Source organism: Lolium rigidum, chromosome 3, assembly GCF_022539505.1.
Source record: "Lolium rigidum isolate FL_2022 chromosome 3, APGP_CSIRO_Lrig_0.1, whole genome shotgun sequence".
NCBI classification, from domain to species: Eukaryota; Viridiplantae; Streptophyta; class Magnoliopsida; order Poales; family Poaceae; genus Lolium; species Lolium rigidum.
The window spans coordinates 347,211,652-347,283,740 of NC_061510.1; the positions used below are offsets into that span (position 1 = coordinate 347,211,652).

Genomic DNA, 72,089 nt, shown 5'->3' on the forward strand with positions numbered 1-72,089 from the left:
AGACATGAAGGAAATTGAGCAAAAATATGGAAAATAAGAAGAGACCGCCCTTGAACCGGTATGCACCTTTACCCATATTTAAAATTAACCTTGAAGTTTAGATGATGGTGTGTGCTACATATTGATATATTTGTTCTCTCTCTACAATGTTGACAAGCATGTGTGCTACTTGTGTGGTTTACCAAAATAAAAATCTGAAATCTTGATGTGATTCCGGAGTGTCAAAAAATATTTTTTATGATTTGAAAACTCAAAATTCGATGCATCTGCTATAAAAGATTCATGAATTGGTGTATTTTTTTCTCTCCGTGCCTTCATTCAGGATTCTCATTTCATTAACAGCCAAGCCATTATGTTGCCATAGTATATAATATTTAAACATTCTTAATATGTGTGTTATCCTTTTGGATATCTCAACAGTATGTATTTTGTCACAATGTACAGTCGCCATAGAAAAAAATTAAATGTACGGAGAGGAAAGTAACTTGTGAATTATAATTGTAAGGCTGCTTGATATCTCGCTCACACCTCAGGTGCACGTGTTCTCCCCCTTTTCTCCAGCGTGATTTGGCCGATCCGTGTTCGGGAGCGAGGTTGGATGCACACTGATCCGGGGCTGTCCATGCTGGGATGTTACTTTGATTCATTCACCTTTTGTTATTCAGCTCCTTTTTGTGACAGGAAAGATTCCTCGGTTTGTGCATCTTTCCGCTATAAGAACAAGTATCCACTTCTGGAATTTTATTTACTCTCTTTTTCTGGTGTAAAAAATAGATGCCTACACAATGTCTTTCTTGCATTGCTACAGTGTGGACTTTATTTTTGTTGGGCAATCAAGGAGCAAGGAAATTATGCCGCGATTTAAAATGTTATTTCTTGCATTGCTACAGTCTAGACCCATTATTGCTATAGTGTGTGCTTTCTGTTTTCAAAAAGATGCCATTAGATCAAATAAATAGCTCATATTTTCATGATTAAATTTTGTCCTTCGGTGTTTCATGATACTACTAGTTGCTTTATTAAATGATAAAAGATGGTTACATGGTCAGGAATTTTACTACAGGTTTGATGATGTTGGGTGATAATAATTACTGATACTTCCCTTTAATTTTGTTGCTTGTTTTTAATTTGAAATTTGCAGAACTACCACGGTTCATTACAACAGTTCCTTGAAAAGAACAAAATTCTTGTCAAGTTCCCTTCAGGCAGATAAGAAGATAAGAGATGATGATAGGAAGTTGGGATAACTGGTCCAAATCAAATCAAGTGGCAGTGTGCTTCCAGAAGTTTAAGAGGAAACACTAACATTGGCCGTGCAGTTCGCTTGGTGTTCTGGCTGAAGTCATCAACAATCAAATCTATAGTTGATAGAGAAAGTATTGTACTCATCTTCTGGTTTCACAGTGCAGGCATGTAAGAACTGGTGTTTATATCACTATCTATATCATTCAATGGAGATTATTTCCGTCTGTGACACAGAAAAACTATCTTAAAGCTTTGGTCTAAGCAACTTCAACTGACCGAAAAAGATGAATGACTGGTTTCTCGTTATTTAATCGTCTAGATCTACTCTAAACTACAATAGTCTAGATATTGTATAGTTTTTTTTTTTGTGAATCTCTAGATATTGTATAGTTGTATTTGCATAGAAACTACAGAAAAAACAATTGTCCCTAGAACGATGATTATTAATTACGTGCTGAATTAGAGACACTGAGTTTGGCGTTTTTATTGAGCATTGACATTTGTTTTCTCTTCACTAATTGGTATCGCTTGAAATATCATGAAATGAAAACTTTATGTAGAAATTAACAGTTCAGCTTGTTGTGTCTAATGGTTATTTTTTTGCATATTGTTCTTTTAGGTCATAATACTATGCACATATTTGAAGCAAAGAAACTAGGCAGTGATTTTTATCCATTCGCATGATTATTATTAATTTTTTCAGAGTAGGAGAAGAGGGCATGCAATATATTTTCCAAATTACTTTATTTTCTTTTGTGAATACTATACATTCATGCTGTATTGTAAGAAACGGACCTTCAAGAATCTAAACGCAATATATAAATCAGATTTGTACAATTTTATCTCTTAGTTATCATGTTTAAATATTGTGTAGAGAACCCTATGATATACTCCCTCCGATCTGCTCAGATCTATATGGAGCATATGCAAGGCTAGCCTATATAGTTTTACTGAAACAATTATTTGACAACTGTAAATTGTGTACAATATTCAAAATTATGGCGTAGACTTTGCGGCGACTATTACTCTATATATATTTTTTATTGGTCTCGAGACCAAGTTATGTGTCATCTTTTTTTTTGGTGTTCAGTGATGATTAATGTTTATATTTTAGCATGTTTATTTGTCTTTTATACGTTTTGTTACCCGTGGCAACGCACGGGCATTTTACTAGTATGTTAAAAGAACAAAAAACGTGTACGTATGCTATGGTAGTTGCAAAAAAAATTGCCTGGAACGTGGTCATAAAATCGTGTACGTATGCTATGGTAGTTGCAAAAAAAAATTGGCTGGAACGTGGTCATAACTTAGTTGTATTCCTCCATTAGATCAAAATAAAAGAAACTCCGTCCGTTTAAAAAAAAGGTTTAAGGATCAAAATAAAAGAAGCTTCGTCCGTTTAAAAAGGACCTTGTACGGACTATAACACGTGAAAAGGAGACCGACCCAACCATGTTATGATTGGCATCAGCTCCATGGACACACAAAAAATCCCGGTATCTTAAAAAAAAACGGTCATATATTGTAGTCTACCCATCTATGGAACATGTCTTAGATTTGTCTAAAATTAGATATATCGTGACATTATTTAGCATATTGATTATGGTTTTTTTATTAGTAAAAAATATCAGGCAAGATTTGTTGAACAAATTTACTATTTTGTCAAAATTTTATAAAAAATGAGAAAATTATTTGAATACTGGAAAATTTCGTTCGGTATTATTTGTTTTTGATGGTAACCAATAAAACCAGTTTCTGCCGAAATATCAAAAATACCGGCTCGAAAAAACCCTGTTCTAGATATATCAAAATTTAGATAAATCTAAAAGATGTTTCTGGGAATTTTTACAACACGGTTGATTTTCTCGATCTATTTTCGTCATGCCATTTAACTAATAATTATTGCCTCCCATCCATGCCCACACACCGTGCACATTTTTTAAATAACAACAAAGTATCTTTCATCTCACATGCTCTAAGAAAATATGATTGTAACACTTGTAGATGTGAGTGAGTTGTAGATTTACAAACAATAAAAAAAACTATCATTTTGTAACAAAAGATCCTTAGTGAATTTCACCAAGTATATATCACATCAACCTAGGCCATAACAAGATCTTTCTTTGGCAAATATGACAATAAAACTAACTCATTAAATATTGATAATTTAATTGTAATTTTTAGAAATAAATATATGCATGATTGATTTAAACTTAGGACCATGATATACGGTGAACGTGAGAGTTCTAGCACGGCGGCGCAGCATGATCTATGGCGCTCCCTTAAATCTGCATGGCAGTGCTTTTCCACAAATGAAAAAAGAAGTTATCACCTCCCACATGAAAAATACTCTTTCAACTTACGCCGTCACACCACAAGGAAAACGTGTGCACGCTCGACCCTTAGAATATCCCAAACTTTAATACCAACATCTTACTAAGAGGTAAAAAGATATACGAATGCGCCGATTTCTAAACTGACATGTATTTTTGCAATTAGGTAAATAAATAAGAGGAAAACATATTTTAACTTAAATAATATGAAGGTGGCATGCATAACATTGTCTATGCAACAAGATGATGCCCTGGCATTGCGAGGGCCACCTTGCTAGTTGCATCAAGAACTGAGAGATAGGTAGTCAAGCCACATGTCATCGTGTACCCTCATTTCCGCTTTCTTGAAGCGGTGAGACCATAGAGTGAAGTCTGATAGAATGTTGCTAAGTGTCATCGCCGCTGGTTGATCAACCGCTTGGAATACTTTGGCGTTTCTGGCATCCCAAATCTTCCATAGTATAGTGAGGGCGATAGAGTTCCATATCGAGGAGGGGAGGGAGTGAGGCAGCAGTGAGGACCAGATGTCTGAGAAGGTGCTGGTATTTGGTGTAATGGCCAGGCGCCTCCATATCGTTGTTGATGCTGGACAGTGGGAGAGCAGGTGCGGTCCTTGACTGGTACTTGGCATCTCGGGCATTCTTGCGATGTGATGATGTGCTTGTGTAGCAAGTTAGCCCTTGTGTTGATCCTATCCATGTATAGTAGCCACCCAAACACCTTGATCTTTTTTGGCACCTTGGAGCTCCAAATGTGTGAGGCATCCGGATCTTGGAGCTGGGTTTGGATGTGCATGTAGGCTGCTTTGGTGGAGAATGGCGATCCATCTAGCATCGGTCTTGTGTCCTGTTCGTCGGTGAGGTGCACCTCCTGCAGCAGATTAGAGAGAGAGGCAAGTTGCTGGGACCCTGCATTGGTTAGTCTACACCACAGGCCAGCCGATATATCACTACAAAATGTCACATACTAATGCATGGGTTTGTGTATGGTGGGAGTATAGAGCGGGTTAGGCTGTAGCTAAAGTTTCAGGTAGAAGCCATATGTCATGCCAAAAAAGAATTGACTTACCATTGTTTGCAATGCAAGTTGTTATCTGTAGGAGTGTGTCCAAGTGCTACCAGAGTACCAGACATGCAACGCAACCACATAGCAGAAGAACCGACGTTGACCCGATACTGCCTCTCAAATTCACCGGCAGCCAAGGGCTAAATCAACTGCAGGTAGGCCCAGAGATAGTGACACCCCGATCAACCAGGAGCCCCAAAACACTGGGAGCTTAGAGCTCTTTAAAGATAAAATAATCCACCACCACTGCGAGTGGTGGTCATCTTTCCCTAGCTCCATCCTGATTGCCAATTCTACTTTTTTTTGTGGAAGCCTAGATTGCCTCTTCTATTTTTATGTCTTGACAAGTTTGAAGCTACCCAATAAGAAAAACAACATAGTAGGTGTTTATAAAGTATTCTCCAGTTGTTGTGCTTTTGTAGTTGTTTTAGAGTTACCACCTCCCTTAGTGTCATGCTGATATTTTTTCTTCTAATCTGCAACCCTTTGGTGCTTATGGTCTTCCTATTTGATTACTTATAGTTTTGAAGAGATTCATACTGACTATTGAGTAAGTGGCAACAAGCTGGAAAAATAAAATGGAGGCATGAGATATATTCTTAGCTGAATGAAATGACCCAAGTGTCAGCAATTTAAGAAGAGGGCATTTTATTAGCCGAAAGGCTCGAGTGGAGCCCAAATTTAACTTACTAAAGACCATACAAAATAACATGGCATTTCATGATGAGCTAACTGCAATAGTACGACACAAGTATAGTCCTGGTTATTTTCTCAATGCTAAAATATTATTTAGAATCAGCATGGTGATAGGAAAATTTCTCTGCAAAGCTCGTTTTTCCTCTCTTTATGTTGATTCTCTTCTTTGGAAAACAACAAGGAAATGATCCGAAAGGCAAAAAGAAGGTGAATTTGGACTACATTGCAACCATCAGCCTACCAAGACTGGGAACACATCAGAAGATTCAAATCTCTCTAGCTTAGAAGCCACTTTCTGAAGGTTATATAAAAGGTCAACATCGATGCTTCCTTCGTTGATGAATCTGGGGTTGCTCGAGCTGGAGTGGTCGGCCGAGATCACTTGGGACCGAAGAAGCAAAAGTTGAGGTACTGCGGGGCATGCATGTTGTAGGAGCATTTTGATGGAGTCTGGCAGCCAGACGGTGATTAACACGATCAATTACAATTTTCATAGCCTCTCTACCTCATGTATGATTATTGCCCAAATGAAGGGCATGTGTTGGTAGGTTTTTTTCGATAATGAATGCTTTATTACTTTTGGAAAGCCATTATACCCAGCCTCTGCATAACGATGATGCACACAGCCGTTTATATGTCTCGAGTCAAAAGTCTGAAAAATAAAACTAGGCGAATTACATATCGAGGCGATGAATCATAAGACGTCTAAGGTGTGGGTGGAGCTTCAATCCGTAGACTATGCTGTCACCCATGTAGGGAAAAAGTATCCCTCGCCGCAGCCTCCAGCCGTGTACAGACCTCGTAAACAGGTCTCGGTTCTCCACTCGCTGAAGAGGTAATCACAAACGGAGAATACCTGTACATCTGTAGACAACCTGCAAAGTAGAGAAATTTTTATCGTTAAAAATCTTGTCATTTCGACTTAGCCAAAGCACCCAGATGACTGCAAGCGCCCCCACCCTAAGAAGCAACTTAAACCTTGGATCGATACAATGAAGCCAATTGCCAAAGACATTAGCCACACTAGTCGGAGGATACATGCTAGACGCTACTTGGCTGATTGACCATATAGATTTTGCAAATCGACACTGAAAGAAGAGGTGTTTAATAGTTTCGTCATGTTGACAGAAATCACACCGAGTACTTCCATGCTAGTTTCGCTTAACAAGACTGTCCTTGGTGAGGATAACTCCCCCGACGAAGATACCATCCAAATATTTCAATTTTTAGTGGTATTTTCATCTTCCAAATTTTCTTATTATTATCAACTGGTATGTCAGAATGAAGTATCACATTGTATAGTGATTTTACCGAGAAAGTGCCATCTACATGTAGATTCCACCTAAATTCATTCGGCTCAGGCGATAGTTGTATATCTCCCAACCTTTGAATTAGGGAATTCCATGCCAATAGCCTTTTCCCAAGTAAGACCCGTCTGAACGTCACATTCGGAGATGAGGTAGCAATTACCGTGTCAATGATATCACTTCTGCGATGGACAATACTATACATGGCGGGATACTGTTCACATAAGGGTGCATTGCCTAACCAAATGTCTTCCCAGAACCGTATCTGTGATCCATTTTTGATTGAGAATTTACCATCGCGGAAAAAGAATTTGTTTGCCGCCATGAGACCTGCCCAGAAGTGCGAATCACATGGTTTCTAAACCACTTGGGATAGCGTCTTCGAGCCGATATACTTTCTTCTAAGAATAGTTTGCCATACCCCATCTTCGGTAAGAAGCTTGAACAACCATTTACCTAGCAAGGCTGAATTCTTGACTTTCAAGTCATGAACTCCAAGCCCTCCTTGATCTTTGGAACTACAAACTATACTCCATTTAACCAGTCGATATTTCTTTTTTTTCTCGCTGTTCCCTTGCCAAAAGAATCTGGATCGATAATAATCGAGTTTATACAGGATTCCTTTTGGTACCAGGAAGAAGGATATCATATACAGTACCATATTAGTGAGTACCGAATTAATGAGTACCAATCTTTCTTCCAGGGACAACAATTTTCCTTTCCAGCTGCTAAGGCGTTTTTGTAATCTTTCCTCCACTATTTTCCATTCAGCGATTGTGAGTCTCCTATAATGAATAGGGATACCCAAATAGCGAATAGGAAATTGGCCTTGGCCTGCAACCGAACAACTCTGCATATAGAGCCGTATCATTTTGGGCATCGCTGAAACAGAACAATTCACTTTTATGGAAATTGATTTTTAACCCCGACAACTGCTCGAATGCCGCCAAAATTAATTTTATGTTGCGATCTTTTTCAAGATCATGATCCATAAACAGAATTGTATCATCGACATATTGAAGGATTGATAAACCACCATCAACCATATGTTGTATCACACCTTCAATTTGGCCATCGGACTTGGCCCGCTCTATCAGGATAGCCAGCATATCCGCAACAATGTTGAACAACATTAGTGACAACGGATCGCCTTACCGTAACCCTTTTCGTGTCTGGAAGTAGTGTCTGATATCATCATTAACCCGGATTGCCACACTTCCTCCATACACAAAATCATTGATCAGAGCGCGCCATTCATAAGAAAAACCTTTCATCCTTAGCGTCTGCTGAAGGAAAGACCACTTAACCTTATCATACACCTTTTCAAAATCTAATTTGAAAATAACCCCATGTAATTTCTTGGTACATCTCATGTACCGTCTCATGCAGAACCACCACTCCATCCAGGATATTTCTTCCTTGCATGAAAGTGGTCTGTGATGGATGAACTACGTGATCCGCGACCGTATTAAGTCTAATGATGGCCACTTTCATGAAAATCTTGAAACTTATGTTTAATAGGCAAATAGGTCTATATAATTGAGTCCTTTCTGCCTCATTAACTTTCGGTAACAAAATTACTTCACCAAAATTTAGACGAAATAATTCTAGTTGTCCCATGTGCAAAGCACTGAACAAATCTAGAAGATCCACTTTTATAGTATCCCAGAAAGTTCGATAAAACACCGCTGGAAAACCATCTGGACCCGGTGCTTTGTTACATTCCATTTGAAAAATTGCCTTCTGAACTTCTTCCTCTGAATAAGGTGCCGTCAGAAGGCCATTTTCTTCCATGGATACTTGGGGTATGCCATCCGTTAAGTCCTCGTTTAAAGAAAAGGAACTTTCCTCTGGAGGACCAACAGCTCTTTATAATAATTCGTAATGTAGGATTTAAGTTGCTCATGGTCTTCAATCAGCCCTTCATCTTGTATCAGAGAATGAATACGTTTTTTTCCAATGTCTCCCATTGGCTAAGCTATGGAAATATCGCGTATTTGAATCTCCTTCCAATACGAATTGGGCCTTGGAACGCTGATACCATTTAAGCTCTTCTTCTCGAAGAAGACTCGCTATCTACGCATTTGACTGATTCTTAAGTTCAATCTCTTGCGGAGATAACGGTCTTACCTCAGCTAAAGCCTCAAGCTCATCGATAACGGATGATAAGCAAGCCTTTTCCTTTTTAAGATTACCAGCCATATGGGCAGCCCAACCAGAGAGATGTTTGTGCAAAGCCCGCATTTTATTATTCGATCTCAAAATTGGAGTACTCCCTGAGACCGGTCTTTCTCAAACCGTCTTAACCATTTTATGGAACCCCTCGCGATGTAACCAGCCAAATTCAAACTTGAACGGGCATTTAGAAACAGGGCGGGGATTCCCAGTGGTTAATAGGATAGGAGCATGGTCTGACAATTTTTCAATACGTTCTAGTGCACAGACGGATACCATAGGATATTTAACTTCCCAATCAGTATCCATCAACACGCGATCTAGTTTCTCGTACGTGGGTTCAGGAAAGATGTTTGCCCAAGTAAATTGTCGACCAGACATAAACACCTCTCTCAAGTCTAAGCTATCGATGAGAACATTAAACAAGAAATGCCAATGTTTGTTAATTAAAATGGCCTTTGCTTTTATCGTGAGGGAATCTAAGCACATTAAAATCTCCTCTGATCAAGATCGGATGAGGATTATCTTTTGCAATATTTACCAACTCTCTTAAAAATTCTGCCTTAAAATCATCTTGAGCAGCACCATACATAGCAACCAGACTCCAAATGAAACCATCTTCTTTATTCTTAATGTTGAATTTAATATGGCACTCTCCATCAGAACTAGCTAAGATAGTCATGGTGTCTATGCGGACGCCTAGTAAAATGCCCCCGGATCTACCACGAGGCGGGCGAGAAAACCACTGAAAGTTAATCCCGCCTAATAATCGGTCGAGAAAACTCTGTGAGAAATTCCGCCTACCCGTCTTCGATACAACAATAAAAGCTAAATCATAATCTCTACAACAATCGGCAATGTGAGAATACTTAGCCAAGTCACCAAGACCTCTGCTATTCCGAAACATGCCATTCATCATGAAACTTTTTTAGATTTCTTACCCTTGCCATATCTACGAGATTTCTTTTCAGCAGAAGATCGAGAACCACGTCTAGACGCCTTTAGATCATACAATGAACTAAGCTCTGAGTGTTCCAAATCAACTTCTGTAACACTCCCAAGTAGAGCTAAGAAATGCTAACCATCTAAGATGTCATCATCTTCATCTTCGTCTAGAATGGGGGTTTCAAGGCCAGTGGAAACTTTAGGAACGACCGTTAAACGGTCATGTTCCATCCGCCTCAACACATTAGCCGAAACCGAAATCTCATCTCACTTACTACCCACCAAAACACCTAAACTACTCAAATTCGACGAAATACGAGAATCTGAAAAATAAGTAAACGAATTGACGGGCTATTTAGTACCTACCGTGTTGAGGTTTTTCTCCGCCTTACGCCGCATGGCTCTCTACATCACATCCTCATCTGTAGCCCCCGCCCCATCCTCAGCAAGAGCATACCTCCCACTCCTCCTCACTATTGGCTGAACAACAGGTGGAGGGCTAGTGGGACGAGGCTGCTGCAAGGTAGAGACCGGTGATGAAGAACTCAAGCGCGGTGAAGACCCCGTCGAGGCGGGGGTAGGGGCCGCTGATGCAGGGGTAGATGGCGGTGTAGCCCCTGCACCAAATGAGGCCGCGGCGAAGTCCCTCCCAAGGGAGAAGAGGTCGCCGTCGTCGGGCCACCCGCACCTCCAGCCGCCCCATGGGAGGCGCGCGGGCTCCCTGGCCGCGGAGAAGTCCCTCCCAAGGGCGAAAAGGTCGGCGTCGTTGATGTCTACGCACGCTTCTATTCCTGTAAACAGTGTTGGGCCTCCAAGAGCAGAGGTTTGTAGAACAGTGATACGTCCAATTTGCATCACTATTTTGTATCATAATTTGCTGTTATTCATTGATATATTTCATATTGGGATACAATACTTATGTTATTTCATCTATTTTGCATGTTTCATCATCATTGGAGGATCAAGCACCGGAGCCAGGATTCTGCTGGAAAAAGCACCGTCAGAACGCAATATTTCGGAAGATCAACTGTGGAAGGGAATTTCACTTAAATTCCTATTTTTCCAGATGACGGAGGGAGCCAAAAGGGGGAGCAGAGAGGAGCCACTGTGGGCCCAGACCACAGGGCGGCGCGGCCCAAGGCCTGGCCGCGCCACCCTGTGCTCTGGGGGCCCCACAGCCCCTTTCGCCTCCTTTTCTTCGCGTACTCCTTCGTCCCGAAAACCTAAGCCACAGAGAGGACCTCACGAGGGGTTACAGCCGCCTCTGCGGGGCGGAGAACACCAGAGAGAAAGAGCTCTCCGGCGGGCAGGAATCCGCCGGGGAAATTCCCTCCCGGAGGGGGAAATCGACGCCATCGCCATCGTCATCGAGCGGGACATCATCTCCATCATCATCATCATCATCATCATCTCCACCATATACACCGCCATCACCACCACTGCACCTCGTCATCGCTGTAGCAATTCGGGTTAAATCTTGATTGTTTGATAGGGGAAACTCTCCCGGTGTTATTCTATACTTGTTGTAGATGCTATTGAGTGAAACCATTGAACCAAGGTTTATGTTCAGATTGTTATTCATCATCATATCACCTCTGATTGTATTCCATATGATGTCTCGTGAGTAGTTCGTTTAGTTCTTGAGGACATGGGTGAAGTCTAAATGCTAGTAGTGAATTATGGTTGAGTAATATTCAATGTTATGATATTTAAGTTGTGGTGTCATTCTTCTAGTGGTGTCGTGTGAACGTCGACTACACGACACTTCACCATTTATGGGCCTAGGGGAGTGCATCTTGTATTCGGTTTCTAATTGCGAGGTTGCCGGAGTGACAGAAACCTGAGCCCCCGTTAGTATATCGATGCAGGAGGGATCGCAGGATCTCGAAGTTTAAGGCTCGTGGTTAGATTTATCTTAATTACTTTCTTGTAGTTGCGGATGCTTGCAAGGGGTATAATCACAAGTATGTATTAGTCCTAGGAAGGGCGGTGCATTAGCATAGGTTCACCCACACAACACTTATCAAAACAATGAAGATTATTAAACCACATGAAGCGAAAGTACTAGACTAAAATCCCCGTGTGTCCTCGAGAACGTTTGGTCATCATAAGTAAACAAACCGGCTTGTCCTTTGTGCTAAAAAGGATTGGGCCACTCGCTGCAATTATTTCTCTCGCATTTTATTTACTTGTACTTTATTTATCCGCAATATCAAAACCCCCGAATACTTGTCCGTGAGCATTTACAGTGAATCCTCCATCGAAACCGCTGCCAACACCTTCGCTCCTCGTTGGGATCGACATTCTTACTTATCGAAGATACTACGATACACCCCCTATACTTGTGGGTCATCAAGACTATTTTCTCGGCGCCGTTGCCGGGGAGTGAAGCGCTATTGGTAAGTGGAATTGGTAAGGAAATTTACTCGTTTGTGCTGATTTTATTTCTGCCTGCTGCTATAAATCATTATGGAGAGATCTTCTCTTCAATTTCTATTTGGGAAATCTACTACTACTGCAACGGTAGTGGATGAAGCGCCAGGTGAAGAAACTATTCACTATATCGCTGTCTGGTAAAGCGGCGCATTGGTATAAATTGCTGAAGAATGGTGATTCTCTTGATTGGGAGGACATTGTGCCTTTATTCTATTCCAAATTCTATCCTCCAAGTGAAATTCACAAAGATCGGAACCGCATATATAATTTCTGGCCTCATGATGGAGAGAGTATTGCCCAAGCTTGGGGGAGATTGAAGTCTTTAATGCTCAAATGCCCCATTCATGAGCTTCCTGGTAACGTTATTATTGATAATTTCTATGCAAGACTTTCTTTTCAAGACAAGACCTTGCTGGATATTTCCTGTTCTGGATCATTTACACGCAACAAAGAAGAGTTTAAAAGGGACCTTCTTGATCGGATCCAGGAGAATACTGAAGGATGGGAAAACGACAAAGATAGAGAATCAGGTATAATTTATGATTATAAATGCATTGAAGCTTTTATGGATTCTGATAAATTCCGTAATATGAGTGCTACATATGGTCTTGGTTCCCAAGTTGTTGCAAATCTTTACAAAGCTTTTGCCTCTCATTATGAATTGCCTAAGAAGAATTTTGATAAGTATCATGAACCGTATAAAGATAAAACTGATTCATCTGTAAACAAATGTGTAGTGATTGAAACTGTTGATCATGTTATTCCTGAAGCTTATATTGAAAAAACTCCTTTCCTCGCTAAAATGAAGGAGTACTCTGTCATATCTAGTGCGGTTAATAAAAGTGAAAAGAAACCTAAAGAACCTGAAGAACAAATTAAAATTGAACCTGCTGTTGCAATAGTTAAAGATCTTGTGACTGAAAACGTGGAGGATGGTCATATTATTTTTTGTGAAGATGCTTCTAATATTGTTTCACATCCTAATAAATCCAAACAAGTTAGTGTTCCTATGCTATCTGTTAGAATTGGTGATCATTGCTATTATGGTTTATGTGATATTGGTGCAAGTGTTAGTGCTATTCCTTATGAGCTTTACACGGAGATTATGCACGAAATTGGTTCTTGTGAACTTGAAGATATTGATGTGGTTATTCATTTGGCTAATAGAGAAACTATTTCTCCAATTGGTATTGTTCGAGATGTGGAAGTTCTATGTGGTAAGATTAAATATCCTGCTGACTTTTGGTACTTGGTTCTGCTGCTAGTGATCATTGTCCTATCATTTTTGGTAGACCTTTTCTAAATACTTGTGGAGCTATTATAGATTGTAAGAAAGAGAAAATTTTGACTAGATTTGCTGGTGAACCTTATGAATTTAACTTTTCTAAATTTACCAAAACTCCTTATAAAACTAACTCGCCTAGTAATGATTTTAAAATGGAGCAGTGTGCATCTATTGTTCTTGTTCCTAATAATCCCTTGCAGCAACATTTGGAGAATAGTGAAAGTGAAGCTTTTAGGAAAGAAAGAGATGAGCTTGAGGAAATTTTTCTTCGCCAACCTATTCTCAAGCATGATTTACCGGTGGAAGATTTGGGTACAACACCGCCACCAAAGGAAGATCCTGTTTTTGATTTAAAGCCTTTACTCGATAATCTTAAATATGCTCATATTGATGATAAGAAAATATATCCTATTATTATTAGTTCTAAGCTTTCAGAAATTGAGGAAGAAAGGTTATTGGAAATATTGAAGAAACACCGAGGAGCTATTGGCTATACTCTTGATGATTTGAAAGGGATTTCTCCTTCTATTTGCCAACATGCTATTAATATGGAAGATGATGCAAAGCCTGTTGTTGAACATCAACGTCGTCTAATTCCGAAGATGAAAGAGGTGGTAAGGAATGAGGTATTAAAACTTCTTGAAGCTGGTATTATATATCCTATTGCTGATAGTAGATGGGTTAGCCCTGTGCATTGTGTTCCTAAGAAGGGAGGAATGACTCGTTGTGCCTAATGATAATGATGAGCTTATTCCTCAAAGAATAGTTGTAGGTTATAGAATGTGCATTGATTTTCGAAAAGTTAATAAAGTTACTAAGAAAGATCATTACCCTTTACCCTTTATTGATCAAATGCTAGAAAGGTTATCTAAAAATACTCATTTTTGCTTTCTTGATGGATATTCTGGGTTTTCACAAATTGCTGTTAAAGCTAAAGATCAAGAGAAAACCACTTTTACTTGTCCTTATGGAACTTATGCTTATTGGCGTATGCCTTTTGGTTTATGTAATGCTCCTGCTACTTTTCAAAGATGCATGTCTGCTATTTTTCATGGTTTTTGCGAAAGTATTGTAGAGGTGTTCATGGATGATTTTTCTGTTTATGGGAATTCTTTTGATAATTGCCTGCGAAACCTCGATAAAGTTTTGCAGAGATGTGAAGAAACTAACCTTGTTCTTAATTGGGAGAAATGCCACTTTATGGTTAATGAAGGAATTGTATTGGGACATAAAATTTCCGAGAGAGGTATTGAAGTTGATAGAGCTAAAGTTGAAGCAATTGAGAAGATGCCCTACCCGAGGGATGTTAAAGGTATTCGTAGTGTTCTTGGTCATGCTGGGTTTTATAGGAGATTTATTAAAGATTTCTCTAAAATTTCAAAGCCTCTTACTAATCTTCTTCAAAAAGATGTACCTTTTGTTTTTGATGATGATTGTAAGGAAGCTTTTGAAACTCTAAAGAAAGCCTTAACAACTGCTCCTGTAGTTGAACCTCCTGATTGGAATTTGCCTTTTGAAATTATGTGTGATGCTAGTGATTTTGCTGTAGGCGCTGTTCTTGGACAGCGGGTAGATAAAAAATTAAATGTTATTCATTATGCTAGTAAGACTCTTGATGCTGCTCAAAGAAATTATGCTACAACTGAAAAGGAATTGTTAGCTGTAGTCTTTGCTTGTGATAAGTTTAGACCCTATATTGTTGATTCGAAAGTTACAATTCATACTGATCATGCTGCAATTAGATACCTTATGACAAAGAAAGATGCTAAGCCAAGGCTTATTAGATGGGTACTTCTGTTGCAAGAATTTGATTTACATATTATAGATAGGAAAGGTGCTGATAATCCTGTTGCTGATAATTTGTCTAGATTAGAAAATATTGCTTATGATCCTGTTCCTGTTAATGATAGTTTTCCAAATGAACAATTGGCTGTAATAAAGGTGAGCTCGCGAGAGAGCCCTTGGTATGCAGATTATGCTAACTTTATTGTTTCGAAGTATTTGCCTCCAACCTTTTCAGCTCAACAAAGGAGGAAATTATTTTATGACTTGAGGCATTATTTTTGGGATGACCCACACTTATATAAAGAAGGAGTGGATGGTATTATGCGAAGATGTGTTCCTGAATATGAACAACAGGAGATATTGAATAAATGTCATGGAAGTGTTTATGGAGGACATCACGCTGGAGATAGAACCGCGCAAAAGGTTCTACAATCAGGTTTTTATTGGCCAACACTCTTCAAAGATGCAAGGAAATTTATTCTATCTTGTGATGAATGTCAAAGAGTTGGTAATATCTCTAGACGCAATGAAATGCCTATGAATTATACTCTTGTTATTGAACCATTCGATTGTTGGGGATTTGACTTCATGGGTCCTTTCCCTTCTTCAGACGGTAACACTCATATACTTGTCGCTGTTGATTATGTTACTAAATGGGTAGAAGCTATACCTACAAAAAGTGCTGATGGTGAGACCTCTATAAAAATGCTTGTAGATATTATATTTCCTAGATTTGGAGTACCTAGATATATTATGACCGATGGAGGTTCTCATTTCATTCATGGAGGTTTTAGAAAAACTCTTGCTAAGTATGGTATTAATCATAGAATTGCTTCGCTTATCATCCTCAAACTAGTGGTCAAGTAGAATTATCAAATAGAGAGATTAAAGCTATCTTAGGAAAGACTGTTAATAAATCTAGGAGCAATTGGGCTAGCAAATTGAAAGAAGCACTATGGGCTTATAGAACTGCTTATAAAAATCCTATGGGAATGTCACCTTATAAAATGGTTTATGGAAAAGCTTGTCATTTACCTTTAGAACTAGAGCACAAAGCTTATTGGGCTGTTAGAGAACTAAATAAAGATCCTAAATTAGCCGGTAATAAGAGGTTGTTGCAATTAAGTTCTCTAGATGAATGGAGAAGTGAAGCTTATGAAAATGCTAAACTCTTTAAAGAAAAAGTTAAGAAGTGGCATGATAGAAGGATCATCAAAAGAGAATTTAATGTTGGAGATCAAGTTCTATTATATCGGTCTCGTCTCAGATTCTTTGCAGGGAAATTACTCTCGAAGTGGGAAGGACCATATGTTGTTGAGGAGGTGTATCGCTCAGGAGCAATTAAAATTAGCTCTCTCCAAGGCAATGCCACACAAGTGGTGAATGGACAAAGACTCAAGCATTATATCTCGGGCGATTCTTATAATATTGATGTTGATATTATTCAAGTGGAAACACCGGAGGCTTTCATCAAAGGACAAATTGACGATCCGCCGAACCGGATTTTGAATAGGTAACAGTATAGGTAATAAAAAGTCCGCGTTTACCTTTCCGAACATTATTTCTGCTGTTTTTAGAAAATATGAAAAATTACGAGTTCGAAACGGAGTGGAAAGGACGCACGAGGGCGTGCCACCATAGGCCGGCGCGGGCCCCACCCTGGCCGCGCCGACCTATGGTCTGGCCGCCTCGGCGTCCCGTTTCCACTCGTTTTCGGCCTGGAACCTTCCTTTTGTCGTAAAAATATTTGCTATATAATCCCCCGGACCCCTGGAGGTCCGTAATATCGTTTTCTCGTCGTGTTTTGTTTCGAGCTGTTTTCCGCCATTTGTTTTGATCTAGAAGCACCATGGTCTCCAACAACAAGGACAAGGAACCTTTGAAGGAAAATATTCAAGACCCGGAGCTGAAGAAAGAAGATGCAAGAGAGGATGAGGAAGAAGTGGAGGAAGCTCCGCAGGAACACCAACAAGCCACCGTCGCAAGTATTGGCGTGATATCAAGTCCATCCAACATCAAGAGGAGTGCACGAATCGCTACCGGAGGAGCGGTTCCACGTCATTACTTGGCTCCAAGAACATCTTCTCCGAGCAATTACAACCCTTACCGCAATCTAATCTACGATCGTCAAACTGAAAGGACCCCCAAGGTAGTGTTGCCAAGTAATTGGGATATAAATCGTTTTGACAATGCAGGAGAGATGAAATCTGAAGCTGAAGGATGGGGAAACAATTCTAAGAGTTGGGATTCACCACCGGACATGATTATGAGCCGCGTTGAGCACAACTCGGAGATGATCCGCAACCTGACCTATGAGATTGAAGGTTTACAGGAGCTTGTCAGGAAGCTTGTCGAGAAGAATCCATCACCACCATCACCGAAGGAGTAATTCATCATCGGTATTGGCATCCCCTTGGTTTGTTCCAAGCTTGGGGGAGTTCCGCGGTATCACATCATCATTACCTTTATCTTTTACTATCAAGTAGTGTCATATCATGAGTAGGGAAGTTATCATATGGAATAGTATGCAATGTGGAAGTATCTCTCTTAGTTAGTTATCTATGTATCCGTTGGTGTGAGTTATCGTTATGGAATATTAATGAGAAGTCTTATCATTTACTTTTTGCACACCTTATTTTAGTTTGCAATCTCCATTATATGATTACTCTTGACATGAGTATTGATATCACTTTGGGAGCATCAAGTAAATCTATTTGGTTTTGGCAAACTTAGCATTGGTCAATAGCAACAACATCTTGATGTTTAATAGAAGAGAGAAATACACTTAGATACATTACTCTATTATCTCTATGCTTAGTATTCTGAGGTTAAAATTGCTTGTGCTTATGAGAAAGATGCATGATTGTTTCTATCATATGTATATTTGTTTGTTTCCCTCAACCTTTATGCTTGCTATCAAACCTTGCTAGCCAAAGACCTGTATTGAGAGGAGATGCTTCTCATACATCCATAACCTTAGACCAAACCTATGCCATTTGTGTCCACCATACCTACCTACTACATGGTATTTTCTGCCATTCCAAGTAAATACTTCATGTGCTACCTTTAAATAATTCAAACTATACTACTCCTTATTTGTGTCAATGTTCTATAGCTCATGAGGAAGTATGTGGTGTTTCATCTTTCAATCTTGTTGGGCGGACTTTCACCAATGGACTAGCGGCACATCCGCTTATCCAATAACTTTGCAATAAGAGCTGGCAACGGGGTTCCCAGCCCCAATTAATAACTTTCATTAATAATTCTCTTCACATGTTTTGCTCGATTTATCAGTAAGCAACTTAATTTTGCAATAGACACTCCTCCATGGTATGTGAATGTTGGAAGGCACCCGAGGATTCGGTTAGCCATGGATTGAGAAAGCCAAGGTTGGGGGGGGGAGTGTCATCCTTAATAAAACTAAAATACATGTGTAAACAAAAGAGAAGGGGGATGATCTACCTTGCTGGTAGAGATGCCGTCCCTCATGGGAGCCGCTCTTGGAAGGTTCGTTTGGCAAGGGGGTTAGAGTGCCCGCTACCATTCGTTGACAACAACAAACACCTCTCAAAATCTTACTTTTATTCTCTTTATATGATTTCAAAACTTGAAAAGCTCTAGCACATGATTTAATCCCCGCTTCCTCTCGCGAAGGGCCTGTCTTTTACTTTTATGTTGAGTCAGTAAACCTATTTCTCTCTATCTCAAGCAAGCAATTGAGTTGTTGTGAACCAATCATTTATGCTATGATTCAGTTAATCATGTCTTTTATGCTTTCTTGTTTAGTACCAATTTTATTTGAATGAATATGGCTTTGAAGTTATCAATGATTATGAAGAGATTGTCATGCTTAAATATGAAGGCTCAGCAATAAAATCTAATATGAAAGCTTTGCTTAGAAGTACAATCCGTTAGTAGTTCTCTGACCAAGAACGAAGTTTGCCATCACCAGCTATGATTTCTTATGCACCTTTATTTGTGACTTCTCTTTACCTATTTCAAGATGAGTTATATGAGGAAGTTGTTTACTAGAATGTCTTGTGTGAATGAATATGATGCTTCTTGTCCGTATTTTATTTATCGACTCTTCACTCCATAAACATGTGGTCTTGTTTATCGAGCTCAGTTACGCTTGGGGACAAGCGAGGTCTAAGCTTGGGGGAGTTGATACGTCCAATTTGCATCACTATTTTGTATCATAATTTGCTGTTATTCATTGATATATTTCATATTGGGATACAATACTTATGTTATTTCATCTATTTTGCATGTTTCATCATCATTGGAGGATCAAGCACCGGAGCCAGGATTCTGCTGGAAAAAGCACCGTCAGAACGCAATATTTCGGAAGATCAACTGTGGAAGGGAATTTCACTTAAATTCCTATTTTTCCGGATGACGGAGGGAGCCAAAAGGGGGAGCGAGAGAGGAGCCATCGTGGGCCCAGACCACGGGCGGCGCGGCCCAAGGCCCGACCGCGCCACCCGTGCTCGGGGGCCCCACAGCCCCTTTCGCCTCCTTTTCTTCGCGTACTCCTTCGTCCCGAAAACCTAAGCCACGAGAGGACCTCACGAGGGGTTACAGCCGCCTCGCGGGGCGGAGAACACCGAGAGAGAAAAGAGCTCTCCGGCGGGCAGGAATCCGCGGGGAAATTCCCTCCCGGAGGGGGAAATCGACGCCATCGCCATCGTCATCGAGCGGGACATCATCTCCATCATCATCATCATCATCTCCACCATATACACCGCCATCACCACCGCTGCACCTCGTCATCGCTGTAGCAATTCGGGTTAAATCTTGATTGTTTGATAGGGGAAACTCTCCCGGTGTTATTCTATACTTGTTGTAGATGCTATTGAGTGAAACCATTGAACCAAGGTTTATGTTCAGATTGTTATTCATCATCATATCACCTCTGATTGTATTCCATATGATGTCTCGTGAGTAGTTCGTTTAGTTCTTGAGGACATGGGTGAAGTCTAAATGCTAGTAGTGAATTATGGTTGAGTAATATTCAATGTTATGATATTTAAGTTGTGGTGTCATTCTTCTAGTGGTGTCGTGTGAACGTCGACTACACGACACTTCACCATTTATGGGCCTAGGGGAGTGCATCTTGTATTCGGTTGCTAATTGCGGGGTTGCCGGAGTGACAGAAACCTGAGCCCCGTTAGTATATCGATGCGAGGAGGGATCGCAGGATCTCGAGTTTAAGGTCTGTGGTTAGATTTATCTTAATTACTTTCTTGTAGTTGCGGATGCTTGCAAGGGGTATAATCACAAGTATGTATTAGTCCTAGGAAGGGCGGTGCATTAGCATAGGTTCACCCACACAACACTTATCAAAACAATGAAGATTATTAAACCACATGAAGCGAAAGTACTAGACTAAAATCCCCGTGTGTCCTCAGGAACGTTTGGTCATTATAAGTAAACAAACCATCTTGTCCTTTGTGCTAAAAAGGATTGGGCCACTCGCTGCAATTATTTCTCTCGCATTTTATTTACTTGTACTTTATTTATCTGCAATATCAAAACCCCCTGAATACTTGTCTGTGAGCATTTACAGTGAATCCTCCATCGAAACTGCTGCCAACACCTTCTGCTCCTCGTTGGGATCGACATTCTTACTTATCGAAGATACTACGATACACCCCCTATACTTGTGGGTCATCAAACAGCAACAAGTTTCCCTTAAGTGGATCACCCAAGGTTTATCGAACTCAGGGAGGTAGAGGTCAAAGATATTCCTCTCAAGCAACCCTGCAATTAAGATACAAGAAGTCTCTTGTGTCCCCAACACACCTAATACACTTGTCAGATGTATAGGTGCACTAGTTCGGCGAAGAGATAGTAAAACGCAGGTGGTATAGATGGTGGTAAACGGTAATTGCGATCTGAAGTAAATATTGCAGGAAGTAAAGATGCGAGTAAAACGATGAAATAAGCAATGTTTGCAGTATTTGGAAACAAGGCCTAGGGATCATACTTTCACTAGTGGACACTCTCAACATTGCAATCATAATTGAATATAAATATAAGCACTTCATCATACTACTCTCCTGTTGGATAAAGAACTCAAATTTATTGGGCAAGTGTGCAAAAGCACACCTCAAAGGCGTATTCCCAAGTACTAATGAACACCCCACACTGTCACCGTGAGCATTCATAGGAGGTACTAACACACCACAATTCATAAGGGAGTTACACACGACGCATTACGCCAAGGTCACAATAACCCCAAAGTTCACATAATAAAACACTTGAATAGCATATGACATCTAGATTGCAAAGCCTATGATCACATATATGAACAAGGGATTTCTATTTTCGTGCCCTCGTGTCCTTAGTTGTGCTCAGTTTTCCCCAGCTCCTTAGTTTTTCCTCAGTTTCCCAAACCTTTGTCTGAAACCATCACACGTGATGTAACGGCCGGTTGCCCGACGGTTGACCGTTATCTTCTGACTAGTGGGGCCACGTAGAACCCGCAAAGACATGTCAGACCATCCATCTTTGTTTGACCGTAAGCATTGCTGTATCCCTGACCAAAACGCGAACGAGTGGGGCTTCGGTATATCGAATGACAAGTGGGGCCATGACGCTGATACAAGGGGCAATACACGGGTAGGATTAGATTTTTAAACGGAGCTCTACAGCGATGGCACGGAGGAGGTGGCATGCGGGGTGCCGAGATGAGATCGACGTCCACAAAGAACCGCATGAGGCGAGACCGGACGCATTAGATAGATATGAACTAGACGCGTTTAACCATGCAAAGAAGAGAAGAAATGGTCGACGACATCGACGACTACCTCAAAACTTTGACTGACCGTGTCGGACACGAAGGCGTGCAATGTAGAGAAAACTAGTATCTCTCCTTTCTGGCGTGTATAGGTGGGTGCTAGGAGAGTGTGGTGGCGAAGGGAAAGACCTCGCGGTGGTCAGTGGCATCCAACATAGCGGGTCGGCGTGGCCGTGCCCACAGCGGCGTGCATGCATGTTCGGCATTGGCATCAGCATGTACGTTCGGCACTGGCCTCGGCGGTATCTCTGGTGTGTCAGTGATCGAATGAGGGGACGGGATTGAGGGTGCATCCCGACGTTGACCTAGCAGTGGCGGCGAGCATAGCCGTCCTGACCATGCCGATATCGACATCGGCATCGTTTGGAGGCTGTGGTGCTCGAATCAAGGTGGGATTTGTTTCTTGTAGGCCAAAATGAATTTGAAACAAGTTTCATGTTGAAGGTTAGGTAACGAAAGTTTGTAACTATCCCAAAATTATACTAGCGCCATGGTGAGGTTCTTTTTGATAGAGCTATACGGTTGGGCAAACTTTTTTGACACTTTTTAGATAGGGTTCCTTGTTGTTACATGTATGGCATCATGTATGGAAAATTTTGGGTCATTTGGAGATGTTCGAAAAAATCACTTTGCTTAAGCGCATGCCGTTTCGTCTCGCTGAAACCAGCTTTTCTAACAAGGTGATTTTTTCTACCTTCTCTAAATAACCTCAAATTTCATACAGTTGATCTTCTATACATAGATAGATAGATAGATTGTTTCGTTTTTACATTTTTCGAACTTTTTATTTCCCTTTATAATACCCAATTGATTTTCAGGTCAAAACCTCGAAAAACAGCATCATGTATGGCATCATTTTCACCCTAAATTTCAAATTTTGTGAAACTTTCCCTTTTAGATATTCCTTGTTGTTATAGGTATGCCATCATGTATGCCAAACTTGGTTAGGTCTCACTGAAACCAGCTTTTGTAACAAATTAGGTTTTTTCTACCTTCTCTAATTAAATGACCTCAAAAATCATACGTGATAGGTTTATCATTCGATACAAAGATAGGTAATGGCTACAAGAAATCGGTGATGGTTTATCATTTTGTGTGTGAAAAGTAATGGCTACAAGAAATCGGTGATGGTTTATCATTTTTTGTGTGAAAATTAATGGTTACAGCAAATCGGTGATGGTTTATCATTTTTTGCGTGAAAAGTAATGGCTACAACAAAGGGAATCGGTGATGGTTTATCATTTTTTTGCGTGAAAAGTAATGGCTACAACAAATTGTTGATGGTTTATCATTTTTTTGCGTGAAAAGTAATGGCAACAACAAATCGGTGATGGTTTATCATTTTTTGCGTGAAAAGTAACGCCTAAAAGAGTTTATAATTTTTAGCGCGTGAAAAATAATATAGAAAACCTCCCTTCAGCATACTTAGAGGGTGGAAGCTAACCGCCGACAGAGAGAGAGAGAGGGGTTATCCTGCCCGTTCCCTAGATCATACGATCATCGGTTGGCGGGCACGACCGCGTGACATGGGCTAGACCAATCAGGGCAATGTTGCACGTCTGCGAGAATTTGTGAAGGGAGAGGGCAAAACTGAGTACTATCAAGAAACCAAGGGCACCTGAGTAGTAAACAGACTAAGGGATTCAAATTTGAGATTTAAAAAATGGAAAATGCGTGTTTTGTACAATGAAACCCATCTTGGCCTACCTCAAACTATTTGCAATACCAATATACATCAGTGTGAGAATTGTGGCCTCATTTAGACAAAGTATGTTTTGGGGGAAGCTGTTTTGGGAAGGGCTTATTGTGGAAAACCATGCACCTTCATAGCTACTAGGTGATTTGAGAAGTGGCAATTTGTGGTAAAACTTGATTTATCTATGATTTGAGAAGTGGCAATTTGTGGTAAAGACTCCATGAGTAAGTGCCACTCTTTTTCGGATTTTTTTGCACATTAAATGACTCATTTAACTAGTTAATCCCATTTGTTGACTCTCTGTTGACCAACCACTTGAGGGTAAAACTGAGTATATTGCACTAGCCAGTATTAGCACTCAAGGGGAAAATTGAGCACACAAAAAATGCTAGTATAAAACTCGAGGGTATACCTGAGTATATCTAAATTTCCAGGGTTAGACTCGAGGACATGTGCAATTGTTGACGCGTAGACGCGGGTCGCGGTGGAGAAGTCGAGACGTGCAATCGTGGACGCGTGTCGCGTTGCAGAAGTCCAAGACGTGCAGACGTGCAACTGTGGACGCGTAGGACGCGGGTCGCATTAACCACGCCTCGTCTTTATAGACGCCTCCTCGCACTATCTCTATCACTCTCACTCGCTCACGCATCGCCAACTCTCTCACGTCCCATCATCTTCTCCAAAGCAAAAAACCCTCACCCTCTCCCTCTTCCTCTTCCGGCGAGATGGACAAGGAGAATGCCAATCCCATCGTCGACGTAGACTCGAAGCGCGACGCCTCCATCCTCGGCGCCGTCCCCTCAACGGCTGTCGCCGCCGCCGCCGGTGCATCGGAGGCTGCTACCGCCGGTGGCGGTCAGATCCCGGCGGGATGGGACCCCTATGAGCCGGTGCCGTACGTCCCGCCCCCGAACCCCTACGACACCTCCCTGGAGGACCCATGGAACGAGGTAAATACGGTTTGCTTCCTTTTTTGTTCCGCATTCCTTTTTGAACCCTATTTTTGCTGGTGTAGATGGATCTGTAGATGGATGAGTATTGGGCTAATATTTGTGCCGATTTTATTCCATTTTGTTTTGATCACTTCTTGATTTCGTTTAAGATTTGGGGTTCGGCCGTTCGGTTAATTTATGCAAGTAATAATTGGATCTCAATCAGTTAATTTATGCAAGTAATCATGGGATCTCAATCAGTTATTTTATGCACTAATCAAAAGATATCAACCGTTTAATTTTGCAAATAATCTCGAATGTGTTCAAGTTCAGATCTAGAATCTATTTCTTTGCCTATGATGAATCGTTGGGCACATATTTTTACAGGGAGGGTTCAGCGAACCATTGCTGTGTACAAATCTGTTGTGCATGAGCTTTGGTTCGCTAACACCTTCCCTGTAGATATATAATCATGTCCACTCTAACTGAGGCTGACTCTGTTTTTCCTAACTTTGTTATCATGCACGTTAGTCATTGTTGCAACTCATTCACTAGTTTCTGTTTGATATGGATCGGATGTCTGGCAGCGACGTCGGTAGCGACGAAGAGGAGGAGGACGTCAAGACTCACCAGGTGCTGCGGAGGCTGCAGGTCGGCCAGTACATCTCCTACTTCGCCAAGGATGTCTACAGGTGCCCCTTCTGCACCAGGAGACTCGGCGGCACGGAATTCAACTGCCTCGTCACGCATGCTGAGAACATCAGCAACACCTTCCCCAAGGTCGGCATGACGGTGAACGTCCACTCCTTCCGCGCCAAGCACAGGGCGCTCGGCATGCACCTCCGTAGCTTGCAGCGGGTGGAGATCTCCGCCGGGCGCATGCCTCCGCTCAAGCCCAAGGCTCCCAAGGGGAGCAGGAGCAACAAGTGGAGGCAGAGCCAGATGGGGTAGGCGGAGTCCTGGACGTGTGCTGCTGCTGCCTCCTATTTTGTTGTTGGGATCCTTTTGTTGTTAGCTAGGGATCCCTTGTTGTTATGTTAGTATGATGGTGCTGTGAAGAACCTGTTACTATGTTGGCTGCTGTGTATGTAGCTTATTATCTATCCAAATTATCTATCCCTATTCTACTATATTTTGTTGGCCGTACTTAGTTTTCTCGATTTACTATGACTGTGAATTTATCGTACATTACCCTGGAGATTTGCTTCTAGATTTAACTACATACATATGGACCAGATGGGGTACTAGATTTGCTGCCATATTGGGCAAACAACGAGGGCCAAAAGGCACAAATAATTGAAGAAAGACAGAAATGCAAGCTTCTCTAAATTTTATACTAATTTGGTGAAAAGGACAGAGAGAAAGAGGGGAAAAAGGTGCTCTTAATAGGTTTCAAAAAAAAGGTGCTCTTAATAATGCCAATTTAGAGCCGAGAGAGACAGAACCCAGCTCCTGCTCACGTGCAACCAAACACTTCTCGTCATGTCCCACGCGGTCCCTGACTCCACAAATGACAGAGATCGAAATTGGGGTCGGAAGATACGTTTTCCACGATTCCACTAACGCCTGTTTCCGGAAGAAGCTCGCACGCACACTCCCGCGAGCTGGAGCAGTGCGTAGCCATCAGCAGTCCGAGAAGATAACACATGACGAAGGCTGCTAAGAGATGCGCGAAAATACCACCGAAAATGAAGCCAGCGACGCCGCTTGCGAAGCGAAACATGAAACCCACGGCTGGGATCAAGAAACCTGGGAGAAAACCACCGAACACGAAGCGGAAAAGGAAACACAGGACCCGGATCAGGAATGCAGGGAGACCGCCGAACATGAAACAGGCGACGCCGCCGCCGAAGGTGCGGAGCAGGTAGAAGTAGAGCTTTGGGACGGCCTCGAACGCCGCCCGTGAGATTACATTCATCATCGCCACCGGCCAGAAGAAGTAAGCCAAACCAACCGCCAGGATCACGGCCAGAATCATTAGGTCACTTGGGGACGAGGATGACGTCCTGGAGTCGGTGGCTGTTATAAAAACGACAAGCAAATAACGAAGAACGATAAAGAAAAACGCAGCGAAGACACGAGATTTAACGTGGAAACCCCTTCCAACACAGAAGTTGAAAAAACCACGGGCGCCAGTCAGCAAAACTTTACTATATCGGAGAGTGTAAACAAACGCCGTGGGTATCTTATAATCTGATGAATCCTAGCTGACGGCTTACAAGATGTATATATAGGCGGTGCCAACGATCCTGTATGGGCTAACTTCAGACTCTGCTACGCTTCGCCCCAAGCCTACCGGCGACGGGCCTCGCTCCGCTCGTCAGAAGTTAGCCTCCCTTTAGTATATGAATTTGGATCACAATACAACAGTGGCCGGAGGCGGAGAGCTCGTATGGATGGCCAGAGAACGAGTTGTGGAAAGTGGGACATTGAGCTGTCAGACTGGTGGGTTATTTATATGGCACTACAGGGCAGGCCTCCGACGCAGTCTGCGTGTGCGCCGCCTCTGGGCTGGCGGCGAATGTGCATTGCCTATATGCGCTGGAAAACTTCTTTGCTACAATTAAGCACACTTTATTTTCCCATAGAATTTAAGTAGCCATGACTACATTTCAATCTTCTCTCTCCTTCTTAATTAGTTGCCACATTAACATTTTTGTGGGACCAATGTGCATGATACTAGCTATAATACTAGCACTATGGCTAGCACACGATTTGTTTGGCATTAATTTTTCTCGTGACATGCGCTATGATAGAATATCCACCTATGTTAATCACACCATACCACTTGTGCCGTGAGCGAAACCAGAGAACCAGTGACTATTCAACACGGCATAGAAAGACGATATCGAGAAGCAAGCCGCAAAGATGCTGAAACAAGGAATAATTTGCCCAAATAGTAGCCCTTTCGCGTGTCTATGTTGTTGGTGATCAAAAAAGACTTCACATGGCGTTTCTGCATGGACTACCACCATCTCAACTACATCATGGTCAACAGCATGTAGCTGAAGTGGTTTATTAGTTTGGATTTTCACGTGCACTACAGGAAACACATAAGGTGCCAACGGCCATCCTCTGTGCTGACAGCCAAATGTCAGGGCCGTCGGCACAGGGCCCGTTCCGGCCGGGCCAGCAGGAAAGCCGTCGGCACAAGAAGGTTTGTGCCGACAACAACCATCGACATAGTTTTCCCCGTCGGCATAGCTTCTCTGCCGTGACGGCGATATAACATCGTTAGGTTTGTGTCGACGGCAACATCTTTCAGCCCTGTGCCGACGGCTTTGCTGTCGGCATAGCTATTTTCCATTTCACGACATTAATCTTCGAAAAATCATAACTAAATCAATATAATTCAAAAAATACAAATAATATATCAAAATTTTGGGGAAAATAAGATCTATCTTGAAAAAATATGACAAACTTAGAATATTGAAAATATCTCAAAATTCTTATAAAAAATGAGGTATCATGTTCGAGATTTCATGGCTTTCAGGGCGAACGACCAATGTTATAGCTAGATTCGTGGCATAGTTTTTGATAATGTGCCCATATTGTGCACACATGTTCATCTTGGGATGGCGAATAATGTTGTAGGAGGAAGATTTCATTTTCATCGCACCGAAAAGCTATTTTCTATTTTCCGAGTCCCAAAAATGGAGTGTTTTTTGAAGCAACCAGTGGCGGAGGAGCCATTCTGGCTAGCTATGGCTGCCGCCATATCTTAATCTAGCTCAACTGTGAATGCTCATTGAGAAAACGGACTGTAGTGTTGTAACTGTGTTTCTGCGTATATTCTATGGTCCATGCCATTGATTATGCCATACCATAATTTCAGCACGTCCTCCGCCACTGGAAGCAACCACCAAATGAAAGTTGCAACATCAAGGATTCAAGGAATATGGGTTAATAGGATTGATATAGTAGTATTATCAACAAGGTGTCATTTCATTCACGGAAGCTTGTCCGAAAGAAACATAAAAGTTAACGTGCTAGGGCTGGAGTAATATGAGGATGGGTGACTGACCCGGAAGTTTGACCACGAGTGAAATGTGACCTAATATTAAGTGTAGTTGGAGTTGGAATTAAAATAATCAATGTGAGAGATTAAAAAAGTCGAAAAAAATTAAAAAAATAATTTTTTTTGAAAAAAGTCGAGCCTGAGTTGCCAAACGGACGTTAAATCTATGCTGACGACTTTGCCGTCGGCACAGGATGTTGTGCCGACGGTAATTGGATCTGTGCCGAGAATATATTGTGCCGACGGCAGCCGTCGGCACAGATCGACATCAATTCTACCTGTGCCGACAACATGGTGGCCGTCGGCACCTTGACTAGTTCCCGTAGTGGTGGGATACTGCCAAATTTGGATGCAGCCGGGAAATGACAAGAATGCGGCTTTAAAATGAACAATGGGCATTTTGAGTTCACGGTGATGTCCTTCTGCTTGACCCGAGCACCACCAACATTCCTGAATACAATGAACACGATTTTGGCCCCGCTGCTGCAAAAGGGGGTGCTTGTGTTCATTGACAATATTTTGGTTTACAGCTAGACACTGGAGAAGCATGTCATCATCTTATGACAAGTGCTCGTTGCTTGATCAACATCCGTTGAAGGTTAAGAAGAGTAAGTGCACGTTCGGGAAACAACAGCTGTTTTACCTGGGTCATGTTATCAGCGTGGAAGGCATGGCTACAGACCCAAAGAACCTTTCAGCTTTCAGCAGTTCGACGATGGACAATAGGGGAACAATACCAAGTACCATAAAGGAAGTAAGGGATATTTGGGCATAGCGGGCTACTACTGCAAGTTCGTGAAATATTTTGGCAAATCAGCCGGCCCTTGACTGGACTTCCGAAGAAGCATCTAGGTGGAGATATGGCGGGTCTAGTGACGAGACCAGCCCAGTAGCCGCTTGGACGATTGGACCCTATGGTTTGCTGACTGCTTATTATAGGTACAAATGGTTCATTATTAGGGTACCATCTACTCTCTTTAGTCTAAAAAATAAACCAACTTGATGCTATCATGGATACAAGTTAATCTATTTTGTTGAATCTAATTAATTTTTGGATTAAAGTGGATGGAGGGTATCCTAGCGATGGACCATTTGCAAGTATCAGCGATCGTGAAATAGATGGCACGAATGAGATGTATCTGAACTCTCTGAACCTTATCTCTCCCAAGCTTCCCTGTGTATCTCTGAACCCCAAATTCGAATACAGACAATTGAACCGAGATCCCCATCGAGTGGCAGAGAGTTGGGCCTCACGGTATATGCCTTTCATCATTATACCGAGTACTTCTCTCACCTCCACAGAACTAACAAACACGCTAGCCGAAGCTGAGACGCGGCAACATTGAACATGCACACCGTTTTAAATACAGTTACTCGAAGGAAACAAAGTTACAGTAAGCACGCCGGCTGGCCGGACGCCGACGGATGGATCAGGCCGCGGTGACGGCCATCTTCATGCCGGCGGCGCAGTGGCCTGGGATGCCGCAGATGAAGAAGCTGGTGCCGCGGGTGAGCGTGACGTTATCGTTGCCGGAGCTGTACCTCACGGCGCCGCCCGGCGCGCTGCACGAGTTGTGCCCCGTGGCGTCCACCACCACCACGTTGTCGTTGTGCGCACCCGGCGCGTACTTAAACACTGCACGTAGAACACGCAGTACTACGTCATACAAGTAGATTAACAGAACAGAATAGCCGAGCCAGAGCCCAGGGTTACGTTTCCCTTTGGGACAAGCAAATACCATGCAATAATTACTGCGGCCTGAGCACTCACCTAGCATGTCGCCGGCAAGGAAACGCTTGCCGTTGGACCAGCTGCCGGAGCCGAAGGTCCATCCGCGGCCGTCGCCAACCGTGTACTCCATCGACTCGGCGAGCTCGCCGTGGAGGACCCCGCAGAGGAGGACCAATGCCAGCACCACGGTAGTGTCCCTTCCATGAGCCATCGATCGGAGCTTAATCTACTGATGGCACTAACCACCAGTCACATATGCTAAGCTAATTAGTACGCGCAGCGGCACAGCGAGAGACTGAAGGCGAGCGAGAGCTACCGGCTCGAGTGCTTGCAGTAGCGCTCAGTACCGGACAGCGGGCATCTCCTTTTATAGGCACACAAAGCTAAGAGCATCTCGTCGCGTCTTCCAAAGATATTGGAAAACGCTTTCCATCAACTCACCGATCATGCGACGAAAATCGGTCGTTCCTTTGTGGAGACGCGAACCGCACGTGGATGGATCCCACTGCACCTCGCCACACAAAGTTCTCTTCCTCGTCTATTTCTCCAACTACCACCGACGGACCAGCGCGCCGCCCAGCTCCTCCCGGCGAGCGCCCCGCCCCTCCTCCTCCCAGCGAGCACGCCGCTGCAACCTCTCCCCGGCGAGCGCACAGCTGCAGCCTCCTCCCGGCTGGCGCGCCGCTGCAGCTTCACCCTGGCGAGCGCCCCGCCCCTCCTCCTCCCGGCGGGCGCGCCGCTGCAGCTCCTCCCCCAGCGAGCGCCCCACCCCTGCTCCTCCTGACGGGCGCACCGCTGCCGTTTCTCCCCCGAGGGCCGTGCCCCGGCTCCTCCCGACGCGCTACAGCTCCTCCCCAGAGAGCAACCCCAGCTTGTCCCGGCATCGACTTGCAAGCTTCCCCTTTGCCGGTGTTGTCGCCGGCTGGGAACTACTGGTGTCTAGTACGGTAAATATTTTCTTTTTTGTTGGTTTTATTTGTTAATTATTGTTGTAAATATATTGTTGATTTGTTGTAAATTTATTTGGCATGAGAATTGTTGTTTTCTGGTTACAATTTGCTGCTGGCTATACTTGTAAACACCCAAATTATTTGTTGTTCTCATTTTTAATTATTGTTGTAAATATGTTGCTAATTTGTTGTAAAGATATGTTTGGCATTAGAATTTTGTTTTTGTGTTGGAATTTGTTGTTTTCTATTAAAATTGTTGCCGGTTATTATTGTAAACAACCAAATAAAAAATGTGATTTTGTTGTGAATTTATTATTGTAAACATATTTGTGATTTGTTGTAAATATATTTTTGGGTACAAACAAATAACCATTTGTTGTAATAATATGTGATTTTTTTAAAAGTTGTTGCCTATTTTTGTTGTAAATCAACATATTTTGGTGGGCTCCACCCACGTGATCAAGTTGATAACATGTGCACAACACGAGTTCCGTGTGAACACGCAACCAGCTGCCAACCTACGTGAAAAAAGGCATTAAAGCGGGGACCGAAAGCGACGTATATGTGGGGCCCACGACCGATTTTTGCCCCAATTTCGGCCGACCGACGGCTAGCGTGACCCAAAGGTATTTGGGGCGCGCCGGACAAAAAAACGTTCCCAGCCGCGTGTCCCAAAGGTCATTTTTATCTGGCGCGGCCCAATACGGTGTCCGGCGCCCCGAGCCCGTCCCCGCTACACAGGGGGACGCTCCGGGTACGCCGGACACAACGAAATGAGAGGCTAGGAGGCGCGGGCCCGAGGTATCAGAGGCTCGGATGCTCAAATGCCACCTACGTAGCGACGGTGAGTTGCCGGGAAGCGGAACCGTCGCATTGGCAACCACGTCGACCGACGCGCCAACCGCTGGAATGGAGCGCGAACTCCTCGGAAGAGCAACCGCCGCTCTCTTTGAATTCTGCGCCATCGTTCATCCGCGCTCAATAAGATCCGTACGTTGGCGCTTTCGGATCTTCAACCGGCTGCCATTCATCCAAGCTTCTCCTCACGATGAGCTACATCTCTGACCTTCCATCTGACACCTCCAGCGAGGGCAAGCCTCCAAGATGGCACCATTGGTGGGATAGAGTCCGGACGCCCCGCAGCGGCGATGATTCCCCGCCGCCACTTGACAGAGCGGAGGAATGGAAAGCCGTGGAGGAGGAGGCGAAGGAGGAAGGGTCTGAGGAGGCGGCGGCGGCCCGTGCGAAGGTGGAGGAGGGCGCAAAAGCGAAGGCCAAGGCGCAGCTGGCGAGCACCGGCGACGACGAGGAGGACACAAGCTCCTCCGACGCGTCGACCGACACCGCCTCTTCGGAAGAGGTGACGAGCAGGAAGCGCCGCCGTGATGAGGACGACGAGGCGGGGCCATCATCAAAAGAAGAAGTAGTTTTAAATAATTTATATGTAATTTAATTATATTTTTTGAAGTTTTATATATAATTTTTTTTATGTTGCACCGATTTAAATATTAGTAAAGAGTTTTCTTCTATCTACTAAAATTATTTTTAAGTTTGGGGGGCGGCGTTTGGGGGACGCGGCTGGGGAGCGACGTCCCCCGAACGCGGCACGAACGAAGCACGTCCCCCAAATGCTCAATCCGTCGCCGTTTGGGGGACGGTTTGAGGGACGCGACTGGAGATGCTCTAATGATATTGCTAGCTACATCCGTATTTAACGTGAATATATGCTACTTCCTCCATTTTTATTTAGTTCACGTTCTATGTTTAGTTAAATTTAATTTTTTGCGAAGTTTGATCAAAATTAAAAGAATAATATCAATATTTACAACATCAAATATATATAATATAGAAATATATCTAATTACGATTCTAGTGCAATATATTTTATATTGTAAATATTAATATTTTCTTAAATATTAGATCAAAGTCTACATTGATTTTAACTAAATTCAAAACGCGAAGTAATTGTAAACGGAGATAGTAACATGCATGCCACTTATTCAAGAAAAGATGATATGGCGAGTAATTAATTAAAGAGGAGAGACAAGACACATCCCCTTCAGAAAACATTTGTTCGCACATGTAAATTTTAGTAATTGAAGTTACTATTATTGTGACCAGTCACAACCCTAAAGGAGTGATTCTATCACATTGAGTAGTATTTAAAATCATTAAATCATTTGTTCAAGGAGTAATTATGAACGTACGGAGAATAAATGCTAGTGCAATAAGTAACTTTTAATACCACTTATCCAAAAAAGAATGATATGTTGAGTAATTAAAGAAGAGAGATAAGACGTGCCATTTAGAAATATTTACATGCACATATAAATTTTACGAGTTTAAGTTATTCTCACTATGACCAACCTCAACGTGAAGAAGCTCGTCTATCATATAAATTTTACGGGTTTAAGTTACCATTGATTCATGCAGGGGTTGGTGGAGGAGCTTGACAGGACGGCATGGCAGAAGTGCGGTGGTGTGGAGGGGTTCGCAGAGGAGCTTGTCGAGGCGCTAGGGAAGTAGTGCGGCGGTGGAGAGGGATTGGCGCGGGAGCTCTTCGAGGCGCCGGAGAACTGCTGCGGTGGCGAGGCAGCTGACGGCCAGACTTGCGCCGTCGCATTGCGGACACCACATCTTGCCATGATTCGGGAGGCACCGCTGGCCGCCGCCGCTAGCCGCCGCCGCAGGGGTGGAGAGCGGAGCTAGGAGTCCTTGGCTGCAGGGCGGGAGCGGGAAAGGGAGGCGGCAGGGCGGGAGCGGGAATTGTAGGTGGGAGCGGGCGGTGGTGGAAGGGAAATTGAGGACTCGGGTAGAATACATATTACTACCAAATATAATATTCATGTTAAATTTGGATGTAGCTAGCAATAGCATTAGGGCTAATGCTATTGCTAGCTACATCTTCATTTAACTAATATTTGGTACTACCTCCATCCATAAATAAATATCTCAGCTTTATCCAAATTTGGATGCATCTATATACTAAATGGTGTCTACATGTATCTAAAGTCTGACAAATCTGAAACATCTATACGCAGGTAGTAGTAACATGAACTAGATTTAGATGTGCGCCTTGGCGCACGATCCCGTAATACTTGTGCCCATGTTCATTTTATATTAAGGCAAGAAAAAATTACTGCCAACATTATAATGCTGGAAGCAATTAACATTAAGAATCTCCATAACTACTGAATCTCATACTTAGTTATGGAAGCAACAAATTTTGTTCTTAGATAAGCTAGAACATTTTTGGATCTCCCAAATGTGAGGATCAGTTATTTGTTTCTTGGTTACATTGTTTAAGTCAGACAATTTTATCCTCAGTGACATAAGCATATCTGAAATCTTTATTGCTTGTGATAGTTGCATTGGGCACCAGTATGCAGATCTCGTGTCATCAGGTACATCATGTTACCCATCAGGGCTGCCTTAGAAGGGTACCTTCTACCTCACCATCATTTCATTGCCATCTTGGGTGAACACCAGGTGCGGCTTCTCGTCAATATTGAACAATATAGGTCAGCCGCAATCATATGCTGCTGCTCGTTGATCTTCATGCCATTTTCTATCCTTGCTTCATGTCGATCTCAGGATCTTTTCTGCTGTGATTGATTTCGTGCAGATCTGTCATAAGTAGGATTTAGTAATTCTTTCACGCCCAAGACGGACAATAAATAATTGAAATGATGGAGCACGCCAATCTCTATAGCTGCATGAATAATTCCCAACAATATAAACCAAGAACACATGGCTGAATTCTTAGATTGTATCACAAAGGTTATTGTCAGCTAGAAAAATCTTTACTGGCTTATTTTGGTTCTGGAACTCAAGATGACCAAATAATAGGAGAAAAAATTGACCTGGCTCTTTGCCCGATGTGAGCCATGGATGGAGGGGCTTGCCACACGAGCCTGTCAAATGTGTGTTACCCTCTGACGTAACTTATTATGTATGCACGATACCATCTTATAAGGACGATAGAGTTTTTCATCTCTATACTGACCTGTATCTTATTTGGGTTCTGTATCTGACTGATACATGGGTTGGATCTGTTCAGAAGACCTGATTTTACTTAATGTTGAAAACTCAAGTCAATCATATGCTCTGGAATCATCAAAAGGTACTTAATCAATTTAGCAAAGTACCAATGCAAAATATAATGCTGACTTCAAGTCCTGGTATGTAGCAAGCTGTACAGGTCAAGGTTGTCACTGAAATCCTCTAAGTCTTGCATGGAACATTAAACAGAATGGAGCTTACAGATGTTTACACGTCATCAGCTATGACAAAATTAAGTAATTTAGGGAATGGAAATTGGAACGGCAATATGTGTTGAAGGATTAGAGCAAAATGATAAATTGTATTCTTATTACAAACGGTACTGAGCAAATTACTTGCCTTTGGAAATGTGATATGAACTGTGTCAAGAGAAATGAGGTGAGATAAACTATAGGTATAGAGAACAACCAAACGAAAAGATATATGCACCAAGGTTTTTTCATCACAAAAGCACTTCAACCACTTCAACCCAAATGTGAATAGCCACCATCCATTTTAAAAACAAAAGTTTTCTTCCAGCATAACTTAGACAATAAAAGGCTAGATTTGATACTTTTGAGAGCATCCATGGCAAGAATTAAATATCAAATCTATAGAAAACAGAAGGGAAAAAAAGAGAGGACACGTCAGGTAATATAACTTGTACTTCTAGAAAACAGGAAAAAAGGGGGAAAATTAAGTAAAGCAGAGATAATATAACCTGAACTTCTTGCATCATCAGTGCTGTAAACTCCTTGTTGTGGTAATGCTTAGTACTGGGCTGGTGTGAAGAGGCCCAGACAATGTACGGTAGTTCCTCACGACAACAATAATACTATTTCTTTCAAACAACCATCGGTAGAGCTGTTCCTTCGCTTCATGGATATCACAGAAATTAGGCTTACAGATAGGAGAAGCTAGCTCAATTACATCACGCTGCAATGGGAGAGTGCAACCTTTCATGAGATAGATTAGAGACTACTATATCACGCTCCAATGTAGAAAACAGAGCACACTTTACATCAGGTTTTGATCATGATGGCATGCCAGCCTAACTTCATTGGCTGGGTCCGACCTGACTGATTCTGTAAGACATCTGTATTCAAATAGGATTGTACATTCAACAGGCACTGGACCAACATGTGCCAAACACTGACACTACAAAATTCAGAATAATGGAGCACACTGAACTCTAGAATTGGCTGAACAATTCATAACATTGTGTCACCACGAACACATGGACGAATTCGTAATTCCGGATCTGGAGATGAACAAATGAAAGGAGAGTGAAAAAACACATAGGTCTTTGGACTGATGCAAGCTGAAGTTAAAGAGTATATATTGCGTGACAGAAAAGAAAAGTATAGTTAGTTAGCCAATTACACTAAGTAGAAAATACATGCTGGATCAGTTAAAAAGTAAACATTCTCGTACATCGCTCCATCGGATACATGAAAAATAATCGGGCTAGATTTAATATCCAAAACTAAATGACGGGATAATTGTGAAAAATCGATTCAAGCAGCTGTGAAAGATCATATATAGAAGACTGTAGCGAACACCAGCATAAATGATGTGTACCTTATGAATTTCTCACCAAACACCTCATATCCCACTAACGCTAGTCTCTTGTTTTAGCTCAGCGTCGCCAGAAAATGAACGGAGCAGAGCACAAGAAAGAACGACATACTGAAGGACACATCCATGGCCTAAAGACGCCATGAAAATCTTTTGCGCCAGGGAGTAGTCAACAACCAGCCAGCCACATCGTTGCTGCAGCCTTTAATCACCGGGCACGGCCGCACTCCTTGTTCCTGACCAATTCACTTTCAATCACATGATGGTGGCCTACAAAGGGAAAACAGTTCACAATTTTATCAATAAGAATTAATAACACGACAAACTCAACCCTCCTAGATATCCATGTATGAGCTGAAAGGTTCTATTTATTAAAAATAGCAGTTTACTGCCTGTTTTTACCAGCATTGCTTCAAACTCTGCTCATACTAATATTTTTCCTTTGCAAGCTTGATGACCGAATTAATCGTATCAATGAAAATTTGACTGTTGCAATAATGCAACAAAATAGAATTTTCCATGCCTACTGGAGCATGAGATCTAATCTATCTTTGTCCATTTTCATGGCATGCCCAATACTACAAAGATAAAATATGGTACCTGCAGCCACTGCCTGGAGTGATGTGGAGAAAGAAGCTGATGTATTACAGCTACTCCGCCAGTGGAGAGAAAGCCATGATACATCCCAAGCTGTAGAGAAGCCTGCCGACAGAAACCTTAGCACACAGTGGAAACAACAAATTAAAACTATAGGGTTGAAATTTGGCAAACCAAGTACTTATAGCAGCAAGAAAACTGGACCGTAAGAAATGATCTTGGAAAATGAAACAACCTGTTGTTGCATTATAAGAGAAAGAGAAATGGTATCACGGGCCTTAGGATTATAAGAAAAACACAACTACTAAATGTATTTTATGCATTAATAGAATATTACAATATCTTAAATCTTATGAATCATTATCATGTGTTTGGAAAAAAAATTAGAGGTACTAAATCCTTTGACTTGATTTACCTTGAGACACCTTTCCTCCTTGTATTTTGTACATAGGAGTAAAGTTGGTTCCATATACTCCACTCAAATCATCACTGCAACCTCTTATGTCAAGTTCAAATTTCCTGTATGATGGAACATTGTGAAACCTCTAGACAGCATATCGAATCCACCATGCACCGCCTTTGATGGCTTCAAGATTGCCTGCACATCAAGAACTTCGGTTATTGAAGATTGAGCACACAATGAATCTAGTGCAACTACTATAGCTCTCATATCGTACAAATTGGATGAATGACAGGATCAACCAAAACGTTGGACAGAACCAAAACAGTAAATACGAAGGAAGGCATTGTGATTTAATCTATTGGACCATCAAAGTAGTGGCAAAGTATGAAGTATTAACTATGAAGCTAATTACTTTTTTCTCTTCTCCAAGTATCATTTCCAAATAGGGAGTTTGTACACCCGTGGTTAATTTCTCACACCAAATCAAACTTATAACCAACACTGAAAATATATTCTCCTTGCGGGTACTGAAGAGGAGCTCTTCTCGCGGATGTTCCTCCAGGAAACGAGTCAAGAATTTTAGGCCACATGGGTATACCATTTTTTTCTGTACAAAGTAAAAGAAGCAAAATAGGAAACAATAATTGATCATGCCGCAGCAGAAACCAATGTAGCTGTTAGCATTCGATCTCTGCATAGCCCCTCCATTCTAGCTTGTGATTCTACCTACTGCACTGTGGATACCTAGAAACTTACAATTTTTTCCTCAAAATGAATTTCATGAACCTATCTCTAGTGTCTGCTCCCAGCCTAACAACTGTAATGTTCATCAAGCACATGTTGCGCAACCGGAAATGAACATAGAAATATAGAATGGAAGTATTGAACCTGAGACCTACCTCTGTTAGTGACCAAATCCAATGCCAGCCAGGCAGACGAGCACAATAGTCTGCAATATTCAATAAATAAACATCTTAGTTAAAAGAATATATTTATTTGGTTTATGAATTAACAGAGATGTAAGCCAAATATAATTTTTCTCCGACAGTGATGATATTTAGAGCATTGTCCTCACCACAAGTTCACGAAGGAAGTAGCGGTGGTCGCAAGATACAACGGCTAAACTAAGTAGCCCATGAGGATCATTGTAGTACCACAACCATAACTTGTATCATTGTAGGATCTGGTTTCTCGTCGTCTTCCACATCCAATAGAAGCAAACACCAAAGAGTGGAGAGATGCACAAAGTGAAGGTGTCGATGGCACAGCCTGTTAGCATCTTCTCCTTTGTGTCTACTGTTTTCACCAACCAAGCGTGAAGAAATGGAGAAAAACTCAAAAAAGGAACCAAGAACAAAAATAGAAATAAGAAATCTGAAAGAAACCAAAAGACAGAATCTAAAGAGAGCCAAAGGGAAAAAAAACGAGCAGGACCAAACACCACAAGAACACGAAAAAAAAAAGCAAGTAGAATACGAAATCTGAGATGGAAAGAAACAAAAATGGAAGGAAGACTTGATGGAGAAAAAGGTGAAAGAAACAAAACACAGCAGAAAAGACCAAAAAGGAAGGAGAGGAATCAGATCCCCAACGAATAAATCTCCACCGGTCAACCAGGCCACTACCTTAACCCAATCCATGGCAAAGGACATCCATCGTGGAAAAATCAACCGGGTTCGACGGAAGGGATGGCGAGCACGGCGAGGTGGCGGCGGATCTGGAGGAAGAGGTGAGGGAGAGGAGGAGTCAAAGAAAGTTGAGACAGAGGAAAAGCAAAAAAACTGAGTGGGGGAGCTGGGTAGTCTGACTACCGCCAGGACGTCTCCCCGCGCTGGGTGCTGCCCCACGTCGAGCCCATCTTCCCCGCAGCCGACGGGAGGATGCTCCACTTCCTCGCCGTTTAGGCCACCACGCGAGGCACTGCTGCTTCGGGAGTCCGCGAACTCTATGTCGCGAGAAGGAGGCGGTGCTGCTCGGGACGGGAACGAGGAGACCGGCGCAGAGGAGGAGCCGTAGCACAGGGAGTGGCGCGCGGGGATGGGAGGGGGCGCGAGGGAGGCGGCGGCGGCTGGGAGCGAAAGGCAAAGACTGGGGATTGGGATAGGGATAGGGTTTAGCCTGTGGGCGTTCGTTTTTGTCTCCTCCCAGTTCCCACGACCGTGTGCATCCAACCGCTCCACGACGCGTGGCCCAATCTCTGGCAATGAAGCGAGGGCGAGCGACCCAACCCACGCTTGCGACGTGCACATCGTGGATAGCCTCGGAGAGCCCCATGGGGTGGCAACAATTATACCTTTAGATGCCACTTATAAAAAAGTGATATGGTGAGTTATTAGAGAGGAGAGACAAGACATCACCTTCAGAAACACTTACACACATGTAAACTTTACTACAATAGTTTATGTACTCTCACTATGAACAGTCTCAACCCTGCAAGAGCGAGTCAATCATACTACCTCCGTTTCAAGAAAATAAGGCGTACGCGTATTTCAAGACAAACTTTGACCATAAAAAATGAGCAACAAAATCTTAATTATATTATATGTAATTAGTATCGTTAGATTCCTATTGAAAAGAACTTTCCTATTGAAAAGAACTTTTTAATGATACTAATTTTATACAAACAATGTTTATCTATTTGAAGTAATTTTTGGTCAAACAAAAAACACGTAAAACGAGCGTGCATTATTCCTTGAAACGGAGGTAGTATATGGTAGCATTTAAAAGCTCATGATCCATAACTCAAAGCACTTAATTGGTATATAAAATGTTTTTCTTTGGCATCCTCTTCAACCTCTAGAGATTAATTCAGCATCGTAATAGTCACGAAAACATTTATAAGCACATTTTTCCATGTAAACAGAATGAAGCAGCAGAGAGAGAGAGCGCTAACGAGTCAAGTGCTTAGGCTGGTCATAGTGGGGAGTAACTTAGACTAGTAACATATGTCATGTTACTATTCTAAGTTACTACCTTCATAGTGGATAGTAACTTATATGTGGTGTCATGCATTGTGTCATTAGTATGTTGTAGACTCATCTTGCATTGGGGTGTGTGATGTTATGGTAACATAGCTAGTTACCACCTCAATCTCTTTCTTCATTTATTGTCATGCCATGTCACCAAAATGCATTAAAATGTGTGATGTTACTAGCTAAGTTACTCCCACTATGAGTAGTCTTATAGTAGCGCTCAGTATTGAGCAGTGATCGAGCACCTCCTTTTATAGGCACACGGAAGCTACTGCTAGTGTGATAGCTACACCCATATTTAACGTGAATATTTTGTAGTAACATGCATGCATGCCACTTATCCAAAAAATATTGTCACCTGGAATGAATCTATGATTGAAATTTAATGTAAGTGCTAGTGACTGCCCAATTTCGTCACTGGTACATTTTCACTGACATAATATTGATATTTGGTGACAAAAGTAGTATGTTACATGAAATCAGAAATTTCGTAGTGTACGGGCGTGTGGCTTTGGCGTCATGCTCGTAGTCTAATGCCTGAACTAGACATGGGGACTAAGAGCATCTCCACAGAAGGAGTAAACTCAATTCCAATTCCTAAAAATACCAAACTCCTAAAAGCTAGCTAAACAACATGCTCTAGCATACTCCCAAAACAGCTACTGGTCCCTAATATTTTTTGGGAGGGACAAAAATCACCTACCCATCTCCTATTTTTACATATATTTGTTCACTTTCTTTCTCCCAAAAGTGAAAACACAAATGCGAGAAACCCATCTGCCGACCTGAAATTTTCGCCTCCTCCTACGCTCGCCGCAGCCTCCCCATCACGTCGTTGTTTTTCCGCCATTCCCCCATCGTGTGTCACCCACCATCGTCCATTGTCGTCTTGCACCCCTCTTGTTTGGCCTAATTAGTCTGGAGCAGGGTAACCACGCTGAATTCGATGGCCACCATTGGAAGCGAAAAACACTCCACTAGACCTCCCACGTGTTCGTGCAACCTACTGAGAACAACCACACAACCTCCCAAGCCCCGTTGTCATCCTTGTCCTAGTCTCCTCTGTCTTGTGTACGTCCTCGTCCATGGCTATCGCCCTCCCCGCCGCCAGCCTTGAGCACGCCCTCGCTGCCGCCTTGGTGTTGTTATTCATAAGCGGGGACAACCCCCATCCCGTTTCTCCACCGGCATCACCTACCATGATTACCAATTTAGGATTTTTTCCCCGAAGTTGGAGCGATATACTTTCCAAGAAATCTAGGATTCTAAGTGTGAATATGGTGTTTGGGGGTATGAAAATCGATTTGAAGCATTGTATCAAAATCAATATGCTTATCTTGGAAGATGTGAACTTCACAATCAACGAAAAAAAGAATGTTGGAGAAAAGCTCGAGCTAGCTCAAGAGAATATTTGGAAGACGGAGGAGGCGATGAATAACATTGAATAAGGTTTGAAGAAAAATGAAGAAGATAAGAAGTAAATCGGAAAATAGTAGATGCAATTGGAATTGCATACAACCCACATCGTTCATGACGATAAGAACAAGGCAGGTGCAAATATGTTGAAGACGACGAGAATAAAAATACATGCCATCAAGGAAGAAATTGCCTTCAATATGCATTTAGTATAATTTATCTACTACTAGCTAATGAGATAGTTTTGACATGAGAACAAGAGAAGTGTGGAAAGCAAAATGGATTAATATCCCGATATTACATAGCTCAATTCTTCCGCGCCTGCAGCTACTCAAAGATTAACCGTACTTTTGATGTAGGCGATAAGAATTGTGGAGCAGATTTATTATGGAAGACTATCGCGCTTTCTCTCGTTCCATATTATCCAACTAACGAGCATGGCAAGGTATTTCATAGCTTTGCGGTTCGGGACGGCCATCAAAACTAAAAGGACATGCCATCGAGAGAGAAATTTTTGTGCATTTAATATGAATTAGGAGTAGATGCAAATCTTTGACCCCTGTTTCAAAAAATAGAATTTGATCATCCAAAAATTAGTTATATGCTTCAAAAATACATTCCAGTGTTGTAATTGAGATGACACACAAATATAGTCAAAGTAAATCCATAAAGTACAACGGGGGCTTGTAAAACTAAGGAGGAGGGAATACATGTCAACTCGAAACTAAAAGTATACTCCAACACAGCTAGCTGTATGGCTTTATTACTCATTTTCTCATACACATCAAGATAGCAACACACTAACATTTCTCTCAAGTGGCAATCGGCCAGACCTAAAGACCCACGAACTCGATACAAAACCATTATTGAACAGGCACAGTTACTTGAAGAAGGGAAGTACATCAAAGCTAAGCACCGGCCGGCCGGCTGGCGATCAAGACGATTGATGAATCAGGATTCATGCCGGCGCCGCAGTGGCCTGCCTGCCAGACGATGTAGCGATCAGGCGGCGTTGACTGCCATCTTCATGCCGGCGCCGCAGTGGCCGGGGACGCTGCAGATGAAGTAGTTGGTGCCGCGGGCGAGCGTGACGCGGTCGTTGCCGGAGCTGTACGTCCTGCTGCCCCTGGGCGCGCTGCACGACCTGTACCCCGCCGCGTTCACCGCCACCACGTTGTGCGCGCCCCGCCCGTACTTGAACACTGCATGCGGCATATGCCAGTTTTAGATTTCAGTCAACCAGGTAGCTAGTGACGGAAAATACTGTTAGTCTGCATATAGCCATATACACGCCCGGTGGTGCGGACTGCGGAAGCCGGTGTGGCGTTTTCCAACTCGCCACAGAGAGAAGTCATGCTTTTCACAGTAGCTAGTGGAGCACTGAGCCCCAGTGCGAGTGTTCCTTGGCAGTGACGCTCTGGCAGTGCATATGTATACAGCGTTCTGGTACTGGTGCCGAACTTGTTAGGTAGACCACTAGACGTACTGTACTCTGCGGAGGCTAATTAAGCGAAAGTGACCCTATCTATCGTAATTTGGTGCGCGTTAGCTTGCAACGTGCGTGCTTGATGCGGAACGTGAAAAGATAGAAGCAAACTCGATCATGTGGCAGGCACGAGAAGAGAGCACTCACGCAGCACGTCGCCCGCGCGAAATCGCTTGCCCCTGGACCAGCCGCCGGAGCTGAGGGTCCAGCCGCCGCGGTCGCCGACGGTGTACACCTTGGACTCGGCGAGATCGCCGAGGAGGAGCACGCAGAGGAGGACCAGCGCCAACACGGCGCGAGCACTGCCGCTTCCCTGAGCCATCGCGAGCTAGCTACTTGCTCACTGACTGAATTGGAGTGCGCGCAGGATCAGAGCAAGCAAAGACCAGGCTAGGAGTGAGAGACTTGAGGCTTGATCTGAGCGGTGGTGTGGTGGTGCTGGTGCCTCTCGGTGCCTCCTTTTATAGGCGCGCGTCTACCCGAACAGCTCATCGCATAGACGATAGACCGAGTCCCAGCGTAGCTCTACACGGGTCACGGGTGGGCGCGTGTGAATGCCGAGATTTTGGCAGCCACTATAGAAGCAGTGCGCTGCCGGTGCGTGCGAGTCCCCCACACTGGGCAGGGCGGCTAGCTGTAGCCGGGAACGTTCGTGGTCATACCGGACTTTGGACGACCGGCATGAAAAGCAAGTCAATGGAGCGTGGAAACAGATTGATGCTGAACCGGCCCAGCCGCGCCGTTGCCGGTTGGGAGCTAGAGGACGACGAGCAGTTTCGCTGTCTGTCTGGTGCCCGTCTGGTACGCATCCACTCCGATCATATGCATGCGGTCAATTTGGTGAGTTGAGCAGGCCCGGCCGGGAGTTCATCCTTAATTGGAGGGATGAACGGCGACACGCCGCTGGTAAGAAAACTCAAGTTGCAGGCTTCTAGTTGTCTGGTTGAGCACTTGACTTAATTTGTGCCGTCTGAACTTCGGTATTTTTCGATAGTTCTCTTGAATGAACTTCATATATCCTCCCTCCGCCCCAGTTCAAAATTGCCAATTTGACCAATATAAACTATTCCATGCGTTCTAATTAACCAAAATTTACACTAGATATGAAACACTATAAGTGTGACTTAAGTGGGGCCCACTTGACTCCCTAACTAGCTTCATGTAATCTAGAGAATGCAATACAAATAAGGTGTACATGCATTAGGGCTTATTGTCATTTCAAGAAATTAAGATAAAAATAACTATATTTCAGTGGATAATTATGCTAGCAATAAGAGAAAGCGTAGTATACAATGCAAAAATAGCTTTCTCTTTATTTTCCGTTAGGGATCATCCCTTAACCAAGAGAAGTTGATCTTCTTTTCTTTATTTTCTCTTCTCTGTCTAAGCAAAAAAATCTAACAGGGTAACCCCGTGCGGACCTACTTGAACCTACAAGAGTGGCAGAGTGCACATGCACCTAGGTAGAAAAAATATTAACCCTGCAATCTATTATATACTAAAAGCAAAATACGGATATTTTAAATAAAGACACCACGTTAATCCACATCATCATAATTATTTTTGGTAGTTAGATCTAAAATTTGTGGCTAGGATTTTTAGTGACAACCGTAATATTTACGTAACAAATATATCAGACGTGTTCCAATTAATTAGTGCACGCATTGGGTCCAACACCATAAGCATCGTGCCATGCATATCTTACATGCATGTATCTCTTTCCATAGTAGTAATGTATATATTTGTAACACACGTGGAGGTAAAAAAATAGAGTCCCTCTCATATACGTTTTCTCTTTCAATTGTCTAAATTTGCATTACCAGGATAGGTAAGGAAATAGAGTTTCTCATAGACACAATTCTTTAAAAAAAAGGTGTATGCTAGGTGCCCTAGGAAGAATTAAGCATGGTACATTTAGAAAAGTTTCCGCACTAGAAATATGTATATACGCTATCTATTTTTTTAAAAGGGCACTACCTTATTTTTTGACTTGAAAAACATACGATATATGGCTTAGCTAAATAAGTGTTCGGGTTTTAGTTTAAAATGAACTACAACTCCGACATTTATCATGGATTAGGGTTTAAATTTGAACAGCAGACGCACACTCCCGGCTTCCCCTTGCCGTCGTCCGACATTTTACGGTTTATCTGACTGCTCACGAACAAAACTAGGATGAAAGGAATATGTTATGTTAAGATGCACGGTAAGGTAGTCATCACTACTTTTTTTAATTGATGGGCTCTAGAAATATGTTCATATGCTAGCTATTGTAAAAAAAGTGCACTACCTTTTTTTACTTGAAATATATATGGCTTAGATAGAACGTGGTAGAATTAACAGAAAAAAAGCTACTCCCTCCAATCTACAATAAGTGTCGGGGTTTTAGTTTAAAATAAACTAAAACTTTGATATTTATTATGGATCAAAGGGCGTAGCTAGATGCTATCACGTACGGGCAATTCAGACAGCAGGTGCACACTCCTGGACTTGCCCTTACCGTCGGCCGATATTTTATGTTTTATCGGGCTACTCACGAACAAAACTAGGATGAGGAGAATATGTTATGTTGAGATGCATGGCAAGGTAATCATCGCCATTTTTTGTAATTGATGGACGCATTTCACTTGCTAGCACGCTCATAGCTCTATATCTTAAACAGGCGAACAAATAGGAGTAATAAATTCTAGACAAGATTATACAGAAACTCTTACTGTTTAGATTATCTAATGTCAAGAAAATAAAATTATGTTCTATTTACATCTTCAGGTAAAATATTTTTTGTTGGTTATATAAAAACTCTCGTTGTTTAGGTGGTCTAATATCAAGAAAACAAAAATATTTTATATTTATATTCTCTAATTAAATATTTGTTGCTTTCTCGAAAAATCATAACGTTTTACTCAACTAAATTCTACATACAAAATATGATGCTCCGTACCCTAATATCTCCATCATACAAACTCAGCGAGGCTTAAGATGTTGCCCTCGCATTTGCGAGGGCCGCCATGCTAGTTAGTCTTAAAACCAGTATGTGCACCCCTCTAGACAACGATAAGTGCACCCGTTTGGACTAAATTTGTCTATAATTATAGGTTAGTGATGAGTAGTGTATCCTAACTGGTTTTGCTCTAGCTTCGCCACTGGGGAGAGGACTAACATCACCCCATTTTTATGCACTTGAGGGCTCGAACCTAATACTACATGACTATTGTTTAGTATGGAAACTGGAATTTCGAAAGCTCGTATGCTTCCTCAAGAAGTGTAATGCGTACTTGTTAGTTTTGTAGCTATATTTGGATCATCTACTAGAGAAGTTAAGACAATGGTAGAAAAACCCATCCCCCAAAGCCAGAAAACCCCTCTAGGGTTCCGTCCTCCTCATTGGCAATACCGTCGGTCTGCTCCGTCACCAGTGGCCTTGGGGCCTTGGAGGTGTGGCGGACCACGGTCCCTTGCCGACGGGGAGTTTCCGTTCTTAATTTAGTTTGCTTTTCAATCTCTTTTTTGGGATGGTGAGGCAGAGGCTACATCCTGAAGTCAGAATAAGGTGATCCCCAGCCTATGCTCGCTCCAGTTGTGCATCTAACGCTAACGGAGGGCGCATGGAGTTGTGTGCTTGTCAGATCTCCTAGGATCCGGTCGATTTTCGTGTTTGGTGGTGTGGTTTCATCTCAGTCTCTTTCGATTTACGGTTGTCATCATTGGCGATGGTTGCTGCTCTGGTGCGCTGGTCCTTTGGGGCCTTAGCACGACGACTTTCCATTTGTCTACGACAACAAGCTCTACTATGATAAGCTTTGCCTGACTCCGACGATGGAGGGGCGAGGAAAGTGGCGCGCCTTCGGCTCGTGCTAGTCTTTATAGTCATCACCAGGTGGTTCGAGTACCAATTTGTAATTTTCTTTACTTTTGGAGCTTTGTACTACTGTTGTTGATTATTCGCAAAAAAAAAGTTAAGACAGTGAGAAGCAGATTGTGTTTTGGAGCCCTGCCACAGAATCAATGGCGGTCCCCTGAAATATTGGGCGTGATGTGAAAGTTCTAGCAGGCGAAAGCTCAGCACTCCGGCGGTGATGCATGCGGGTATCTCTATTTCGGTACGGTGTCTTCGATGGCAAATTTGGTGTTCCTTGTACTTTTTTGCTTATCTCTGGTCAAAAGAGCATTTCCGCTTCGCTTAATTTTTATTTGTTAAACTGTTTGATTTTATTTATAATGCAAAACAATGGCCTATATTTCGACAAAAACGAACGAACAATTTAAAGTTCAAATGTATCAATCCACGTATGAGCGGATTCGTCGAAGTGCACAATTAATTAAGTGAATGTAGGGGACGGCGGCGTACCTTCGTCTCGCGCTAGTGTCTGTAGTCGTCGCTAGATGGTCCAGTGATCTAGTTGTAATTTTTATTACTTTTAGCCATCTTTATACTGATGTTGATGATTATTAATAGACCGGTGGAATTTTCGCAAAAAAAAATTTAATGAATGTCTTTGCACTGCAGCTGGCTGCCACTGCCGGGCATAAAAGCACACCAGCGCACTGGTCCGCCAAGAGGTTCAGTGCAGAATTAAAAACGCCGAATCACGTTCGCCAACCATGCACGTACGTACGTACTGGCTTGCTTTGAACATTGCTTCTTCCAGAAGCTTAATTTAAGGAAAACGCTGGCCTTCCCCCGGAGGATCGCGCGATTCCATCCTCCGGGTCGAGCGTGCGCCACGCGTCCTGGCGAAGACAGCGGTGGAATGGGGCCCACGCACATGAGCTTATCTCTTTCCTGAGCATCTCCACCGCCGTTCCTTTTTCTTCCTTCTAGCGCGAGCGCAGCAACCGCGTCGCAATGGAGAAATCGCGCCGGCCGACGCGAGCCACCATCCCAGCCAAGCGCCGCCGTAGCTCCAGCCAAGCGCCGCCGTAGCTCCAGCGAAGCGCCGCCGTAGCTCCAGCCAAGCGCCGCCACTTTTCTCCCTCCCAGATCTCTGCCCATATCCTCTCCATGAATCCATCACAAAAGCTCCACGCCCACGCGCTTGGCTGTAGACTGGATCCCCGGTGTAGAGCTCGGACCGACTCCCCAGCAGCGCCGCAACCGCCGCCCAGCCAAACGGCGCTGGCCCAAGGCCCTGCATCCCACGAGCTGGAGCTCGTCATCTTCTCCTGCAGGCTACAGCGATGCAGGCGACGCCTACGGGAGCATGGAGGTTGAGGCTATCATGGAAGCCGGAGGAGTTGGGCCACACCGCCTCTGGGGCGGCGAAGGAGTTGTGAGGTGCGAGACCGGTGTTTTTGCTGATTTGATGCTGCAACCGGCGTCGCCGTGACTTCGTCTGCTACATAGGGCGTCGACATATTCTACTTGCAGCGGCGTCTGCTGCTACAATCGGCGTCGACGTCCGCTACAAACGTCTACTACAAAGGTCGTCAGCGTATGCTACTTGTGGGTGTGCCAGCTGCTACAAAGGGTGGCGACGTCTGCTACTTGTGGCGGCGACGGCTGCTACAGGCGGTGGTGGTGTCTGCAGTCTGCTACTTGTGGCGGTGACGGCTGCTACAAAGGTCGTCGGTGTATGGTGCTTGTGGCTGCGGCGGTTGCTACAAAGGCTGTCCACGTCTGCTACTTGTGGCGGCGGTGGCTGCTGCAGTCGGTGGTGGCGTTTGTTACTTGTGGCGGCGACGGCTGCTACAAGGGTAGCGTTTTGCTTCAAACGGCGACGTACAGTGGTACAAGCAGCGCCGGCAGCAACGCCGGCGGCGGTTGCTACAAACAGGGCGCCGCCGTGCTGCTAGGAGGCCGGCGAGTCTCCGACGAGGTTGGTTTTGCTACAATAGCAAAAAAAGGTTGCTACAATCTTTTTGTGTTTTGCTACTATAGCATATATTTTTTGCTACTAAGTCTCCGGTGAGGTTTTCGGTGGGTCTCCGGCGACATCTCCGGCGAATCTCCGGCGAGACTCCGGCGAGTCTCCGGCGGGTCTCCGGCGAGACTCCGGCGAGGTCTATGTTTTTAGGTGAAAATAGAGGTTGCTACAATTAAACCGTTTTTTGCTACTTTGATGCATTATGGTAGCAAAAGTGGAAGAGAGGGCTGGTTGGTTTGATCGGACGGCCAGAAACATCCCGGATCTGTTGATTGGACGGTTGGGGACCCGGGGGACGCCCAGCACTCCCTTAATCCTTCATCCTACGTACTCCGTTTTCTGTACTGTAGTACGTACGTGATAATATATGCAAAGCTGGTGAAGAAATCACGCATGCATATATTGACAGGGTCAACCCGTATCCCCGAAGTCTTCTGCTCGTAATGTTCAGTCACAATGAAGGCAAGCGGTTTGAACGCGCTCCCACGACGCTACGCCGGCACGCGCATCTATGCTTGAATTTTTGGCTCCGGACGGAAGAAGAATGCTAGCCATGTCATGTGATCATGTCTGAATCTAGTACTTAGTATTCTAGTCATGCGTAAGAACCGAACCATGTTGGGAAATTAAGTAAAGCGCACTCCGGAGGGCAGAGTCGCCGGCGGCCGCCTGGGCTGGATGCGCGCTAGATCCGCCCATGCCGAGGAAGGCAGCAACACGTACTAAAAAGGTAGGCTATTTGGTACGCAAGCCAAGTAATGTGCGATGCCTCGAGCCAATTAATCTCGCGCATCATTAGTGCAACAACGAAAGAATGCTTGGCATGCATAATTGTTAGTGGCCTCTGCGCGCTGAAACAAAATGGTCTATACACGTGACTGCGGGATGCCACGTACTGGCCTCACCTACCACGGCAAACGCAGAGTCACACACACACTTCTTGACGTGCGTGCCTCGGGGTGGTGACTGATGTGCCGGGCACTAACGAGCCAGCCCTCCACGTTCGAGCACGTTCTTAGACCATCTCTATCAGATACCGCGAACTGCTGAACCGCGAGAGATGTTTACCGTATCTGCATCCTCTTTTACGCGTCGAAAAACGTTGTGGCAGATCAGACACGCAAAACAAGAAGAGTAGAACTCGCTCCATATTTCTGAAAGTTTCGTCATCACATAGATAGGGCAATACACATAGTTGTTCATAGATTTGCAAAATATGATCTCTAAACTAGTTCCAAAAACATAGAGTTTAGCTAGCCCGGGTACTTTAACGGGACATGGGGCGGCGGAGTTCCACACGAAGACGTTGGAGCCATCAGAGCCGTCTGAGTTGGAGGAATATTGGGCGATTGCGTAGGGTCGCCTTGCCATCTCCGATCGAATGGAGGACCTCTGAGCCTTGGCCATGTTTCTCTCCTGCTCCTCGAGTGTGTCTGCGTTTCGCGTGGTCGCACACATCAGAGACGACTATTGCGAGCAAGTTCCAACGCGCCATATCAAGGTGGCGGCGCTCCTGCGCCACGTCATCTTCGTCCTCGGAGCTTTCCATGTCGAGCGTCGGAGGGCAAAATGGTCGCCGTTGTAACTTTCAAGTTTAACACCGAGGTAAATAATAGAGTGGCACACTTCCAAGTGCAACACCGGCATACTGTCAAGCTCACCATTAGCGTACTTTCAATTAACACAAGGGTACTACAGAAATAGACAACGACGTACTTTTTCTTATAAATCCCATCGTTGTGCATCACATATGTTTTGAAACAAGGAGAGGCCCCGAAGGGCCTGGACACCTTTTATAATTAAGCGGTACATGTAAATTTACATCAGGAACCATATAGAAGCATAGAAATACAAATAAGCCCCTACTGTTTTGACAAAAAACCCTAACAAGAAGTTGCAAAAAGCAATCAGGTCCTCGCACAAGAAGCAGAGACATCGGTTGTCTTCCTCAGTACTAGGGACTTCACCACTTGGTTCCGAGGAAACGAGGAACACCGCATCAAGCTACACATAGGGCCTCACCTGGAGGTTGCTGGAATGCCAGAAACAACTACCGAGGAAAGGGATGACCACCAGAAGGCCAACTGAGTCGACATGCAAACAACGGCCGCCGAGAATGTAGCTCTGAAATTGGTGTCACTACTCCATCACCGTCTGAGCTGAAGCCATAGGTTAGCAACTTGCCTCCTCTTCTCAACTCCACCATGGAGAGATGTAGAGAGAAGCATGGTGAGACCCATCGCCTAGAGCCGCCACAATATCAAATACAGAGTTGGACCATATCTAGATGAATACTATGTTGTATTTAGATACCATACCATACGTTGCCTACTCGAAAGATCGATGGCCGTATCGATTTTAGATGTGTTGGGTGCATTTTGTTACTCTCTTATATCTGGAGATTTCGGCAGGTCAGAAATTATGTGGTTTTCGTGTTAGCCTGGTTAAAAACGTGAATCAGTAGATATTGCATCGAATTCACACAAAAACAGTGGTTTCTTGCAATTTCGTCGAATATCGGTTGGCTTTCGAACTTGTGGTGGGTTTTTTAGAATTAACTTTTTTTCCAAACGATCCGAAGATCGGATTTTCATTACCCATGAGATAACGAAAAACACAACGAGTTTCACTTGCCCACCTGGCAAGTACCGAACACACCACAGAATATATACAGAACGCCGCCAGAGGCTAGCTAACCACAAAAACAAACTAACAGTTTGAAACAGCTAATACGCGCGACACAGCGCAACCACATAACCAGCTAGACAAGATCACACCATCTTCCGGCCAAAAGGCAGCAGCAACAAGGAAACTCTAGTAAAAGCACCACATCAAGCGATGTCAACATGATCATCTTCCTCCATATCGTCCTCTTCAACAGCAGCATCTCTTGCATCCCTGATTCTCAAAGGCCTTTGCGCTGGGACAGACATGTTCCTAGCTCTTTCATCTGTTTGAGCAGAGGCAAGTTTCAGTAGACCATCAGCTCCCAGGCGTAGATCTTCAGCGTCCTTTTCGCAAAGGCCTTTGATCTTTGTATCTTTGATCATTTTGTGATCGAAGCAAGATCTATTTCTAAGTTTCCAAATTGCCCAGCATATCGCAGCCAACCCCGCAATATGCGTGTTTCTGCTTGCAGGAATAAATTGTGGAATCCACCAGAAGTATTGTGTGAAGGATCCAGGTCTGGATCTTGCCCCAACTAATTTACCAACTGCACTCCAGACAAATTTTGCCGCTGGACAAGAGAAGAAAATATGTGAGATGCTCTCAGGATTATTGCAGAATTGGCATGAAGCATTTCCTTGCCAATTTCTTTTCAGCAGATTGTCTTTTGTAGCAATAGCATTATGCCAGATCATCCACAACCAGATCTTGATTTTCAGAGGGATCCTACTCTTACATAGATGCTTGAAGGTTCTGTCCACACCATTGCTGCACAGATGATTGTACACTGATCTGACTGTAAATTTGCCACTTTTTGTCCACTTCCAGTGAGGTGTGTCTTGCCTATCAGTCAGAGTAGTTTGTGACATAATTTGGTTCAGACCATGAATCTGCCAGGCAATATCAGGTGTCATCCATCTCCTGAATGAAAAGGACCAATTCATGTTAGCAGCATCAGCAACTGTCACATCTTGCTCAATACAAATGTCAAAAATCTCAGGGAATCTATCTTTCAGAGGAGTCTGTGTACACCATGCATCCCCCCCCAAAAACTTGTATTCTTGCCATTTCCCACCTTCATCCTTCTTCCTTTCAGGTAAATCTGTTTCACCTGTAACATATCTAACCAGAGAGGAGAATCCCCAGGTTTTTTCTTTGTATGATACACACCACCATGGATCATATATTTATTTTTCATCAGATCTTGCCAAGGTCCAGAATCATTCTCTATTTTCCACCACCATTTACACATTAAACTAATATTGAACAGATGCAGATTTTTTATACCCAGACCACCTTTTCTCTTTGGCTTGCAGATCCATTTCCATTTGACAAAGTGGTATTTCCTTTTATCAGCACTTCCAGCCCAAAAAAAGGCTCTGATAGGTTTGTCAAGCTGTTCAATGGTTGTTTTATGAAGCAATCTCATGGACATCTGATAAACAGCCATACTGGAAAGACAGGCATCAATTTTGATAACTCTTCCTCCAATGGACATGGCATTTCCAACCCACCCACTCATTTTCTTCTTTGTTCTTTCACCCAGGAAATTCATTTCAGCAACTGTTGTTCTTCTTGCACAAACAGGAGTGCCCAGGTATTTAATGGGCCAAGTCCCCTGCTGACAATTAAAGAGGGCAGCAAAGAATTGTGATTTCACCTCATCTTCAAGAATCATCATAACTTCACTTTTCTCAAAATTGATTTTGAGCCCAGACATTGTTTCAAAAATATACAGAATGAGCTTCAAATTCACAGCCTGTTCAGCATCATCTTGAATGAGTAAAATAGTATCATCAGCATATTGCAGCAAGGAAATGCCATTCTCCACCAAGTTGCCTGCAAGCCCTTTGATGAGACCATTCTGCTGTGCCAGTGTTATCATTTTGGACAAACTGTTAGCTGCCATGTTGAACAGGAAAGGGGCAAAAGGATCTCCTTGTCTTACACCTTTACAGCTAGCAAAATAAGGACCAATATTATCATTCACTTTCACACTTAAGGTGCCATCTGTTACTATTTTTTTGATCCAGACAAGCCAATTATCACTGAATCCTTTCTGTGAGCAGCAGTCAAACATGAATTTCCAGTTTACTTTGTCATATGCTTTTTCAAAGTCAATTTTCAGCACAACCCCCTGTTGCTTTCTGTACTGACTTTCTCTCATGACCTCTTGGAGCATCATAACACCATCTGTAATGTATCTCCCCTTGATGAAAGCAGTTTGATGATTGGATAGTAACTTCTCCATAACTGGGGTTACTCTGACAGTAAGAGTTTTTGTGAAGATTTTGAACAGAACTTGGAATAAGCAAATAGGTCTATACTTCTGTATTCTATCAGCATCATCTCCTTTTGGAATTAGAGTAATAATCCCATAATTGATACTGGCAAGGTCAATTTTATGTTCATATAAATCATGAAACACTGCCATAATATCATCTTTGATAATATCCCAGCAGGATTGATAGAATTCAATAGGAAATCCATCAGGACCTGCTGCTTTGTTCTTTTCCATCTGATCCACTACATCCTTAACTTCTTTTTCAGTAAATCTTCTGGAAAGAACCTCCCTGTCTGTGTCATCAAGTTTTTCTGCACTATCCCATATGTCAGCACTCAATCTCACTCCCCTATCTTCTGCAGCGCCAAAGAGATTTTTATAGAACTGAGTGGCATGATTTAACAAGTCCTCATCACCTTGAACAGTGGCTTCTCCATTTTTTAAGGAAAAAATCTTAGATTTTCTCTTGCAACCATTAGCCATTCTATGAAAGAAAGCTGTATTGCTATCTCCTTTCAGTAGCCAATTGTCTCTTGCCCTTTGTCTCCAAAAACATTCCTCCTTATCTAGTATACCGAGCATCTCTTGTTGCAGTGCTGCCTTCTGTTGAATATCAGAAGCAGATAAAGGAGATAATTCTTCTTTCATCTCTAATTCAGCCAAAAGGAGTTTTTAGAATTAACTAGCTTTTATTTGAACATTCCTCACGTGCATCCACATAGCCAACACACACTGTTTCTTATCTACTGCCAATCTAACACGCCCGTACTCGAGAGTCGAGACACGTAGAGAACCATGGAGTACACACCGTTCTAAGTAGTCTGGTTACTTGAAGGAAAATAAGTCAAGTCGTTAACCGCCACCTGCCGGCGGCGGGCGGAGGCCTCATCCCGATCATCAGGCGGCGTTGATCGCCATCTTCATGCCGGCGCCGCAGTGGCCGGGGACGCTGCAGATGAAGTAGTTGGTGCCGCGGGAGAGCGTGACGCGGTCGTTGCCGGAGCTGTAGGTCCTGCTGCCCCTGGGCGTGCTGCAGGACCTGTAACCCGCCGCGTTCACCGCCACCACGTTGTGCGCGCCCCGCCCGTACTTGAACACTGCAGCAACCCGCAGTTAGATTTCAGAAAACCAAGTCATGTTAGAAACAAAATGGATGTGGCTTGTTAAGAATGTTTTAGATTTAAGTCAACCAGGTCAAGTGTCGGAAAATACTGGTGGTGCGCAAAGCGGTGTGGCGTTCTCCAACTCGCCACAGAAAAGAGCCATGCTTTTCACAGTAGCTAGTGGAGCACTGAGACCCAGTGCGAGTGTTCCTTGGCAGTGACGCTCTGGCAGTGAGCATACGTATACGGCGTTCTGGTACTATTGCCGAACTTGTTAGGTACTAGACCACTAGGACGTACTCTGCGGAGGCTAATTAAGCGACGGTGACCCTAGCTATCTTAATTTGGCGTCGGCTTGCAACGTGCGTGTGCTTGAAGCGGGACGTGGAAGATAGAAGCAAATTCGATCATGTGGCTGGCACGAGAGGGGAGCACTCACGCAGCACGTCGCCGGCGCGGAAGCGCTTGCCTCTGGACCAGCCACCGGAGCTGAGGGTCCAGCCGCCGCGGTCGCCGACGGTGTACACCTTGGACTCGGCAAGGTCGCCGTGGAGGAGCACGCAGAGGAGGACCAGCGCCAGCACGGCGCGAGCACTGCCGCTTCCCTGAGCCATCGCGAGCTAGGAGAAATGCAGGAGCAGAGATCAGACTAGGAGTGGGCACGAGCTGAGACTTGAGCGGTGGTGGTGATGGTGTGTGGTGCTCGAAGCCTCCTTTTATAGGCGCACAAGCGTCTACCCAGATCGCGAAGACGACCGAGTGTGGCTACACGGGTCACGGGTTACTATCCGGCGCGTGTGAATGCCGAGAGTACGATAGCCATTCCGTTATAGAAGCAGTGCGCTGCCGGTGCGCGAGAGTCCAAGGGGGAGAGTGGCGTCCCCCACACTGGGCAGGGCGGCTAGCTAGCTGGGAACGTTCGTGGTCGTAGACAAATTTACTTTGATTGAAAACCGGCCGCGGCCAACCACCCAAACAGGGAAGCGGCCATACTAGCTTTGTGCGAGCGAGTCAATGGAGCGTGGAAACCGATGACGCTGAACCCTCCGTGAACGACGGGTACCGACCCGGCCGCGCGGTTGCCGGTTGGGAGCAAGCTAGAGGACGACGAGCAGTTTCCCTGTCTACGGGGTGCCCGTCTGGTACGCTTCCACTCCGATCATATGCATGCACCCTCCTGTCAATTAGGCCAAGTAGATTTATTGAGAGGAGCCCGGGAGTTCATCCTTAATTGGAGGGATGAACGCGACACGCTGCTGTAAGGGAAACGCAAGTTGTGAACTTTTTTTTTTTGAGAGCCACCACATATTTCATTAATTGAACACCAAGTTACATGAAGCAATACATGTGGAAACTAAACGACAAACCAGGATAAATTAATGAACTTGTGATCGTCCTTTCTCTGTCTTTGTCCCCTCTAGAGTTTCAGAATTTCCATGCTCAATTTTCTCCCCCCAAAATCTAATAAACAAGGTGATGCTTCTCTGCGTCATCAGGCATTGTATTTCAGCTGCGGGTTTTTAGGCATCTCTAGCTGAACCCTTAAAATGGGTTACACCAATAAAATTTTCGTTTCACGGGTCTAGATCGTATCTAGCCGATCCCTCAAAGCCTATAGAGGAGTACAATTTTTATTCCACATGTCGGCCCGACTCTGAAATAAACTCGGCCGTGGCATCTCTCTCCATTCCATGTCAACGCTCTCCCCTGCCTGCACCGTATCGCCACCTCCGGTGACCACCAATAGCCTCAGCCACCTACTAGCTGCCCCCCCCCCCCTCTGATTCCCTCGACTGTTGTTGTTGTCGACAGAAACATGTCATATCTCCACCGCCGATGTGTCGAAAAATCCAATCGCCAAGCTCGATCTGTCCCAAAACGAAGTCGACAGAGGATGGAGATGATGTAGAACTCCCACATCAGGGCTAGGAGCCGCTGGAAACGAGGGGAGCTGGTGAAATCCCGACCAAGTGTTCGGCCAATTGACTAGGTGAGTTTTGTTTGTGCTTTTTTCATTCCTATTACCTTTTGGCAATCGAGTTCAACCAAGTCAATTCTATACTATAGATGCATAGGTTGAGCAAGATGATCTTTGATGACTCTTCCTCAGACGAGGAGGAAGAAGCCAACGACGGGGTCGAAATGGCCATGGCCGTGATCTTGAATGACGATTTTTGGTGGCCTAGACTAAGATCATAGTTTGGCCGTTTATACTCAATCGAGATAGAACGGAGTGCCGCACCAACCTTACTAGAGATTACTTCAACCACTATGCAAAGCATCCGGAGAAGTATATTTGCCGGCGTGCGGATGCATAAGATCGAGTCTCTTCCTCAATAGGCGCAACGTAGCATAGAACTTTTAGTACATCTCCAATATGGATCTGTTAGAGTACGTCATGGGCCTGGGCCCGTTAGTCTTATGGTTTGCTTAGGGGTCAAGTAAACCTTGTTTGGGAGTCAAGTAAACCTCTCTATATAAGGAGAGGAGATGTATCAATCTAATCAAGCAAGAATTAAGAAGGAAATCCCTTCCCTCTTGCCACCGGCCGTGGGCAAGGCCCCCGGCCGGATCTCTCGCGCCATCCCTTTAGCAGCACCATAACATTTGGTATCAGAGACCTCTACGATCATGTCTTCGAGCCAGCCCATCGCCACCACCGCCGCCGCCTCCGAGACGCCGCCGGCCTCCTCCGCCGCCGTGCCCCTGCCGCCGCCCTCCACGGGCGTCGCGGCGCCCCTGGCAGATGTCGCCGGCGCCGCCCCCCTCCTCTCGCAGCAAGAGCTCTCGACGGCCATCCGCGATCTCACCACTGCTGTCCAGGAGATCCGCCTCTTCCTGGCCGATCCCTACGGGCCGCCGCCGGCAGCGCTGCTGCCGTGGCAGCCGGCAGCTGCTCGCTGTTGTCGCCGCCACCCGACGTTGGGCTGCTGCGGTCCCGCGCCGCTGTCCATCATCTCCGGGTCGGGCCATACCTCGGCGCCGGGGTCCCTCTTCTCCGGCGGTCGGCCGCCTTCTTCCCCACCGGGACGCTACGACAACGGCGGCGGCTGCCGCCGCCACCAACGCCACCGCTGCAGCTGCTGTCCTCACCGACGTTGTCCACTGTCGTTCGGTGGGCAGCGCAACAGCCAGCGAGCTGCTGCCGTCGCCACCAACACCGCAGCGGCGGCCTGCTGCCGCCACCGACGCCGTCCCTGCCTTTCGGCGGTGTGGGAGCGACCTTGGCCCCGGGCTCTACATCGACACCGCCCGGGATGCCCTTCCACCAGGTCTGTTTTCCTCCGTCGCCGTCACCGCTTCCGGCTTTGATCGCTATGCGCCACGTGTCGGCGGCGGTGAGGCTGCAAGCTGCTGCGCGCGGCCTCCTTGTGTGTCGGCGTGTGCGGGAGATGCGTGATCTGCAGCTGCAGCTCCTTCAAGTTGCGCTTCATTGCGCAACGGACCTCGATCTCGTCCGCTGCGTCGAGGATCTTGGGCGTACGGTTTCCCCCACGGGCGGCGGACATGCTGTTTTCCCGCGGGCAGCGACCTCAAAGTCTGCGCCATCGACGGTCATTCGGCGGGGAGAAGGCATGGTGTCACCGACGGAGCGCACCGCGTAGCACCACCGCATTCCGCCGCCGGCCGCCGCGCGGGCTCCTTTGTCCCGCTGGTTTCCATGGGATCCGGGTGGCCGTACGGGTGCACGTCCGACGAGCGGACGGTGTCCACTTTATGTTCGGGGTCAACAATAAAGCGTCCCGAGTCCATTTTAGGTTGAGAGTAATAAAACAAGCCGAGATGTAAAAGGCTCGTTTTTAGGTGTTAGGTTTGTGTTGCGTCGAGTCATGGTTTGTTTAGGTTGCAGCTCGAGGACGAGCTGCGTGTCCAGGTGGGGTGTAGTGTTAGAGTACGTCATGGGCCTGGGCCCGTTAGTCTTATGGTTTGCTTAGGGGTCAAGTAAACCTTGCTTGGGAGTCAAGTAAACCTCTCTATATAAGGAGAGGAGATGTATCAATCTAATCAAGCAAGAATTAAGAAGGAAATCCCTTCCCTCTTGCCACCGGCCGTGGGCAAAGCCCCCGGCCGGCCTTCTCGCGCCCTCGCAGCCCTCTCTCTCCCTCCCAAACCCTAGCAGCCACATAACAGGATCATGTTGAGCTGGAACAAGATGCAAATAAGATGCAAAGATTTCTCGCAACACATCTAAGCATTGAGAACCGAGAGATTCATACTCAGTTCCAAGATGATCATCTTGAGAATCACTTGCTAATCCACAACATTTCATTGTTGCGCTTTCACTTTTTTAAATCATTCATGCTCTTTAGATTTGAGGTTGAACCCTGTCATGTGTTTGACTTTATGTGAACGGAGGTAGTATATGCACTAACATATATTTGTCGAAATGCAAAGTTAATAAACTGAATGTTAGCCACCAATGCAGTGGTGAGGCAAGAGTTCAATCCTCAAATTAAAAGCTCTGAGTACGGTTAGCAACCGCAATACAAACTGACTTGCTTTCAACATACTCCTCCCAAGTTACGGATATGATTCTCCCCCGCCTCCCAGGCGCCACCTGGGAGGCTATCAGGGGAAACTCTAGAGCCCCCCCCCACCACAACTAGCCCCCACCCTCCCACATCCACTCTCCTTGCCATCGCCATTAGGCGCAGCCAGACAAAGCCTAGTCATCGCCGACAACGGCGGGGACTCTGCATCCCCCGTGCGCATACGTGTGTGAATGTGGTGTTGGCCGAGCACCACAACAGGGCGGCTCAGTCGCACGGAACGGCGCGTAGGAGTCTTCTACGTGGACGACGGCAACCCCCTCTAGAATTTCGTCGGTGGAGGTTGGTACGCAGGCGGCAGCCCTAGATTTGGTGGTGGCGGCGGTCCTCCTAGAGGTCCTGGTCGTCTCCCTCGACCTTGTCGTCAACGCCTTAGCTAGTGATGGAGTCCATGTCGGCCACGGACTTCATGGGACGGACCGCTCGCGCGCAAAGTACAACCTTTACGGGAAATCCTAGATCCTCCGACCAGTCGATGGTGGCGCTCTCGGTGTCATACACTCCATGGAGGCATCGTCTATGAGATTCTTTGTTGCGGTCAATTATAGTCTCCTTGTCTGGGCAGCTCTGGGGAAATCCTAGATCTAGGTCTCTCGGATCGGGCGGTGGCGGCATGCGGCGTCGTTGTCCCTCATGAGGGTATCGTTTTTGGAGATGATCTTTGGGTGGAGGGGCTGTCATGTGGAGCGGTTTGCATCCACCTCGTCGAAGTTGCCGAGTCTCTGCGGCATGGTGAAATGGGATCTCGGTGATGGACGCGGCTTGATAGACTCACGCAAGGTGGTGCCGTCGCCTAGCGATGTGGCGGCGTCGATGTCATGCATGGAAGTTCAATGCGCTGATCTTTTCTGAAGATGAGTCGGCGAAAGGTGGTGGCACCAACTTCTTGAACGTGTCCAGTGATGTCGTTCAAGGTTTGCTAGAATGCCGGTTTCAGTTCCAACTTGCTATAGAGCGTTTTGGTGAGATCTCCGATTTTCTGATGATGTGCATTGGTGAGGTCCGGGCACGGGCCCCGATACGGTCACCTCCTTCATCAAGTTTGTAGGTGTTGCGACATATAGGTAGTGAGGTGGTTTTTTGTTTAATCTTTTCATTCTCGCATATAAGGTTTTGTTGAATAATATAGTATTAATTAATAAAAAAAGTTGTGTACTCCCTCTATCCCACCAATATATCTAGATACTATTTAATAAGTAGATATATATAAATTTTAACAAAATTAAGACACTTTTGGTGGAACAGAAAGACTACATCATTTTCGAAAAGAAACCATCCTCCTCCCATAAACTTTATCCAGTCCTTCGCGTACTCCTTGTCTTTTTTACTGGTATGCAATAATTCAAAGCTAGCTGCCGAAGAAATCGCTCATGCATGCATGCCGGCCTAGGTCAACGGGTCAACCCGTGTCCCTGAAGTCTTCTAATCGTCAATTTTCAGATCACAGCGAAGACAATCGCTTTGTACAGACTCCCACAACTTACGCGCCCGCGGCTCTATTGCTGAACTTTTGGCTCGGGAAAAAGAGACGGAAGAAGAAACCCAGCGATGTGATATGTCTATATATATTTAGTCACCGAATTTGGTAAGAGCAAATAACTATGTTCGGTGAAAAGCATTCGGTAAAAGCAATGGAGGCACCGGCGCCGACCTGACAAAACAGTGGAAACTAGAAGGAAGGACACTGCGTCTGTGTTTCACACTAACGTACAAAAGTGCAGGTCCAGCCTCGCAGGTCCGCACTGCGAATGTCGAATTCAGAACTCTTGTCTATTGTGTTACAATTTGATCAAAAAAAAAGATCACATGTGTTACAGAGCTTGATAACAGACAAAGAGATGCATGTACTGTACTTCCTCCGTTTTATGAAAGCTTTCCTAGATTTGTGAAAACTTAGGTGTACTTCTTCCGATTCATGAAACTTATCTAAGACTTGTCTAGACGTGAAAATTTAGTGTCTAAATATATTAAACTTTTAACAAATCTAAGATAACTTTCATGGGACAGAGGGAGAACGTACGTTAGATATATCTACATACATCTAAATTTTAAAAACTCTAAGACAAGATTCATAAGATGAAGGGAGTATTACAGATTTATATAGCTCTAACGTAGGAAAACAACTATACTTACTCCATTCATAAAAAGTGTCGAAGATTTATTCAAATTTAAATGTAACTAACCCCTCAAAAAATTAAATGTAACTATACATTAAATAGTGTCTAGATATATCTAAATCGAAACAAACAAACGGCATCATTTTATGGATAAAGATAGTATTATATAGCCAGTCCAGTTACACACCACAATTTTATTCTTCCTATATTCATGCTAGGGTGTGTTACTTCCTCTGGCACTAAACACATCTATCAGATTTAATGATTTTGGACAGATTTTAGGGTACACTTCGCATAAATCGACAAATTTTGTCAGATGTAGTAGGTAATTTAGCCGGGTGATCATTGGCAGACAGATGATCGCTAACAGAGCAAATCAACAAATAACCAAGTCCACTTGTAAAAATATACAAAGTGCCAACGTTTCAAATATGTGGTCTGCTTGACTGGATGTGTTTCTCACCTGCTATTGAGCGGTTTGGGAAGGCATTTAGTGTTGGATGATGTGAGTTGGTGTATTGTCATCCTCTTCATCCCACTGTAGGTATAGTAAGGTTGCTTTGAGATTGATGTTTTGTATTGTTTCTTGTAAGGTTTTGTGAATAATCTAATAAAAAAGCTGTGTACATCCTTTGGATGCAGAACCTGGGGCGATATTTTCCCCATTTCGGAAAAAAAATTAAAATGGCCCATTTTTTAGGTTATCGGTCGATTGTTCTGATCCACATGTATGCACACGCACTAGGAGTATACGTGGATATATACTCAACCCATACTAAAAGGTAGCCCATTTCGTAGACAAACCAAGTAGCGTGCAATGCCTCCAGCTAATCTCACGCATCGTTTGCGTAACAAGAACAAGAAAAGGATGCTTGACGTAATTGTTACCTATTGATTCTTTTTGTTAGTGGCCTATGCTAAAAGAATGCTCCATGGTGGCTGCGCGATGCCACACGTACTGGCATCACCTACCACGGCAACGCAGTCATACAGACGCTTCCTGACGTGCGTGATCGATGACTGATGTGCCGGGCACTAGCGAGCCAGCGCTCCACGTACATTTTTGTTCAGCAACCAACCACGACCACTCGAGCTGCACCGATGCACGCCGTACCATTCCTGAAGTTAGGGTGCCCGCATTCTTTTATTCGATAAATCTACGAAGGAGACAACACTCGCAACAACGGCACTTTAATCACTAGCAAAGACATATAACACCTGAATTACAAGAGAGACTCTCCAAAAGCAACGCATTTAACAAGGAAATACTGCACCAACATAGTCGTCGCCAGATCGAAGATCTTAGGTTTTTCATCCTAGAGAAAGTCCGAGCTTTCAAAACAATGCCTTCAGCAAGTCCGCTGCCAGGTACAACCAATAAATGCTAGACCTTGAATTTTCAATCTTAACTTTGTACTCGAGGAGCATCATAAAAAATGTAATTCACCTGTGTTGCCACCCCCTCTTTGCCAAGGTTGTTGTTGCATGTCTCTAAACACCCGACATATAGGAACGGGCGTGCGCAGTGGCGGAGCTTGAAAAAAAATTACATGTACATATATTATTTACAGACTTGACATAAATATATATTGATATTGGCCACATTGGTTGCAAAATACATGTACATATATTGTGATATATATATGAGATCAGCCTTTCGATCTGCATTGCTCTTAAATGATGTTAAAACATCCTCAAAATCATACTTCTTGGCAATTTCACGCTCTATGTGAACTACCAAATTGTTGGCAAGATTCTCATCTCCCATCCTATTACGCATCCTTGTCTTGATGATCTTCAAACTTGAAAAGACACATTATGCGCTTGCAGTAGAAACTGGAAGAGTGACAAGTAAACGGAGTAACCTGACAATTAGATTGTAAATAGTATCTCTTCCTGTCTCAACAAGGCAACGGCAAAGGTCATTCAAGGTTGAGATTTTTTTTAACTCATCATCATTAGAAGCATCAACAACAAAAGGGTTCTAGGTGCTACTCTAATCCATATAGGTCTTGTTGTGTAAAATTTGTTGGGTAGTACTTCTTCACCAAGTCACATATATCACTGTCTTTAAAAGATTTAAATCTGTTTCTCGGAATTAGAGAGGCACTTGTGGATAGAAGATCCATTATCCTCTGATTGAACATACGGTCCAATTCATGTAGTTGGAAATCAATAGTTGCACGGAATATCTCCACTCGAAAATATTTCTCCTTAGTGAAATGATCAGGTTGATGCCGTGCTTGACCACCACGCATGATATAACTTTCCTCCATGTCTGAAATTGTAGTGCCATGTTCTACACAAAATTCAACAACTCTGAAAAAGAATTGTTCCCAACCATCATTTGTTTGAGGTTCTTCATCTATGTCTTCTTGCCGCTGTTCCAGTTCAAGAAGCAGTGGTACATGATGTTTCTGAACAACCTCTGTTCTTTGTATTTTGATGTATGATGCAATGTTGCCCTTTTTACCGGTTTTCAGTCAAATTCCCAATCTTTAGCACTACTGATCTCTCTTACTACCAATTCAATTTACTATTCAATAGGAAATTTGACAAATATGCAGTTCAAACAACAAAAAAACCCCGAATTAGAAACTTCGGAACGAGGAGGATGTGCTAGTACTGGAAAGTAAAATTCCTAATTGGTTGCAAAAATTAAGGCAGGGTCTACCGGTGGAGCGTCATTGCCGGTCCAACACTTCAGCTGCTTGCCGCCGACTTGCCGACCTCCAGCTCGGGGGCGACACCGTGACGGGGCCAAGCCCAGACGCAGGCGGGTTAGGTCACCGCTCGGTCTGGTGGCTACTCCAGCGTTCCTAGTCTCCGACAGCCAGCGATTGGGGGACAGGGTGACAACGATGTGGGGAGAGGCCGAGAGGGGCGACGGCGATCGGTGAAGGGGAGCGACCGACGATGATGTGGGGAGAATGCGGTCGTGTGACCGGGGGCATGGGGATCTTCTTTTTTCTCGTGCGGGAGTTGGGCTACCCGGTGGCTGGGTTGGCGGAAGTTCCTATTTGGTCAATCCTACCTAATTAATAGGTACTAACTAAAAAATATTTTGGGCTGGGGTGGGGGGTGCCCCCCCCCCCCCCCCGACGCTCCGGTGCGCATCCTATCCCTCAAACGCAGAAACAAGGCAAAATCATATTACGGATGATCGAAGAATTAAAGAATGATTAGTGCAAATATTGTGCCACATCCCGTTCCTCTTGCATCCCTACCCGAATCACACATCCATGCGTATCCAAACACTCTCTCCACTAATTTACTCGATTTCGACTATTCTGCCCCGCGCACTGCCTTGGAGAGGGAAAGTTAAGTATGATAATTCTACCAATAAGCATGGTACTTTAGGTACCATATTTTACCAATGGGCAGTGGAGTAGATAAAAGCCCACAGCGGTTGTATCCAGTGCTACCATAAGTCATGGGTGAGCACGAAGATATCCTTACCTCTGAATATATCTATTCCCTACCCATTTATATTGACATATCAGCAAAGCAATCTAGTAGCGCAAGGATCAATATAACTTAACGGGTGCCTATAATTTCTTACTTATCAGATGACATTTTGTAAAGTTTGTCGTGGGATTATGGGCATGGACGGACGATCTAGCGCCCCACCAGCCTAGGCAGCCGCTTAGGTTTGCCGACAGTGCAACCCATGCAATTTGTGATTTTTTATGGGTCTGCTGTTGATTGTGGGTTAAGTTGTCAACAATTCTCAGTTCGCCATGTTACTCGTCCAGCCATGTTGACTTAATTATGAGTTTTTGATATGGATATCCAGGCCTGGTACACTAGGACAGCCATTGATACGAGGATTAAGTCTAAGGTTGTACCATTATTATTATATCGTAGTATTGTTATTAGGGAATAATGTAGCCAGGTCATGTGGTGGGCCAATTAGGGTTATTGAGTGTCTGTTTGACTCAAACTAGGGTTAGGCCCATAGTGGGGCGCCCCAGCCCAATAGGGGCTGGCCGGCCACCATCTCCCCCATATAATATGGTGGTGCGGCTAGGGTTAGGGCTAGACTAGATTGAAATCAGAATTATGTAGAACTTTGAGTTCATACTATCACCGTCCTTATGGGATCGGCGTGCGTGACGGCGTCTAGGACGTTCGTCCGGTTATCCAATAAAGATGTGAGCGTTCTTGAGTCTGTCAAGAGTATTCATATGTGCTTGATTATCCTTGAATCTGTCGAGGAAGTTCAAGATCTATCGGTCCTATGGATCAACAAGGTGCATCGTGAAAGATCGGGAAACCTATTTCTCATCATGTGGTATCAGATTGCTAGGTTGATCACGGTGCAGATTGGTTTGTTGTTCAGTTGTTTCTGCTCGATTGCTGTGGCTACCATTGGGTACGTCGCCGCCATGCTGTTGGTGAAGATCAAGGAGGAGGAAGTGGGCGGCAGAGTCAAGTTCTCGAGGCGTGCAGGGCTCCCAGATCCGAGGATTAAGATCGTGTTCGCGAAGCAGCAGCAGAAGTTGTACGTAGTCGGGACGTGTTCCTGTCGATCGGTTCAGGCGTCTATGTTTCGTCCTTTTCCAAACAGCAAACAACGATCAGATCCTGCAGCAACTAGTACGTTGTTTGGCTGTAGCAAGAGCTGGCGCACATCCAGGCGCTATAATCCTCGCACGCAGGGGAGCAGGAACAACACATCTTTTAATCCCTGTCGATCGTGGAGTTTCCTAGCACCAGTACACGTTTTGCATCAAAGGCAGCAGCTGTACGTGTAGTTCCGTTGCAAGTGTTCCATTGATTGCCTCGTGCATATATAGCAACCAGCAGCAGAGACACGCGATCGTGAAGCGCAGCAGTTTGGATTAGTTGATCCGGCGCCATGGCCGGCATGGCCGGACGCCAGACCGGACAGGCCGATGCAAACCGGGTCCAACACCGGTGCCAACCAGGACGGGTCCAGGGAGCAGCGGCGGTTCACCCGGCACCCAGGCCGGTCAGACCGGGCACCAGGCCGGTTGGGCCGGCGTCCAGGCCGGTCAGACCAGGCCCCAGACCCACCGATTCCAGGCGTGCAGTCCGGCGGTATCGGCGTCCAGACCTGCAGCGCCGCTTGTGCTGATGCTGTTTGTTCGTCGTGGAGTAGAGGAAATATTGCTCGTCAAGGACGAAGACATTGGTGTGTCGGAAGGATGCATACTAAGGTGTTGTCAACTTATTTGGATCCAAGGCGAACAGGAATTTGTTCTGTTTTGTTTTGGGTGGTATGTATGGTGCACTTCAGTTGCGTTTAGAAGGATACTTGTGTCTTCAATCAGGTTGATGGCGTCGAAGACCAAAGGGCGCCACGGTCAAGTCAAGCTAGTCGAGAGGGAGGATGAGGTGTGGAAGACTGGGGAGGCTTGAGGATGAAGATCGGCGATGTTCTTATCTGATCACCCTTTTTCTAGCGGACCCTCACGCGTTGGGGACAACGCTTCTTGAAGAAGGGGAGAATGATATGGATATCCAGGCCTGGTACACTAGGACAGCCATTGATACGAGGATTAAGTCTAAGGTTGTACCATTATTATTATATCGTAGTATTGTTATTAGGAAATAATATAGCCAGGTCATGTGGTGGGCCAAATTAGGGTTATTAAGTGCCCGTTTGACTCAAACTAGGGTTAGGCCCATAGTGGGGCGCCCCATCCCAATAGGGGCTGGCCGGCCACCATCTCCCCCATATAATATGGTGGTACGGCTAGGGTTAGGACTAGACTAGATTGAAATCAGAATTATGTAGAACTTTGAGTTCATACTATCACCGTCCTTATGGGATCGGCGTGCGTGACGGCGTCTAGGACGTTCGTCCGGTTATCCAATAAAGATGTGAGCGTTCTTGAGTCTGTCAAGAGTATTCATATGTGCTTGAGTATCCTTGAATCTGTCGAGGAAGTTCAAGATCTATCGGTCCTATGGATCAACAAGGTGCATCGTGAAAAATCGGGAAACCTTTTCCTCATCAGTTTTGAGTTACTCCCTCCGTCTCAGTTTACTAGTCCTCTCCGTATCCCTAGGTCACCAATTTGATATATATAATTTAAATTATAAAATATAAAAATTATATCAATAGAAAATAGAAAATCTAAACTTTCTAATGATATAATTTTTATAACATATAACTAATGCTAACTTGATCAAATTTGTGACCTAGGGATACGCGCACGCCTAATAAACTGTGAGAGAGGGAGTATTTGGTTTCTAAATCTTGATAATTGCATACACCTAACTGCATTTTATTGAGTTCTGATAACTGATTTTCTGTTGAATATGATATTTTGATGAACATAAAATTGAGAATAACTTTTATACTTTTTGGTCTATACCCACAAGGTATCCGTCAGATATGGCCATGCATGTGTAAAGTTTTGTAGCTGTGTATACAAATATATAGGTAGAATTTGGTACTACCACCAAGTACATAGTTATGGGTATAATATTTGTCTACACTACTGCCATACTTAGAGTTAGAGAAAGTCAAGCAGCCACGGAAGATCTTGGACTGCACTGGTAGTCGACTTTTGTCCAGGAAATATGGGAAAGAGGAAGAAGCAAATTTGGTGCACATGAGCACCAGTGCTCCTGGTTTTTAAAATATTTAAAAACTGTATATTTGTGTTTCAAAAAATCATCACATTTATTCCGTGAATATATACATATGTCATGAATACTCGTGCAAAGTTTCGTTAGAGATTGCATTGTATTTTGAGCTACAGGAAAAAAACAAATTTGTTGCTACGTATAGTGGCATATATTTGTCAGAAATTTGTCTTTTTTGTATAGCTCAAAATACAACATATTTTTCTACAAAATTCACACCGTATGTTCGAAATGTTTATATGTATGTGAGTATTTAATATCAATTTTTTTGGAATTCGAAAAATATGATTTTTAGAAAACAGGAGCACTGGAGCTCATGTGTCAAAGACACTTTCCGAAAGAGGAAGCGGTGCAATCATGATATATTCATGCAGCTGTGCTCGGTAGTGGAGATGGTCTTCGGCGTGTACTTTGGTTTCGTTTTCTGCGACGTCGTTCCCCTTGCGCGCGCCCGCGTGTCGCGTACGTGCACGCAGATGTGGCATGCAACGAACAGCGACTGTTCGGTTCGTGGCTTGTGAGCGTCATCACTGCGTAATGTATGACTCGCGTACTGTGCAACTGCGCGTTTCGAGCTCCGTCGGTCGAGCGCTACAACATTTTTTTTAGAGAAAACAAACTGTAAGAGAGTAAGTTAAACCCGTTTTCATTTCTGTTTTCGCCAAACAGAAACTCGTTATAAGCAGCCCGGCAGATTCAGAAAAAAGAGAGGATACTTAACGTAATCTACGTGGGAAAATGTGATCCTTCATAACAACCAGACCGCAATGGTGGTTTGAAGCTTTGTCACAAGGTCACAGCCCACATGCCGAACGTGAACCACACGGGCTGGTCCATCGGTCGCAACTGGGTTATAGTAGGGACTACCTCATGGCCATGGCCCATTGCCGTTTGCCTGTTAGAGCATCTCTAACAGAGCCTGTAAGACCCAAAACCAAAAAATAACCGCTAGTATACGGGTCCAGTTTGAAAATCAGCACAGATCAGTTACTGTAAACGGGACAAAACCGAAAAAAAAATTACGGGCCGAGACTGAAACCAAACTCTGGCCCCTATTTGTAGGGGTCGAACTGAACGCTGAACTGTACTCCTAGTGGTGTTTTGGCGGGCTGAAACTTCAGCTCGGAACAATGCACTTCCACCGGAGAACTACCGTAATAGGACCAAATTCGACAAAATCCGGCCAAAGGTCAACCAAATTTCGGTGGGGCCATGCGTTGCGAGCTCGGGGAAGGGAGAGTGGGCAGCCGGCCAACCACGAATTCGTCGGGCGCGGGCGGGGCGGCCTTGGAGGCGTGCGTGAAAGGGCGGGGCGGAGTCGAGCTCGCCGGGGTAGTGTTGGGGCGGCGCGAGGCGAGCCGGCGCGGGGCCGGGGCGGGTGGCTGGCGCGGGGCGAGGCAAGGCCGGGTCGGCGCGACGCAGGACCGGGCGGGGCGAGGTCGGGGCGGCGCACGACGGCTCGTGGCGGGGCGTCGCCGGGGCGGCGCGGGGCGGGACGTCGTCGGGGCAGCTCGGGGCGGGGCCGGGCCGGGCGGGACGGGGCCGGGGCAGCTCGGGCGGGACGGGGCAGCGGCCGGGCGTGGCTGGGCGGGGCGAGGCCGGGGCGGCGACGGCGGGTGGGGCCGGGAGGGCCGGCGCGGGGCGGGTGGCTGGAGCGGGCGTGCGGGGAAGAAGAAGGTTGGGCCAGGTAAGGAAGAAAAAAAAAGCATATTAAGCAATATTCTCTTTTACAGTTTTGTTTTACGGGCGCTGATCTGCGCCGACACTTTTTCGACCCGTAAACACGAGTTCAGTAGCCTGAACTCGGTTTTTACAGTTCACAGGTTTACGGGCTCTGTTAGAAATGCTCTTAGTGGTCTATTTCTCACGCAAGGGGCAGCTTCACTTGAAAGGAAATAGGTTTGCTACTGTCCATCGGGCCAAGTTTTAGGCGCCTGGTTGCCAACGCCAGTTTTGAGACGTGGATTACATGATTTTTCAAAGCCGTTCAAAAGTTGGTCTAAGAGAAACATCTAAATCAGCGACCCAGGAAGATATCCGGGGAAAAGCTAGCAATTAGATCGTTTACCTACTTGTTATGAATTGTGTGAATGGCTAATTAAACACATGCTCCCCCGATTCATAAAAAATATCGGGGATTTAGGACTAAGGTAGTATAACTTTTTACTAAGTTTTGGATGGGAGGGAGTATGGTTGACAATAAGTTTTGACCTCTGACGTACGAAATGCCACCTCTGTCACATATACACAATTTTAAATGAGGAGAATTTAAAAATAAAATAAATTATCCATATGAAATCTTAATAACTAAAATTTCAAAATAATTAAAATAGAACTTCCAGTATTATGGAATATAAATTAAAAACGAGAAACAATTAACATCACCCATCATTACAGTTAATTGTGTTAAAAAAACCAGCACAATGTGAATATGGCTTAAGCTCTTCACTTTTGCATGATTGCATTTAAGTAGCAGAAACGAAAATACTTCCAAAGTTGGTGATGTAGCATCCAACTCTTGTTTGACATGCAAGAACGTCAGTGTCGGCTGCTTATTAATGGCAGTAGTAAGGAAATCACTTCCATGCCATCTATTTTTCTCGTTTAGTTTCTTCTACCTTCTTGATAGTATATGTACTAACTTGTCCCATCTCTAAGCATCGTAATAATACATCACCTACTATGTTACGTACGACTATCATCAATACAACACTACTTGTTTAACACTTACAAGGCAATATCCTTGTTATATAAATGGAGGAAGAAACTATTAGAAGAGAAACACACAGGGAAAGGCCGTGGGGGCATGAGAGCAGTATCTGATGGCATTTTGGTTGTCTTCATTTATCCGCGCGTAAGAATGAGAAGTATTGGGAAAATGATTTCCACTGTGGTAGATGAGGGTAGTACGAGCGATGGTTCTTTTCCTGCGTGGCTTCGGATACCAGTTCGCCATTACGAATGGTATACTTCCTTTGTCCTTAGTCA

General features: G+C 44.3%; 3 protein-coding genes across 3 annotated transcripts; all 3 read right to left on the reverse strand.

The window, feature by feature from the left end:
* Window positions 1–29,860: 29,860 nt before the first annotated feature.
* LOC124700231 (basic blue protein-like) lies at window positions 29,861–30,779 on the reverse strand. The gene is made up of 2 exons (XM_047232390.1): window positions 30,492–30,779; window positions 29,861–30,356 (listed from the first exon to the last, which is right to left on the reverse strand). Exons 1-2 carry the CDS (start codon window positions 30,661–30,663, stop codon window positions 30,151–30,153), a joined length of 378 nt encoding a protein of 125 aa, XP_047088346.1. The 5' UTR covers window positions 30,664–30,779; the 3' UTR covers window positions 29,861–30,150.
* A 12,355-nt stretch (window positions 30,780–43,134) lies between these two features.
* Window positions 43,135–44,305, reverse strand: LOC124700232 (chemocyanin-like). Its single transcript, XM_047232391.1, has 2 exons — window positions 44,043–44,305; window positions 43,135–43,611 (listed from the first exon to the last, which is right to left on the reverse strand). Exons 1-2 carry the CDS (start codon window positions 44,215–44,217, stop codon window positions 43,412–43,414), a joined length of 375 nt encoding a protein of 124 aa, XP_047088347.1. The 5' UTR covers window positions 44,218–44,305; the 3' UTR covers window positions 43,135–43,411.
* Window positions 44,306–55,398: 11,093 nt separating this feature from the next.
* On the reverse strand, window positions 55,399–56,448 carry LOC124700233 (chemocyanin-like). The gene is made up of 2 exons (XM_047232392.1): window positions 56,253–56,448; window positions 55,399–55,807 (listed from the first exon to the last, which is right to left on the reverse strand). The coding sequence occupies exons 1-2, from the start codon at window positions 56,425–56,427 to the stop codon at window positions 55,608–55,610; spliced, it is 375 nt and encodes a 124-aa protein (XP_047088348.1). The 5' UTR covers window positions 56,428–56,448; the 3' UTR covers window positions 55,399–55,607.
* Between the last annotated feature and the right edge of the window lie 15,641 nt (window positions 56,449–72,089).

What these genes read in the sequence shown, in the direction of transcription:
- LOC124700231 (XM_047232390.1), bottom strand. Translation starts at nt 30,663, where the DNA reads ATGGCTCATGGAAGGGACACTACCGTGGTGCTGGCATTGGTCCTCCTC. An exon ending in CCTTGCCGGCGACATGCTAG is followed by an intron (nt 30,357 to 30,491) that starts GTGAGTGCTCAG and finishes TTCTACGTGCAG; the next exon opens with TGTTTAAGTACGCGCCGGGT.
- LOC124700232 (XM_047232391.1), bottom strand. Translation starts at nt 44,217, where the DNA reads ATGGCTCAGGGAAGCGGCAGTGCTCGCGCCGTGTTGGCGCTGGTCCTC. An exon ending in TCGCGCGGGCGACGTGCTGC is followed by an intron (nt 43,612 to 44,042) that starts GTGAGTGCTCTC and finishes TGCCGCATGCAG; the next exon opens with TGTTCAAGTACGGGCGGGGC.
- LOC124700233 (XM_047232392.1), bottom strand. Translation starts at nt 56,427, where the DNA reads ATGGCTCAGGGAAGCGGCAGTGCTCGCGCCGTGCTGGCGCTGGTCCTC. An exon ending in CCGCGCCGGCGACGTGCTGC is followed by an intron (nt 55,808 to 56,252) that starts GTGAGTGCTCCC and finishes GGGTTGCTGCAG; the next exon opens with TGTTCAAGTACGGGCGGGGC.